The 70,997-nt window shown below is 47.8% G+C and overlaps 2 protein-coding genes across 4 annotated transcripts in view; both read right to left on the bottom strand.

Moving 5' to 3' along the window:
• Window positions 1-1,646, bottom strand: part of NKX3-2 (NK3 homeobox 2) — a gene marked incomplete at both ends in the record, with an annotated part of 2,929 nt that extends 1,283 nt beyond the window's left edge. The window contains one exon of the mRNA XM_079777223.1: window positions 1,181-1,646. Within this exon, the coding sequence (XP_079633349.1) occupies window positions 1,181-1,646 (466 nt within the window). The remainder of the gene's footprint in view (window positions 1-1,180) is intronic.
• A 17,889-nt stretch (window positions 1,647-19,535) lies between these two features.
• On the bottom strand, window positions 19,536-65,085 carry BOD1L1 (biorientation of chromosomes in cell division 1 like 1). 3 transcript variants are annotated; one of them, XM_079772225.1, is made up of 26 exons: window positions 64,682-65,085; window positions 59,038-59,162; window positions 53,613-53,803; window positions 52,287-52,901; window positions 51,330-51,479; window positions 49,322-49,488; window positions 47,923-48,034; window positions 47,032-47,170; window positions 45,655-45,727; window positions 38,220-44,079; window positions 37,416-37,480; window positions 36,277-36,361; window positions 34,845-34,888; window positions 33,482-33,542; window positions 31,919-31,989; window positions 31,250-31,322; window positions 28,796-28,875; window positions 28,112-28,196; window positions 27,688-27,761; window positions 26,628-26,703; window positions 26,511-26,545; window positions 25,699-25,744; window positions 23,854-23,903; window positions 23,672-23,756; window positions 23,115-23,268; window positions 19,536-20,928 (listed from the first exon to the last, which is right to left on the bottom strand). In XM_079772225.1, exons 1-26 carry the CDS (start codon window positions 64,916-64,918, stop codon window positions 20,811-20,813), a joined length of 8,871 nt encoding a protein of 2,956 aa, XP_079628351.1. In that variant the 5' UTR covers window positions 64,919-65,085; the 3' UTR covers window positions 19,536-20,810. The 3 variants fall into 3 exon arrangements, with proteins under 3 accessions (XP_079628351.1, XP_079628353.1, XP_079628352.1); XM_079772227.1 differs by having other exon boundaries at window positions 23,142-23,268; XM_079772226.1 differs by having other exon boundaries at window positions 23,130-23,268; window positions 64,682-65,084.
• Between the last annotated feature and the right edge of the window lie 5,912 nt (window positions 65,086-70,997).

Below are 70,997 nucleotides of genomic sequence, written 5' to 3'. Positions count from 1 at the left end.
CTCTGGCCACAGCACCCAGCAGAGAGGCCCGGCGCTCTGGCCACAGCACCCAGCAGAGAGGCCCGGCGCTCTGGCCACAGCACCCAGCAGAGAGGCCCGGCGCTCTGGCCACAGCACCCAGCAGAGAGGCCCGGCGCTCTGGCCACAGCACCCAGCAGAGAGGTCTGGCGCTCTGGCCACAGCACCCAGCAGAGAGGCCCAGCGCTCTGGCCACAGCACCCAGCAGAGAGGTCTGGAGCTCTGGCCACAGCACCCAGGAGAGAGGTCCGGCGCTCTGGCCACAGCACCCAGCAGAGAGGCCCGGCGCTCTGGCCACAGCACCCAGCAGAGAGGTCTGGCGCTCTGGCCACAGCACCCAGCAGAGAGGTCTGGCGCTCTGTCCACAGCACCCAGCAGAGAGGTCCGGCGCTCTGGCCTCTGGCAGACAGGACAGACTTTGCCTGGGACCAGAATGAGGCCTACAGCAGCGTCTACCAGACGGCGGGGCAGGCGTGGGGGTCTTTCTGAACCAATGACTTGCCAGGAGCTGAGGAGGCCCCTCTCCCTGCTGCGTCTGGGGTGACCTACATGAGCCCCTCTGCCTCCAGCTGGCTGCTGGGTTTGCCTCAAGCTCTTGGGTCCTCAGCCCAGAACAGCTTTCAGGCCCTGGGGTCTGGGAAGCTAAACAAACCCTCCTCTCCAAGCCCGGGCTCAGCAGATCCTGTCCTCCGGTCGTCTGGCCCGCTAGGAGGTGTCCCTCACTACCTGTCCTTGAGCTGCAGGGCCTGGCCCTGGGACCTCCAGCCCGGAGTGTCTCTGCTCTCTGGGTGAGGGCCAGGGCACTGGCTATCCTAGATCTCTGGGCCTCTCGCTCGTCCCCCTTCCAACTGATTTGGGGATTTGGAGACAGACACGGCCTGCCGAAGGCACTAAAGATGAACTCAAATCCAGTAGTTCCCTCCAGCCCTGTCCGGACTCAGGCCTCGCCCCAGGACGCAGGGCTCTGAGGACGCTCTCGGTTTTCTCGGGCTTACTTACCGGAGGGTTAGAGCAGCCCGCGCCAGAGCGCAGAGCTTGGGGTCCCCATCGGCCCCTGGGCCCCAGGGCAGGGTGCTCGCGGCAGGCCCACCCCACTCGGCAAGGTTGACCTCCTTGCCCAGCCCCTCAGCCCGGCCCCCTTCCCCGGGGAGCCTCAGCGAACCTGAGACGCTGGCGGACATCTCGCTGTCGCTCCGGCCCACGGCTTCCTCCTCCAGGTCCTTGGCGGCGGGCAGCTCGCAGACCGGCTGGATGAGGCCCAGGGTCCCTCCCGCACGGCCGGCCCGACTGGCCCTAGGCGCGTCCGCGCAGCGCCGCCCGCCCTCGTTGTCCTCGCTCAGCGCCGAGTCCGAGTCCCAGCCGCCCGGGCTCTCCGCGGTCCGCCCCGCAGCCATTCTGGTCCCGGCAGGCGACGCCAGCAGAGAGTCCTCGGCGCCCCCCAGCGCGCCCGCGTCGTTCTCCCCAAAGAGCCGCCAGCAGCAGACAGCAGGCGCCCCAGCCACTGCTACCGGTGTGCCCCCGGGGACCCGGCGCCCCTCCGGCGCGGGTAGTCCGCCGCGCTCCTCTTTCTTGTTGAGGATCGCCTGGATGGAGAAGGGCGTCAAGGTGTTGGCGCCGCGCACGGCCATCTGCGCCGCGGGCCGGAGCGGCCGGCCGGCCGGGCGGCGGAGGAGCGGGGCAGCTCCGAGCTGGACGGAACGCGCGGGGCGCCGCGGCGCGAGTGAGCCCGGCGCGCGCGAGGCCCCTGCAGCCCACTCCTGCGCGGTCCAGCAGCCCGCGCCCTGCTCTGGCCTGGGATCAGCGCCGACCCTCACCCCTACTTCCGAGTTTCACCCCGCCCGGAGACCCCCTCCCTCCCAATCCAGAGTCAGACGCCCTTCTTTCGCAGCTCGGCTGAATTATCTCATCGCCTAGCGCTCCGAGGGGCGGGCCGGGGTCGGCCCCTCGGAGGGCATTGGGGGGAGGATCCGCGGGGGCCCCTCGGCGGCTGCAGTCCCCTCCTAAGCGCCTCCGGAGCGCACGACCCAGAGTCACTTTTTCTTTGAGCCTCCGTCTCTTCCCCGCCTGCAGGATTTCGCTCCTGGCTCGTCCTCTCCCTTCCCCGCTGGGCCCGCGCTTCCGGAGCCCACCCCGGGCGGCAGCGGTCGCGGCGGCCGCGGGATTCCGAGAGGCGCGGGGCACCTTTTTACCCCCTGCCTGGGTTTTATCTGTTTCTTCTCTCTTTCCTTCCCCTGCGTTCCTTCGGACCCCCCTCCCGCTCGGGTGTCATTCCTCACCGCTGAGTGACAGCCGCAGGCCACGCCCCTGCACTGGGCGGTCCTGGGCGCTCCCGGCAGCGCATTGGCTGGCTCCGGCTGGGAGACGTTCACCGAAACAGACAAAACTGGGCGCGTTGCAAGTAGAAAGTCAGGGTCTGACTTAACCCCTTTCCTCCCAAGTCTGGTTCGCGAAGCATCTTCCAGCAGCTAGGAGGCCGCAGACCCGCTGCTCGAGGAACCGCGGGGTCTTACCTTTGTGGATGCGCCCACCTTTTCCCGCGCTTTTATGCAGCACCGTGTTTAGTTGAGTCAAAGTCTAGGAGGAAATCCAAGATAACGCCGTTCCATACATCGCGCGCATATTTCTGTTCTCTAGAAAAGTGCACAGAGATGAGGAAAAAAATGCTTCTTTCGCCCCCTTAGCCTTTCGCGGCTCTTCACTGCTAATTCTTTTCGCTAAAATAATCAGTTCATGAAAATCATTCTATTATTTTTCTTTCCCGGCCGTATTTTATTTGATTCGATTGCTGTAGAGGAATTGAAAAGGAAAAAAATTTAGCACAGTTAGAATTAAAATCAGGTGAGAAATTGGAAGGCATGTTTAGGAGAGTTTCTGGAAATTGCGTGATTATTCCCTGCACTCTCAATGCTGAATTTAATTGGAGTTAAATTTTGCACCAGGAAGAAGAAGAAGAAGAAGAAGAAGAAGAAGAAGAAGAAGAAGAAGAAGAAGAAGAAGAAGAAGAAGAAAGAAGAGCCTTTCAATTTGTTCTTTAAATATTCTGTTACTTGTGAGTTAAATGAGATTAGAAGATATGTATTTGTTTAAAAGAATTTCTAGGAATTACCATAGTAATGATCCTGAACTGGCATTAAATGCTCTTAAAATAAAATAAGTAACACATTGTTTTATGTACAAGAAGGAGCCGAGTTAAGAAACACAAATATTGTGGGTATATCAAAACATTTGTTACTAATTTTTGTTGTTTATTTTTAAATAAAAAAAATTTGCACCAGTAAAATGCTTTACTGTCTTCCATAAATTTTGCCAGAGGTTTAACTTAACACCAAATACACAACTGGAGCCATTACATACATTTAAGGAACTGTGATTTTAATTTAGTGAAGTGTGGGGTCTGGTGTTTTTGGTGTCACTAACATAAATAACGTTGCCCTTGTTGCTTTCTTTCTGGTGGCTCTCCGTGGGTACCGCAGGATGGAACACACCCACTGTCCACCGTTTTCAGGCTCAGCGGGGGCTCTGCAGCATCTCCACTTCCCAGCGCGTCAGCCACAGGATGCTTTTTTGCATCCCAAACACACTACAGTGAGGATCCTGCCCTGTATTCGGTGGGGGAAAATCTCACGCTTGCAGAGGTCATTGCCCTTTGTAGATCTTTACGAGGACATCAGGTTTGGAGAGAAAGGTAGTTTAAATGTGGTGTCAGGATCCGGCAAGTGGAAAACAGAATGTCTCCTGGGCTTCAAAAGAAAGCGTGTCCTTGCCTTCCTCTCGCGACCTTTATTTATCCTCTAAATCACCCCTCCCCCACCGCCCTAAGCAATGTGTTGCTATTCTCTGGGGTCCAGCCGAGGAGGAGGTGGACCCAGGTTGCCCAGAGGGTGAGAGATGGCGGGTGTGACCTGGGTATCGCAGACAGCTATCCTTTTGCGGGGTTAGGACTTGGTGTGGACACATAATACGGACACTCAGGCAGGCAGGGACGTTTTGGGGGTTGAATAACTGAGTCTGAGAGTAAGTGTGGGGGCTATCCAAAGACTTAGCTGTTCTCCATTTTTTAAAGGCACCCCCCACCCCAAATCCAAGTAGGATATACCCCTTGCCACAGGCTCGGGCAGAGGCGTTCAGAGCGCGGACGGCTGTGGTTCGGTGACTTTGTGGGCTCGGGGTGGAAGGTTGGCGGCCTTCCGAGTCTGCAGGAGGCGTGCAGCCCAGGAGCTCTGTCCTCGCGGGCGCGGGCAGGGGATCGTTCGGGCTGGTGTTCGGCCGCGGGCAGGCCGGGAGGTGGGTGTTGGCCGAGTGTAAACACCAGGGTCTGGAAGCGGCTGGGGTGGAGAATGCAAAGGCTTCGGGGGACGGTGAGCGAAGGTGGTCGGATGCACAGAGATTTCTCTCCCCGGGTGCGCGCAGCGGAAAGGCCGGCGAGTGGGTGGGGAGGGTGTGCGTGGCGAGTCTCCGCAGGCCAGCGCTTAACGCACGCAGGGCCGGAGATCGCCCGGGATCGGGAAGCGTCCGCGCCGGCGGGCGGGCGGGCACCCGGCTTGCAGCTCCCCGCGGGCGATCTGCTCCGGCGGAGCTCCTGGACCCGCGGCTGCAGGACGGCGCCTGGAGGGCGGTCGGCGCCGCGCTCAGGCCTGGGAATCCGCGGAACCGGAGGTGGGGACCCCCGAGTCACCCACCCGTCTTCAGGAGGCGACCGGCTCGCCCCGCGCGGTGCCTTCCTCCGCCTGGCTCTTCCCTTACCTCCCCCAGCTCCCCTCTCCCTTCCTCCCGCAGCTGGGTTCCTGCGCGCCCCCTACTTGCCCCAGAACAGCCCAGGTCCCAGGCGCTGCTTGGCGGTGAGGTTTCCCCGGGCCGCGTGCGGAGTACGGGATGGGGGTGTGAGAGCCGAGGGCACGGAGATGGGGAAACGCCGGCTCTCGGGCCCGGCCCGCCCGTGGCCACCGCGCGCTGTGCCCCTGCCGCCCATCACCCGTGCCCTCAGGCGTCCTTCGTCTTCCGGGGAGGAGTTGCCTTCGGTGCCCGCATTGGACCCAGGGCACACGCCAGGGGCTGCGCTGCAATGGGGGACCACGTTGGACTTCTCCCTGACGCTGATGACCTTGACGGAAGACATTGGCCTTTTCTGGGCCGCAGTTTCTAGTCTTTTAAACCGAGGGCTTGGACCTGGTGCCCTCCGAGGCCGAGGCCGCCGCTGAACTGCTGGAGCTGGTGTGTGTGTGTGTGTGTGTGTGTGTGTGTGTGTGTGTGGCTCAGGTGCAGGCTCTCGGGCCAGAGCTGGGCAGAGGCTGCACCGGGGATCACCTGGTCCCCACCAACAGGCTCCTGAGGGTGCTCCAAGCATCCCAAGTGCCAAGCAACTGGCCACCTTCCCGCCAGCAAACACCAACAAACTCCCGAGTTCCTAAGTCGTCTGTCTCCAGATGCCAGAGTTTTTCATACATGTGGTCCAGGTATATCTGACTGCACAGGGAAGCATTGCCATGGGTCAGGGTAGTTTTCTATTTAAACAGATGCTGTTCACCAGCAATGTTGCAGGAGCCCCAGCCTATTGCTTTATTTATTTATTTATTATTTTTTTAAATGTATTTTTGTTGATTTCAGAGAGGAAGGGAGAGGGAGAGAGAGATAGAAACATCAACAATGAGAATCATTGATGGGCTGCCTCCTGGACACCCCACGCTGGGGACAGAGTCTGTAACCAGAGCATGTGCCCTGACCGGGAATCGAACTATGATCTCCTGGTTCACAGGTTGACACTCCACCACTGAGCCACCATGGCCAGGCCTATTGTTTTATTTAATCTACACAACCTTGAGGGTGTGGTGAGTAGAAAACATTATTATCCCCACTTTACAGATGAGGAAACTGAGAGTCATGTAGTTTAAATGACTTGACCAGCAGTAAATGGCTAAATCAGGATTCAAAACGGTCTAATGTCAATCCTGTTGGGTGTTCTAACCAGTTTTTCTATGAACCTTCAGGTTTATTCTCATTAAATGTTTCTTATTGTCTTCCTGACGCATTTCAATGGACTCCTTCGTCAGAAAAGGAGCCCGGAACTTAAGGAAATCAAAGAAAGAATTCGGGCAGGCAAATGTAATGACTTTTCTGTTTTGTGCATTTAAAAATAAAGGACGCCAGAAGCCCATGGTTCCGGACATAAAACTTGTTATATGGAAAGAAAGAAATACCATTATTATTATAATCAATAAAATGAACCATGTGTAAAGGGAAACAGTTCGTTGGGTTCGGAAATATGCGGACCTGGGCTCTGCTGGAGGATGCAGTGATAACGACCTCACGGAAGACGTTTCCTCTTTGGAGCTTTGGTTTTCTTACCTGTAAAAAGCCCATGTTGGAGGTGACTTCTCACGTTTTGAAAGCGCAGTACGGCCTCGCGAACCCGCCTGGGTACAGTGGAGGACGAGCGCCACCTAGCGGGAGCCCTTGCGGGATGTGTGGCGTACGGATCTACTGAAACACCGACAAGAAAATGTTGGTTTCACAAAATGGAATGTTTTTGCTGTTAACTGTCTCCACAGTCTCACGTTATGAGCAACCCAATAACGGAGATGTTCCTTTATGACTCATGCAGACACAGCCCGATCCCCACTGAAAACTCACCTCACTCAAGGGCAGGGATAGGTAGGGGATCGGCTGTAGAATGGAGGTAGTTGCAGAGACCCGACCTAACACATCATCCTTGATTCCTCTCTGCGGGCTGCTCGGGATGCCTCTGTGAGTGCTCGACCCAGGCTCTGACTGGATGCTAATTTAGGGCACATGTAGTCTGTATGCTTAATTGGAGTCATGGGAAGGTTTTTCAGTTCTTCAGAAACTAATAGCTTCATGAGACTAATTGGGATATTTCACCCTAATCATCAGAAAGTTCAGGCATTACAAACAAGAATTGTCCCTCCGTTGTTGTTTTTTTTTAAATATATTTTATTTTTTTACAGAGAGGAAGGGAGAGGGACAGAGAGCTAGAAACATCCATGAGAGAGAAACATCGACCAGCTGCCTCCTGCACACCCCCTACCGGGGATGTGTCCGCAACCAAGGTACATGCCCTTGACCGGAATCGAACCTGGGACCTTTCAGTCCGCAGGCCAACGCTCTATCCACTGAGCCAAACCGGTTTCGGCTGTCCCTCTGGTTTTATTTTCTAATTTGGGTTGTAGATGGTGCTATTTCATTTTTTGCTTTTGTGGGACAAGGTTAGGAGAGAGTTTCAGTGGATAAACATGAAGATGATATGTCTGATTGCTTGTGTTGAGTTTGAGATGCTTATAAAATTTTTTAAAAAGTCTTCTGATTTTATTACCTTTCTGAGTCTAAGTAACTATACCGGGGACTCTCAAGGTGTTATTCCAGGTTCTTCTTGCAAAATTTCCCAACTCATTTCCCTTTCTCCATTCTCTCCCTTTCACTCATTTAATATTCAACAGATTTTTCCTCAGATGCTATTCTAGGCTCAGGGGTTCAAGGTTCCCTAAGACACTACTCTCCATAGGCTAACATTACAGTGGTGGAATGCCATCAATAAATAAATGCTTGCCCAACTGGTTGAGTATCGACCTATGAACCAGGAGGTCATGGTTCAATTCTCAGTCAGGGCACATGTTTGGGTTGCAGGCTCAGTCCCAGTGTGGGACGTGCAGGAGGCAGCCGATGGATGATTCTCTCTCATCATTGATATTTCTGTCTCTCTCTCCCCCTCTCCCTTCCTCTCTGAAATCAATAAAAATATATTTTAAAACTTTCTCTTTAAAAAAAAAAAGAGAAATAAATGCTTAAGTACCACAATGGACAAAACATCAGACGATGTAAGTGCTATAAAAAATTAAAGCACATTGTTTGGGAGAGGTGATTTGGGGCTTCTTTTGATGGAGTGAGATGGGAAGCAGAAGGAACATAGAGGAAGAGATTTTTTGACAGAGGGAAGAACTAGAACAAAGGACACGTAGTGGGAACAATTAGAGTGTGCTCAAGGACCCAAGGGGATGCTCCTGGGGCTAGAATGGGCAGAGTGGCAAGAGTTGGGGTCCCAGAGGCAACTGGAGGCCAGACTGTGCAGCCTTCATAAGCCACAGAAAGGAGAAGACATAGGAAGATTCTAAGCAAGGAGTTAACTGAATATGATCTGCATCTGAAAAAGATCATCACTCTGGCTGAGGTGCAGAAAGGCTGTGGGGGTTGCAAAAAGAGAATTGTGGAAATCTGTTAGAAGTTACTGAGTCCAAGCCAGAGATGATGGTGGCTTCTATTAGGTGGTGCTGAAGCTGGAGGGAAGGGCCAGGCGTGGCACTGATTTGGGTGGTATTTATCATTTATTTTTTTAAATTGTGGTAAAATATACATAACATAAACTTTACTCCTTTGAACCCTTTTGAGGATGCTGTTCAGTGTCGTGAAGTACATACACTGTGTTGTGCAACCATCACCACCATCCCTCTGCAGAACTTTTCTTGCAAGAGCAAAACACGTTAAACTGCACCCATGAAAAAATGACAGTGCTGGCTGGAGTGGGAGCCCGAGTATCAGGGATGTTAGTTGGAAAGAGAGTGGTCATAGGTTTGGGAACTTAGTCAAGACTTCAGAGGTGCTGCCCTAGCCAGTTTGGCTCAGTGGATAGAGTGTCGGCCTGTAGACTGAAGGGTCCCAGGTTTCATTCTGGTCAAGGGCACATGCCCAGGTTTCGGGCTCGATCCCCAGTAGGGGGTGTGCAGGAGACAGTCAAACAATGATTCTCTCTCATCATTAATGTTTTTCTCTCTCTCTACCTCTCTCCCTTCCTCTCTGAAATCAATAAGAATATAAATAAATAAATAAATAAATAAATAAATAAATAAATAAATACACTGCCTTAAAAAAAAAAAAAAGACTTCAAGATGCTCAGGTTATCTGTGACACCCAGGTCCAGGGTGATGGCCGTGTGTGGGGGCCTTGATTACTGGAGATGCCCTTCTGCCTTATTCTTCCAATTCCTCAAACAGCCCAGCGAACCTATGATATTCCAGTGAACACCTCCCCACACTCTTGGCTCCTGTTTCTCCTACCTATGTGCCATCTGTGCTGTTCCTCACTGTGGAGATCCCACCGACCCACAGGTCTGGCAAAGGACATGGAAATAAGAAAGTATACTATTTTTAAAAGATACTGTTCTTCACAGCCAGGCTCAGCTCACGCATTCCTTCAGTTCAGCGTCCTTCTGAGACTCTCTCACCCCACCTGCTGCGACCTTTCCCCCTGGAATCTGGGAAGCCCATAGTCCTCTTTGTCTTTAATTAAATCAATTCATGGGGCAAGTTGCCACCTGGTGATGATAGACAAAGATGCATCCTTGGAAAGTCTTAGCATAGTACTTCATACACTATGCCATTCATTGACCTTTTCACACAGCTTGCCATCTCTGCATATCCACCTAGATCACTCTTTACTTAATACCTTTATGTAAATGTTTGTAACCTAGACCACCAACTTACACCATACACAAAAATAAACTCAAAATGGATAAAGGACTTAAACGTAAGACGAGAAACTATGAAAATCTTAGAGGAGTCTACAGAGAGCAAAATCTCAGACATATGCCAAAGCAATATCTTCCCTGATACAGCTCCTAGGGCAATGGAAACTAAAGAGAAAATAAACAAATGGGACTACATCAAAATAAAAAGCTTCTGCATAGCAAAAGAAACCATCAACAAAACAACAAGAAAGCCCACTGCATGGGAGAACATATTTGCCAATGTTACGTCTGATAAGTGTTTAATCTCAAACATTTACAGGGAACTCATACAACTTAACAAAAGGAAGATAAATAATCCGATAAAAAAAATGGGCAATGGACCTAAATAGATACTTTTTGAAAGAGGACATACAGAAGGCCAAGAGACATATGAAAACATGCTCAAAGTCACTAATCATCCTAGAGATACAAATCAAAACAATAATGAGGTACCATCTCATACGTGTCAGAATGGCTATCATCAACAAATCAACAAAGGATAAGTGCTGGTGAGGATGCGGAGAAAAAGGAACCCTCTTGCACTGCTGGTGGGAATGCAGACTGGTGCAGCCACTGTGGAAAACAGTATGGAGTTTCCTCAAAAAACTAAAAATGGAACTTCCATTTGACCCAGTGATCCCACTTCTAGGAATATATCCCAAGAAACTAGAAACACCAATCAGAAAGAATATATGCACCCCTATGTTCATAGCAGCACAATTCACCATAGCTAAGATTTGGAAACAGCCTAAGTGCCCATCAGCAGATGAGTGGATTAGAAAACTGTGGTACACCTACACAATGGAATATTATGCTGCTGTGAAAAAGAAGAAACTCTTACCATTTGCAACAGCATGGATGGACCTGGAGAGCATTGTGCTAAGCGAAATAAGTCAGTCAGAGAAAGATAAATATCACATGATCTCACTCATAAACTGATGAATAAAAACAGATCCAGAGACAGAGAAGCATTGATCAGACCATCAAACCTCAGAGGGAAGGCAGGGGAGGGTTGGGGGAAGAGGGAGAGATCAACCAAAGGACATGTATGCATGCATATAAGCCTAACCCAGTGGTCGGCAAACTCATTAGTCAACAGAGCCAAATATCAACAGTACAACAATTGAAATTTCTTTTTTTTTTTTGCAACCCCCTTCTTAACTTCACTCCAATTAAGAAGCTATGTTTATCATCTTTATAATCCATCTCCCCCCTTACAGTGTAAATTGTTAATGGGTGTAGAACCATGACTTAACAGATATTCCACTCCAGCCATTTTTTGAATAAAACAGATCTTTCACTGAATAGAAATCTACTAAACAAATAGTTAAAATACCACCCCCTAATTTGAATCTAACAGATGTATAGGTCAATCTGATGCATGTCACTAACCTGGTGACTGACTATGCCATAGGGGGACCACAGTCAGTGAATAAGGGTAGCAGTTGCTCTTCGAGGACTCTAGCACACTAAGGCAATAGCAAATACCCAAGCGTGACTCTAGCCTCGATTGAAATTTCTTTTGAGAGCCAAATTTTTTAAACTTAAACTTCTTCTAACGCCACTTCTTCAAAATAGACTTGCCCAGGCCATGGTATTTTGTGGAAGATCCACACTCAAGGGGCCAAAGAGCCGCATGTGACTCGCAAGCCGCATTTTGCTGACCACAGGCCTAACCAATGGACACAGACACTAGGGGGGTGAGGGCACGAACAGGGGGGTGGAAAGGCAATGGAGGAATAAGGACATGTATGTAATACCTTAATCAATAAAAAATAAAAAAGAACAAAAAATGATTGTTGGTGAGCCAGAAACACCATATTTTCAAAAGAACCATTGTATAAATACATAAGAATAATATAATTATATTTATATGTAAATATATAAACAAATGGAGCACCCCTCACTATATATAATCTTACCCATATAGTATATACTTTTTAAATTTAGATTTTTTTATTGATTTCAGAGTGGAAAGGAGAGGGAGAGAGAGAAACCAAGATAGTGGCATAAGGTATACACCTGTATGTGCTGCCTCTCACAACCACACCAAAACTACAACTAAAAGACAAAACGACTATCACCCAGAACCATGGGAAACCTGGCTGAGTAGAAGTTCTACAACTAGAAGGAAAGAAAAAAGCTCTTTGAGACTGTGTAAGAGGTGCAGAGCTGCGAAAAAGCAGAGGTACGGAGACGCGCGAATAGGGCTTTCAACGGGAAGGAGATACAAGCTCCCGACTGCTCTAAACTCCAGTTTCCAGCGAGACTCTGGGGACCCAGACTCCTACAGGGAGAAACTGGACTGTCTGGCATTGGGTCAGAAAATGAGGGTGGCTTTCTCGCAGAGGTGCTTGCAGAAATCATTGTTTACTGAGCTGGAGCGCAGGACTCGGGGAGGAGGAAATGCGGAGACCCGTAAACGTGGAGACACAGAGACTGCTGACTGGCAGACATCACTGGTTGCCATGCCCTAGTGATTCCCTGAGACCTCGCCCCACCCAATTTACAAACCCACCGAGCTGTGCCCAGCGGCTTTTGCATATGAATGGCCTGCCCTTTCGCAGCTTAACCTAACAAACTGCAGCTGGGACAGACAGCTCCAAAACTTCCAAACCCCAAACAAAGAGGAGAAATCTGCAGATCTCGCTGTAGTTCCTACTGGGTGGCCTCAGACAGTAGCTGACTTGCACCTCCTTGAAGATCCAGGAGCCAATCTACCTAGTGGTCAGTGTGAGATGACACCAGATTTCAACTCTTCACATCCATAAGCAACACACTCAAGAGGCAGACTCAATGAGCACCAAAGCCCCGCTGAAGCAAGTCCTGCCCCATAAGGGTGTCTCCAGCACAGCAGTTCTTCCATTATAGACACAGCTGATCCTCACAGCCAACTGGCCTGGAGGTCAATTCCTCCCAGTGTACCAGCAGCAATCAAGGCTTAACTACAACAAGACTGTGCACCCAGCCCACAAACGGGTGCACCAAGAGTGTCCACCTCAGGTGATTGGGGAGGCTGAGCCACTGGGCCCTATAGTTCACCTACCACACAAAGCCACTCCATCAACACAGGGAAGCAGCCAAAATGCTGAGACAAAGAAACATGTCATGAATGAAAGAAATGGAGGAAAAGCAAACTACTGGATATAGAGTTCAAAACCACAGTTATAAGGTTACTCAGAATCTTCTAGAAACCTCCGAGAAACTTAGTGAGAACTCCGAGGAACTTAGTGAGACCTTCAAGGATCTTAATGAGAATGCCAAAAAAATGGAAAAGGACCAGTCAAAAATTAAGCATACACTGTCTGAAATAAAGAATAATATACAGAAATCCAACAGTAGACTAGAGGACCCCAAGAATCAAACCAAAGATTTGAAATATGAAGAAGCAAGAAACACACAACCAGAAAAACAAAAGAGAAAAAAGAATAAAAAAATATGAAGATAGTGTAAGGAACCTCTGGGACAACTTCAAGCATACCGACATCCGAATTATGGGGGTGCCAGAAGAAGAGAGAACAAGATATTGAAAACCTATTTGAAGAAATAATGACAGAAAACTTCCCCTACTTGGTGAAAGAAATAGACTTACAAGTCTAGAAGCGCAGAGAACCCCAAACAAAAGGAATCCAAAGAGGACCACACCAAGACACATCATAATTAAAATGCCAAGGGCAAAAGACAAAGAGAGAATCTTAAGCAGCAAGAGAAAAACAGTTAGTTACCTACAAGGGAGTACCCATACGCCTGTCAGCTGATTTCTCAACAGAAACTATGCAGGCCAGAAGGGAGTGGCAAGCAATATTCATAATGATGAATAGCAAGACCCTATAACCAAGATTACTCTACCCAGCAAAGCTATCATTTAGAATTGAAGGTCAGATAAAGAGCTTCACAGATAAGAAAAAGCTAAAGGAGTTCATCACCACCAAACCAGGATTATATGAAATGATGAAGGGTATTCTTTAAAAAGAGGAAGAAGAAGAAAAAGGTAAAGATAAAAATTATGAACAACAAAGTGACAACAAATACATATCTATCAACAAGTGAATCTAAAACTCAAGTCAATAAAAAAACTGATGAACAGAATGAACTGGTAAATATAATAGAATCAGGGGCATAGAAAGGGAGTGGACTGACAATTCTCGGGGGGAAGGGGGCGTGAGGGGTGCGGGAAGAGTTTGGACAAAAATCTTACACCTATGGACGAGGACAGTGGCTGGGGGTAAGGGCATGGGGTGGAGTGGGGAATCAGGTGGAGGGGAGCTATGGGGGGAAAAAGAGGAACATCTGTAATAATCTGAACAATAAAGATTTATTAAAAAAAAAAAAAAGGGAGAGGGAGAGATAGAAACATCAATGCTGAGAGAAAAATCATTGATTGGCATGGCCCCTACTGGGGATCGAGCCTGCAACCCAGGCATGTGCCCTGAGTGGGAATCAAACCATGACTTCCTGGTTCATAGGTCAATGCTCAACCACTGAGCCACCCCAGCCAAGTCATATAGTCTTTATATATATAAAACTAGAGGCCCGGTGCATGACATTCGCACATTTGTCTGGGGTCCCTCAGCCAGCCTGTGCCCTCTCACAGTCCTGGAGCCCTTAGGGGATGTCCGACTGACAGCTTAGGCCTGCTCCCCGGGGGGAGCAGGCCTAAGCTGTCAGTTGGACATCCTCAGTGCTGCTGTGGAGGCGGGAGAGGCTCCCGCCATGGCCACTGCACTCACCAGCTGTGAGCCTGGCTTCTGGCTGAGCGGTGCTCCCTCTGTGGAAATGCACTGACCACCAGGGGGCAGCTCCTGCATTGAGCGTCTGCCCCCTGGTGGTCAGTGTGCATCATAGCAACCAGTCGTTCCGCCGTTCAGTCGATTTGCATATTAGCCTTTTATTATATAGGATGCTGATAAAACAGTGTTAGTAAGCTAACTAGATATAGCGGGATGCTGAAGCATGGGCCTGAAGGGCTCTCTGTTACAAGGACAGATGGACAAGGGCTAGAGAGATATTACTGCACTCTAGCATCCACCTGAGTCTTTCTGATGTAACCAGAAAGACAAGAAAGGAATTGACCCAAGAGAAATGTGCATGTAAGTTCACCAAAAGACACATGCCAGAATGTTCATGGCCTTACCTTCTAGTTCCCAAAAACCTGGAACCTTCTTCAAGGCTCATTAAAAGTAGAATGGAGAAGTCAGGTGTGATCTGTTCACAGCATAAGCTGTTACACAGCAATGAGAATGAACAAGCTACAGCTACAGGCAGCCGTATGGACGAATCTCATAAATGATGCTTTAGTGACTCACCGTGTGTCCCCGGTGCCTAGAATGAGCCTGGCACTTGGGATGCTCTTAGCAAATATTTACTGAATAGATGGTCTCATTTTAACCCTCTGAGACCAGTGGGACAGGTACAGGATTTTCTATTGACAGATGAGGAACCTGAGGCATAGCAAGGCCAAGGGAATTATTCAAGGTCACGGTGAACACGGCCACTGCGTTGGAATGCCTGTCGCCTGCTCTGTAGGCCTGGCTGGCTCCCCATCGCACTCAGGTACGCAGCTATTCCCTTAGCCTTTTAGCACAAATCACATAGTTCAGTTTCTTTTGTTGTTGATAAATCATTTTCTGCGGCAGAACTTGGAGATGTTTATTTCCACGATGGGATATTTTGGAAAGGGAAAGGGCCAGAAGGCTGTGCTTTCAGAAAAAGGGGTGTGGGGAGAGGGTGGGGAGAGAGCTCACTGGAGAGATTTATGTCCAGGAATTGCAGCAAGCTGTCATTCTGCCTGAGTAAGTGTGGCTAGGAACAGGAAGGGGAACACAGGATATTGTGGGAGATCGTGGGCTTAATGGAACGTCAAGTGGACAGATGGGACCGAGCTGTCCTGGGAACCGTCAGAGGAAGAAGCGTGAGGAGGCTTCGGAGAGATCTCCACACAGACGCAGGTGACTGGGGCTGGGACGTGGGCTTCCTCTGGATTCAAAGAGAAACATCCAAAGGAAAAGTAAAGGTGCCTTCTGTCCAAGCCATTTTTCTAGATCAATCTGTCTCCAGGTCAGAAGGAAGCAGGACAAAATAAAATGATGAACAAGACAGATCCAGAGACACAGAAGCATGAAACAGACTGTGGAATCTCAGAGGGAAGGCAGGGGAGGGTGGGTGGGTGGGAAGAGATCAACCAAAGAAGTTGTATGTATATATGCATAACCCATGGACACAGGCAAGAGGGTGGTGAAGGCCTGGGGCAGGGGGTGGGGGTGGGCAAGAAGAGGTCAATGGGAGGACATAGGTAATACTTTCAACAATAAAGATTTTTTTAAAAACATGAAAAAAATAAAAGAAGGAAGTAGGAGTGGGGGTGGGGGGCGTGGAGAGTGGACACATTTATTGAAACATGGATTTCAGTTAAGGGTTAGCTTTACTTTTTAATTTTAAGATCCAAAATGACTGACTATATCTTTTTAAACCCCAAGGATGTTTACTGGGGAAAGAGTCTTTCTGAAGGACCAGAGGACCCCAGAATGACAGGGATGAATTTAGGAACAACGTTTGAGGGTAAACAGAGAGACCCATGAGCCAAAAATAGGCGAAGGCAAGTTCTTGTTGAATAGTTCCTTTTGGTTGAAAAATTGGGAGTTTGACTATTTTGAGTCAGAGTTGCTGAAGACTGACAAATTGGTTCCTGCAAATAAAAACAACTCTGAGTTCTGATGATAAAGTCATTTTGAAAGGATGACATTTTAAACAGCGCCTGGACCCCATTCTGCGAGAGGTCACAGAGAAGGCATGTTCTAGATGCGAACGAGGAGACAGGTCCTTCAGGAGATCTAAGCTGAGTGAGCGAGGACACACGGTCTCTGCAGAGGCTCTGAGAGAGAGATGCCCGTGGACTTGCCATTTTAGAAAGCATGGCAGCCTAGCATGCGTAAGGCCCTGCTGCCGAAGCGTGCTCAGGTGCCCGGTGAATCCCACACTTGACTCTCACTCAAAGTGCATTGCTGAGCTTCCCAGGGAAGAAGGGAATCCACAATTAGTTATTTTCAAAGATTTTTTATTGAATTTGTAAAGAGAGAGAGGGAGAAAAACATCCATCTGCTGCCTCCTGCATGCCCCCTACTGGGGATCGAGCCCGTAACCCCAGGCATGTGCCCTGTCTGGGAATGGAACTGGCAGTCTTTCGCTGCACAGGATGACACCCAACCAACTGAGCCACACTGGCCAGGGCACAGCTGTTCTTGTAGAGAAACTTAAGTGTGCGTAGGAGGGTGGGATGGATGGGTGTGGGTGAGCAGACGTGTGGGTTGTACTGATCACTAAGCTGTGGTCCCTTCACTTCATGCAGCCATCCCACCTCTGCTTTGTGGTGGGAGCTGGGAGTCTGCAAACATCATTTCTCCTCAGCTGGCTGGCTCTCAGCTTCTGTCAAGCAGGGCACTAAAGGCACCGGAGGGCTCAAGTGCGAGGAGGAACTTGCTTCCTCTTCTTTGCTCACCCTTCCTTCCGTTAGTTAGCTTCCCGCCGGCTATGGCTCTTCACCCGGCAGTGCCAGCGGGTTCCAGATTCTCCAGCTCTCCCAGAACCAGCCGCAGGGTCCTGTCTGAGGCAGACGGGCAGCACCCATCCCCTCCCATCACCTCCCCACTCAGGCTTCCCTTTTATTCCCCACGCCCAGGGTGCTGAGGGCTGCTTTCTGGTTATTCACTGTGTCACATCATGTTGCCCTATTGCTTTTTCATCCTTAAATAGTGGTTGAAGCCCATTCTCAATATTCAATTGTGTTAAAAATAGCTGATGTGGCCAGGCTGGCGTGGCTCAGGGGTTGAGCATAGACCTATGAACCAGGAGGTCGCAATTCGATACCAGAACACATGCCTGGGTTGCGGGCTCAATTCCCAGTGTGGGGTGTACAGGAGGCAGCCTATCAATGATTCTCTCATCATTGATGTTTCTCTCTCTATCTCTCTCTCTCCTTTCCTCTCTGAAATCAATTTAAAAGAAAGAAACAAAGAAAGCTGATGTGGTTCCCAATAGCGGACTGCACCCTAAGACAAGGTCTCCTGTGCAGGATGCAGTAGGAAGAGAATGGTTGGTGTCAGGCCTTCAGTCCAACAGTGAGGGGTGCCCGGCAGAGGAGGAAAGTGAAGTGGAGGTAGAAATTCTTGTCCACTTTAATGTTTGACCTTCAGACAAACAGCTGGAGGGGGAGTAGGCACTCATGGAAGGTCTTTAGTCGAAGGTGCCTGGTCTTTCCAGGAACAAGACACACAAAGAAAACTCCTGGGAACCTAGTGGTTCACGGGGCACGGCTCCCTGGAGAACTTCACACCAGCCAGGTCACCCCTGAGGGGAGCTGTCCCACCATTCACCGCGTCTGTCGTGTGAAGCTGCGGGTGTCCTCAGACACTTTGTGTTAGTCTGGGCACCTGTGCGTCCTGGTGGGAATGACCCAGGGAAGTAGGTCGGCTGTCCTGAGCTCTCGACCTCACTTTTGCCCAGTGTCTACTTATATCCTTGGCGTTATTAGTAAGCTCGATGCTGGGTATCTCTCATTCACGATTCTTAGTTATCGCAGAAGCCATTTCTTAGATGCTAGTGCTTCAGCGAAATAGGGGAGCAAACAAGCAAGAGGAAGGTGTGGGAAACAGGTCTGAGGGATCTAAAAGGGAAGAGATGTGAAGGGCAATGGTTAGAGACAGACCCCAGGGGGCGAGGCAGCCAGTCCAGACTGGAGCAGTCTGACCCAAGCTGTCCCAACTGCATGCCTCTGGCCTCGGATCACATTAAAATCTGCTGGTGCCGGGAGTTTGGCCTAGACCCTTCTGTGGACTTGGCTTCTTGGGTCATGTGTTAATATTGCTTTCTTTTCTATGCCGTAAACATGGGAGGCAAAACATCAAAGCTTTTAGAATATCAATTTTCAGCCAAGATGCACCAAGAACTAACCACAAAATGAAGTTTCTATTCATTTACATTAAAATTAAAAACTTCACCAAAAAGTACCATAAAGGAAATGAAAAGAAAAACTATGTGTGTACATGTGTGTGTTGGAGGGTATTCGCAATACATATACACCAAATTTTATTATGCTGAATATATAGATATGCTTATATCTTCATATAAGAATATATGAAGAACTCCTACAAGTCAGCAAAAAAACCAACCAAACAAAAAACCCACAAAGAACAAAATGGACACAAGGCACGAACAGGCATTTCACAGGAGAGGAAGCGAGGATGGAAATAAACACATGGGAAGATGTTCAATCTCCTTGAACATCTCACCACAGTGAGATCTTTCCCACCGTCCAGAGAGGCTCAACTGAAGCAGCCTGGACTGAACCAAATGTCAGGGAAGACAGGAACACTGCTGGCAGGAACACAACATGACAACAGCATCTGGGAAACAACTTGGCTTTATCCTGCAGAGCTGAAAACATGCTTACCCTAGGAATGAGCAGTTGTACCCTGGAGCAGAAAGCTGGTGTGTCTTGGCGTGGGGGATGGGGCTACATTAAAGTCCTAGCCTTCAAAGTGCCAGCTGGGCTGGTGCTCTGGGTCACAGGTTAATGGCCTGGAGACAGCAGCCAGCCTTGTTCGCCCACTTACCACTATGTGCCGACAAATATCGCTTCCTGAATGTACAACGGTAAGTTTGGAAAGGTCTGTCGGCAAAATACTTACAGAATATTCATAGAAATGTTAACCCGGAAACAATCTGAAGGCCATAACAGGCAAATGGATAGCTTAGTATATTGTGATATAGTCTTTAAATGGAATACTATACACAAGTGAAAATGAGTAGACTGGAACTACATACAACTTTGTCAATTCTTGATGAATCTTGTCTGAAGAGCCATGTCACCTAATATTCAATTCTATCAAGAGGGATGCCCTCACCGACTATTTAAATGTGAAAATGGAATGTGTCTAAGAGAAGAAATGGTTTTCAAAGGGAGAAATTGTAAAGTTCAGGAAAAAAAAATTCTTGCCACTAAAGTTTTGGGAAACATTTTATAATTTATATATAAAATCTCAGTAAGAAACCATGTAAAATGACAGAAATATCCACTTTACATTGAGTCAAAAAAAATTTCACACACACTGAATGTAAATTTTAATTACAAAACAAGAATATGAATAAAACATTTTAAAATAATCTCAATTATTTGGCAACTCATCACATCATTGCTAGAGACAAATTTGATCGTAAGAACAGTTTAATCTTATGAAAAATGTGAGTTGGACAGTTTGCTCGTATGGGAGTTGACGGTGTTTAAAAAAGGACCTGGCAGCAAAGCCAGTCTCTATCCTGAAGCAATTGTGCAGGAAACAACACAAAATCCTGAATCATGATAGCAGTGACCTGATCTTCGAAGCGTTTCTCTTCCGGTCAAGGTGATGGGGAAAGAACAGGGGCTCAGCCTAGGGGCAGCAGAGGGCCACGGCCACGGGCGGAGGGCTTTCTGCCGCAGGTGACTGCCGCATCGCTACCAGGACCAGAGCCCCTCCCGCCCGTGGGCTGGTAGTAAAGTCAGATGCGAGGATCATCTAAAACAAGTTACGTCCTAAAACACCGAGCCGCGACTGCGAGCAGAAGAGCAGCGGGGCCGTGAGCTAAGCTACTTCCCTGGCTGCATGCGCGGAGGCTCCGGAGTTCCTGCCAGGCCAGGCTGCGACAGGTCCAGGGCAGGCAGTCCTAAAACACTTCTAACGACTGCACAGCCTTTAAAACCCTTCCGCTAATTAAAAAAGTAATAAGATAATAAACAGATATATAGTAAAGTTCACAGATAAGTTTTCTCTGTAAAATAAATAAAGTGTTCATTGATTAGCATCATACACAGAGTAAAATACAACCTATTTTTACATGTTTATATACTGTACACAGGGGACCCGCAGGCGGCCTGGTGTCCGATGGGCGCGAGGGTGTGTTGGTGGTGTGCCCTGTGGGGAAATCCCAGTGTCCAATGTTAAAATACACAGCTCCTTTGTCTTGAGTTCAGATACAAAGTAAACTTATTTTCCTTTATCTGAAGTAAATGTACATAATACCTTCTATGAACAATAGTTTATAAAGCTGTTTAAAACCTCAGGAGGAAAGCTTGCACTAGGAACTCAGCACATGCATGTCCTTTCCCTGGTTAAAGCCCGCTGATGGCGAGGCTGGCACATCCTCCCTCTTCTCCTTCCGTCCTCTCTCTCCTCCGTCCTCTCTCTTCTCCGTCGAGACTACTTGGGCTCAGGACGTGGGGCTCAGGGCGCCCAGGGCGGCAGGCAGGTTACCGCTTCACCTTCTTCGTAGGCGCCTCCTCCACTCTCTGCTGGCCTCGCGTACGTGCCCCAGGCGGGCTGGCCTCCCTCTTGCGCTTGGTGGAAGGGGACAGCTGTGCCTTCGACCTGCAGTGGACAAAAGCCAGGCAGGGGTGAGAGGTAAGAGGAGCTGCTCTGAAGGATTTGGGAGTTCTTTGAAACTATTGAAAAGATGGAAGGAAGGTTTTTGACCTGGAGCACCCAGAAGAGAAAACCGGGGTAGCGTTGTATGGGAAAAGGAGTCCGGAAGAGCTGGAGCCGACCCGCTATTTGCGGATGGCCTCACCCAGAGTCAGAAGCCTGGCCCGGCTCCGTTCTGCCACACTCTAGGAGCTGACCTTGGTCAACTCGACCTCTGGGCCCAGCTCTTCTATCTACACACAGCCACCTGCGCACACTGCCCCCAGTGGAAACACAGGCAACCGGCATGCTTGGCCATGCTGCGCCGAGTTAGCCAGGCATTCAGACCTGTGACCTTCAGGAAACAGGCCTCGCCTTCGGTCCCGGTCAGGCGCTAGCATGCAAGGCTCCCAGGCGTTGAGGGCAGGCCTGTGCAGGAGGGCCGTGTGGGGAGGACAGACCGGTGAGGCCCCCGAGACGCCCTCTGCACCTTCCTAGTCCGTTTGGAGTAGGTTTCCACTTGGGAAACCAGTGATCCCCAGAGACCGTTATTTGGCATGACAAAATGCCTCAGGGAACTCAGGAAGAAGGCGTTGCTGTACCAGAACTAGTCTCAGAGGGACTTACCCTCCTAATGGGTTTACTAGCTGTTTCTGGCTGCCCACTTGGGCGGTGGCCCGTGCAGACAGCTCTCTACAGTGCTTTCTGAAAGGGACTGCAGAAACCTGGGCCTCTAGACAGGACGAGGCCCCCGTGGGTGAGTCAGAGAAAGGGGACGAAAGGAGGACAATGGCTGGTCTTCCGGAACGTTGCTAACAAGCAGATCTCTTGCCTCCGAGACTAACTCTGTTTTTTCTGTGTGAGACAGTTTCCAGTGATTTACAGAAAGACGAATCTGTGATACACAGGATACACATTGGCTGACAAGGTAAAGACCCCAAAGTGTTCACGAGAGTGGAGCCCGGGGCCGAGCTTAAAGAAGGCACAGTCTGCAGGCTGAAGGCCCTGGGACTGGGTCCATGTAGTCTACTACACAAGTTCCAGGTGAAGACCTGGGTCAGCAGCAGAAACGCTACGAGGAGGACCTGCTGGGCGCGTGCAGGTCAGGCGGGAGCTCAGGGTCTGCCGCGCTGACGAAAGGCCTCGGGAACGGAGGTGGGCAGTCCTCCGTGTTCATCAGCCTACACTCAGTTCATCAGCCTACACCCTGCTAGCGGTTCTCAACCTGTGGGTCGCGACCCACAGGTTGAGAACCGCTGCTGTAGAGCCTAAGACCATTGGAAAACAGATATTTACATTACGATTCATGACAGTAGCAAAATTACAGTTATGAAGTAGCAACGAAAATAATTTTATGGTTGGGGGTCACCACAACATGAGGAACTGTATTAAAGGGCCGCGGCATTAAAAAGGTTGAGAACCACTGCTCTATGTAAACATAAGGCACTCCCATGGCAGGTGTTAATAAGTGATATTCTAGAGATAAGTGTTCCTGAACTTTTTAATCTTGGATAAGGAGATTACAGATGATGATACCAAGATTAACAGCTGTGCATCACATTAAAAATGGAAACTAGTCTCGCTTCAGAAAAATTATTAAACTATAAAGTGATGTAACATTTCTGAAAAGTGCAGTGGGGCAGGGAACACTGGTGATAACAGGAACACCGACCCGGCTTCTCTCCTTTAGGACTATGCCAAGCCCCTGATGTTCTAATGACACTGAGACATAAGGGACTGCGCAAACACACTGGACTGTGGTACTATTTCCCAGAGGCTTCTGGCTAGGCCAGGGTTTGGGAAACATGAAATGACTAGTTATGGAAGCTAACAATGGTCTCACGTGGGCAATTTCACGTGAGCAGCCTCTTCCAGAGACTGGTTGGAGGCCCCTCCCTCGCTCGCTGGAGAAAAGCTGCTGCCTGTGTTGTGTTTTCACCCTGGTGATCAGCGTATCAGAGACACCTACACGCGGTTGATAAATAACGTGTAAAGGCTTCCCCCAAACAGGCCTCTGAAGCCTAGCAAAGACTGTGATCCCCAGTAATGGTGGAAGATGGGAACAGGTTCTCCAAGGAGAACGAAACGTCAGGGGCTGAGAGCACGGGCTCCCTGACATGCAAAGGCCTCTGGGAGCTCTGTGCCCCCGTTACCTCTGGGCCTCTGACCTGGCGGCAGACCTGGTGGTGGCCCCCGAGGGCTCGTCCTCTTCCTCCTCTTCCTCCTCCTCCTCGGACTCCTGGTCTTTCCTGTCCTCGGGGGCTTCAGAAACCGACTTCTGGCGTTTCCTTTCTGGTTCCGAGGATTCTGCTCAAAGAGAAGAGTCACATCTGGATTGTACAATTCCCACCGTGCTTCCCAGGCCAGAGCCCGGCGTTCAGAGCGTGGGGTGTTAGGGACCTGCAGGCAGAAGTGGTTTTCCATTTCCTCTGGGTTTCGGCGCTTGCGACTCACAACTGTTTAGCTTAGCCTCAAACACATTTGGGAGAGTTTACTTAGGCAGTGCACAGCCAGCGTTCATGCACACTTCACGCGGACTCAGAGCATCTGGGACGTACCACTTCTGACACGGGATTAGAGCCGGTTCACACGTATTTATGTAACATGAATACCAGCTGTGCCCCACCGGAGTTTTCTCACCCGAAGAGAAACTCAGAAGGGCGGTGTTGAGATGAGAAGGCTCTGCACCGAGCACTCGCTGGGAACGTACCGGCATCGTCCGATGCGGTGAGTGAACGCTTGGGCTTCCTCCCTCGCCGCCGCGCACCTGCCACCGTTCTCTCGTCACCGTCATCCTAGAAGCAATTACGTTAGAGTTGAAAGGGTGGCCCGCTGAGCATGTACTGAGTGTATCTCGAAAGGCCGTGTCTTGATAAGAAAAGCAACACTTACGTGGCTTCCACTTTTTTCTTGCAGGGCACCTGGTTCTTTACTGGACTCATCTTCAAGAAAAGGGAAACCTCCGCATTAGTACTCCATCAGTGTAACATTTAAATGGCAACCGTCTGGCTTGTGGCCTATGAATACACCAGTGCTCATGAATGGATTTTCATACAATTCATCATGTCTGTTTGAGCCAAGCAAAGTCCGAGCCGGAATAGCTGGCACATTGGGATGTGAGTCACGACACTGAAGGTTTGTCACTAATAAGCTCTGGGATCTGGGCAAATCACCTAAATTCCCGGAGCCTCAGGAGGAGGAGTTGGGTTAGATCACCTTTACGGTCCCTTTCAGCTCAAAGGCTCTGAACCCAGAAAAGGAGGAGGAGGGGCCATGGAGGGGTCCCCCAAAAGCCCCAGGAACTGTGGTCAAGATTGCAGACTCCACTAGAATCTCAATGTAACTCTGTAAATATTACAATCCCATTATATAGTTAGAAAAAAACGAGGCTCCAGTAGCTTCATTTAAGCAATTTGTTCATCACATAACTGAGAAATTGGGTGATAGCTGGAATTCTTTGACTCCAAGTACTTACATTTTGGTAACTAAAAAAAATATTTTAAGACACTATTGGTTTGTATATGCCTATTCTTCATGTATTTGCTTTCTGTAGGTATTATAACTCCCTGTGTCTTGGTAAGAAAAATGAAATTTAGAGTTTAGTTCGATACACTATCTTCCAACAGCTAGATTATGGGATCCTCGTAAGACACTCCACAACCCAGTGATGAGACCGTAGCAGTCACCCTTCTCTGCAGTCAACAGACGAGCGCACATGGAAGGCTGAATCAAGAAAAGGGCCCACAAAGAAGAATCCCGCTTTATACTGGTCATTACCACCCCGATTCACAACACCACTGCTAACCAACCCCAAACACAAGCACACAGCTTACACTGGAATCCTTAAAGGGCATTCAAGTTATAAAAATCCTTGCTATATGGACTTAAAATATTGTTATATTGTGAATAAAAATTGGTTAAAAGCCAAGCATACGTTGAATCTCCTTTTTAAAACAAACAAATATTAATCTTCCAAGAGATAAGAAAAAATAAAGTATGACCACTGATCATACATGTTAAATGTGGAGAATCTTACATTCTCAATTTGCTTGACCTTGGTGATCAGAATACATCCCCTCCTGATTTGACCATGCTGCTTATTTGACCCAAAATAGCTGCCACACCCATCTTTTTGTCTATGTCGAACCTAAAAAATCCCGTAGTGGCTCTTCTTGCTTTTATGTGAAAATTGTTAGACCATGAAATGAATACATACACATTGTAAAAAATTCTGGAAAATGTAGGCAACAGTAATAAAAAACAGGGAATGTGCCCATCAACCCAGCATCCGGAGCTAATCACCATCAACAGTTGGAACCAGGACACAAATACTTGAAACAATTTTATCTCCTGCATCCTGGCTTTGACACTGCAAAAGCTGCCTTAGCAATTCTTCTTCTGAGAATAGGCTCTTGATAGCAGTGCCCAGCCCCGAGGCTGGTTTATTTCTCCCGGACACCTGTCCAGTAAGTTATGGTTTGCACATGGCAAAGTGTCCTCCCTAGTTTGCTTTTTCCTGCCTCATGCTCCTCTCCGAAGGCTTCCCAGACTTCTAAAACCAAGAATGGCTCAGATCACAGGGAAAGCCAGTAGGCACAGTCTCTCATGGCTTTAAGGAGAGCTGTCTTCTACAAGGAGGCCACCCACTCCAGTGAGTAACCATGAAACGGTAAAGCTACCCCTGCAGCAGCCTCATGCCTTTCTTACATCACACAGAGCAACCCTGTAGGTACACACCTGCTTGCATTACTTTCGGTTTGCCGCCAGGGGGAGACTGTTCTACCTAAATTTAAACAAACAAAACACTGAAGTCAGCATTGGTCATCAGCACATAGAAGGTTTAGGACCTCCATTTAAATAGACAGAACATTTGGGTCCCATTTTCTGCAGGGGATGAAGAACACCAAGCGAACATGACGCCATGCTTTATTCGGGGCTGCCACAGCCTCCTCCCCGGGGCTGGAGGACACGCAGCACAGCCCACTGCTAATAGTCCCCCACCCCCATGACCAGCTCGCACACTGGGAAATGCATTCACATGTGCCTCTTTGGTTCTGTTGTCTTACAATAATTCTATGATACCCAAGGAAATGGACTCTCAAAGGGCCATGTGGCTGGCCCCATACCATGGCCTGGGAGTAAGGGGCAGAGCAGAGGCCCAAATCCCACTGCCCTTCGTTAGTTCAGCGGACATGTCTGTCCTTCTGATGATGCTGTCACCAAAACTCACTCACGCAGTGGAATCTGGATACAACGATCTGGATACAATGCATTAAGGGTGACCACAGAGAGTAAGTTCCTAGAAAATTTTTATGTAACCAAACTCTCACGTGAGGAAGGAAGCAGACTGAGGAACCAACAATGCTGATGTGAAAATCTTAGCAATAAGATAGTAGTTGAAAGGTTATTCAATATTTTCTTTAAGAAAGCCTTTTAAAGCTTTCCAATACTGTTAAAGAATAAAGTTGTTTGGAATATTAGACGCTGCGGCATACCCATTCTAGGTCAAGAGCAAACGTGAAGAGTTCTCATCTTTTGCAATTACTTACAGTGACAACGCCGGCATCTGCTTTGCAGTCTTCTTCTAAAAAGTGCAAAAACAAATCTCACTTAGAAAATCAGTTTGCAAATGCCTTGTGTGAACTACAAACACACCAAGCACCCACTTGTTTTTACTGCTGTTTCCACAGGGTGTTTCCGAGGTCTTCCTCTCTTCCTTTTAACGATCACGGGCTGGTCTTCCTAAGGGGAAAGGAAGAAACATATATTCATTTTACCCGCCATTGCACAGATCGTATGTCATTTTCTCAAAACGAGAGTTAGGGTTCCTTCCTGAAGGTCTCCGGTCCCGGCTCTGTCACTTTAAACACACGGGACGCTGGGCTCAGACTTCTTTCCTCAGTGCTGTCCCCTCACCTCACACACTGGCCACTGCAGCGCCAACTCTCGGTTGTGGGAATTCTGAGATAATGAGGCAATGCCAGTGGGCGCTGGGTGTTAGCTTTCACTTCTGAATAAACACGCACACCCATTTACATTCGGGTCCAGTCCAGTCCCTTGTGAACACGTTATTCCTTATAAAGAAGAAAGGAGGCCACTGAATTTCTCATTTAGAATAGGAGAAAACAGAAAGAATGATTAAAATGTCTGGCAAACCAGGCAATGGTTATCTAGAAGGCCTGGCGGGGGCTCAGGCTGTTTGCTGGATGCAAAGCCTGTCCCAGGCCACTGTGGTTATGTGCCCCACTGGGCTCTCTGCAAATCCGAATGGACAGGGAGCGAGCAGCCTCCCAGGAGCCTCTGCTGGGCCTCGAGAACCTGGTCCCGTGGGACCCCGCAGGCCCGCACACCGGCTGCTGCTCCCGTTCTGTCCGCCCAGAGCCTGGGCGCAGCAGCACCCGCACTCCGGTCTCACTGCTGTGTGGGCAGCTATGCTGACCTGCCTGTGAGGTACCTGATGTTGCCGTGAGGACAGCGCTGGGCTGACCCTGTGCGGCTGTGACAGAAATAGGCCTCATACAAACGTTTGGATGAAATGAAGGTGAAGAGAACACAATTAATCAAAACGACACTGATAAAATGCACTGTATAAAAAGGCACCCCCTGTAGTTAACAAAAGCACAACTTCCTCAACTCCTTCAAAAGAAAATTGAGGTTACAGCATTTTATTTGTTTTTAGTCCTGGAGTAAATGGGAACAGCAAGTATGAAAACCGTCCTCACTCACCTCCTGAGACTTAGTGTTGTCATCGTCATTCTGCTCTGTCTTCTCGCCAGCAGCTTCGCCACCGCTATACTCATCTGTAGAAACGGCAGAGCTCAGTCGGCTGGGGACCAGGGTCCGCCTCACCGCCGACCCCACCCAGGGGACCACACAGCCCCTGCCACACACGTACTCCACTCTCAGGCCCAGGCCCCCACAGTTAAGAAGCCAGAGTCTGGTTAACTGGTAAGCAGCACACTTTAGGTAGAACAGGATCCAAATCAGAAACGATGCCCAAGCCCCACGGATATTAAGCAGGAGTGTGACCGGAGGGTCAAGGGGAGCAAGGAGCGAGTGCTGTTTCTGTCGGGGATGCCTGGCCCGAGATGCTGCTGCCTGAACGGTTAGTCTCCTCTCAGCACATTTCAACTCAGCAGACGCCCCTCACCTCGCTCCTCCATGGCCCGAGCGGCAGCGGTGCGCGTGCTGGGACTGGTTTTAGATGACTCTTCCGAATCCCTAGAGCTCTCTTCCTGCAGAGGAGTTGAACAAGACAAGAAACGCCTTTTACAAACTCATCCATTTAGCCTCCCAAAGTTTTCCTTTTTATTTTAAAAAACAATTCCCCAGTGATCTTTTACAATAGTCTGTTGTAAACTGTTTTAAAAAGGAACAATGTTGCTGCCAGTGAAAGTATAAAAAGGATACAATTTTTGAAGGTAGAAGGACATGAGATAAGGTTCAAGTATAAAGCACCAAACCTGCCCATTTTCTCCCTGCAAAATGAAAACCGCTCTTCTCCCTCACCCTGGACTTGGTGTTTTCAAGAGAAAATGCAGGAGAACAGGAACTTGCAATAAATTTAATGAAATAAATTAAAAAATTGTACCTGGATTTTTATTAGTGTCTATCTTATAACAAGCACATTAAATATAATTTAATATTTAAAAAAGTAAAAAATAAAATGTACCTTTTGTTTCTTTTTTGAGCCTAAAAATACACCTTTGATAATACAGTGATTATTATGAGGGATTCATAAAGGAAAAAGGGTACTGGAAGGAAAAATATATACGTGCTCACACTGCAGTAACGGGGTCACTCCTGACATTTAAACTAGCGTGTGGAAAGATACCTTTGCATCCCGTGGCTCAGCTTCAGAGCGTCGCCTCCGTGCCGCTTCTATTTTGGAATCCGGGGCATCTGAATTATCGTCTGAAAATCAGTTTGGACAGAATCACAAAGGGATAAAAGCTAAATGGGAAATGAAACACTTGGTTCTGTTTTAGGACAGTCTGAGACTTCTTTCTGGGGCTTGTGCTTCAGAGATGCTAGGTATTCCAAATGTATGCATGTCATGTGATTTGAACACTGAACACTTCCCTTGGCAAAGCCAAAAAAATAAATACTAATATAAAAATCCACAAATGCTCAGATGTCACCACAAACACAGCAGTTCTATTGAAAGGGCTTAGGGCATGTGGATACTCCACCTTCCTGAATGAGTTTCCGATGAGGTGCAGTTAGTGATGAAGACCATGGGCTTGGCTGGGAATCTCTCAGGATCTTACTGTTTTTATTTACTAAATGGTGACAATACCTAACACATAGTTACTGTGAATGTGTATATTACCATAGATAAGAACTAGATATAGTATGAACTGAATAATTATAAAATAGTTGTTTCCTACCAAAGAAAGCAAAGTATTTATGTATTCTTTCTCACATATTATTTAACTAGTGGCCTGGTGCATGGATTCATACACACTGAAAGGAAATTAATTAGAAGAAATATTTTAATATCGCTATTCGCCCTTTCTCTATAATAGAAGTGTCAACCAAATTCATGATCGATAACGACAGATCGAAACACACACATGCGATTGGCACCAGCAAGAGCTTTATATGAGGCCCGGTATACAAATTCACACACCAGTGGGGTCCCTCGGCCTGGCCTGTGGGATCGGGCCGAAACTGGCTCTCCGACATCCCCCAAGGGGTCCCGGAATGAGAGGGCACAGACCAGGCTGAGGGACCCCACCGGTGCATGATTGGGGAGGGGAGAGATGCGGTGGGTTGGCCCGCCAGGGAGAGACTGTGGGACGGCTCTAGGGCATGTCCAGCCCGTTTCTCTCAGACTTGATTGGCCAGACCCTAGCAGCAAGCTAACCTACTGGTTGGAGCATCTGACCCCTGATGGTCAGTGCACATCATAGCAACTGATTGACTGCCCCCTGGTGGTCAGTGCACGTCATAGAGAGCGGTTGAGTGGCCTTAGCATATCATTAGCATATTATGCTTTGATTGGTTGAATGGCTGACCGGTCAAAAGACACTTAGCATATCAGGCTTTTATTATATAGAATTTTTAAATTGCCATTGGGCATCATATGTACTGGCCGGTCGGTCTTGTGCATGTGCTAGTTAACGTTTATTTTTAAATTGCCAGTTCCTGTCATATGTACCAGCTGGTCGGTCCGTCTGATGGACGGACATACGTTTGGTCACTTAGCCTTTTATGTAAATAGATAAGTGTTTACTGAACTTGTACTTTGTGTCAGTATCTTTATATATAAAAGGCTAATATGCAAAGTGTCCCTATGGGAGTTTGACCAGGAGTCGATCACTCACTATGACGTGTGCTGACCACCAGGGGGGAGTGTGGAATGAAGGAAAGCCCCGGCTGGCAGCCGGCAGCCAGGGAAGGGAGGCCCCGACCAGCAGCCAGAAGGCCCTGATCATCCCTAATCACCGGCCAGGCCTAGGGACCCTACCCATGCACAAATTTTGTGCACCAGGCCTCTAGTTAAAGTATAAAAATCTCTGCACTGTCCAATAATGGTAGCCACTAGCCACATGGGGCTCCTGAAATTTAAAGTAATTAAATTGGAAGACAATAAAAAATTCAGTCTTTCATTTACATGTACCACATTCAAGCACACGGCTAGTAGCCACTGTTCTAGACAAAACAAATATAGGGCATTTTCCTGCAGGACGGCACTGCCACAGACCAGGAGGAAGCCAACGAGGCACAGGAGGGCCATTAGGTGCCTTTAGTGCTTCTCTAGCTCTGTGGGGCACTGGTTTATAATCTAAAATAAGGAATTCGGTGGTGCCTGGCTGGGCCTCAGGCCCAGGCAGCAGGAGTCCCAGGGGCTGGGTCTTCCTCAGCAGAGAATCTGGACCAAGTCCATAAAAGACCCTTCAGGTGTCAAGCTGGTCAGGTGTCAAGCTGGTCTGGAAACCAACTACACTCAAGAGCTGGGAAGTAAACAACTACCATTCATCCGTGAACACGCGGGCTTGATTTAAAAACCCGTGCACATGTGGACCCAGGCAATTCAAACCCACATTCTTCAAGGTCAACTGTATTTTTGATCCTTGGTTGGGAATCTGTGTATGCGTAGGGCTGACCTAAGTTACACTCAGATTTTCTACTGTGCAGGTGGTCAGGGTTCCTACCCCTCGTTCTGTTCAAGGGTTAACTGTACCACCCTCTAGAATTTTCTGCTCTTGGCCCACTATTTCACATGTGAAAAAAACATGATTTCCAAATACGCCTGAAACAAGAACACGCATGTTCTACGCACCCAGTTCGTCTTCTGAGGAGGGGTAGTGCTTCTTCCTTTTCCTCCTCGGCGTGTGCCTTTCGTTCTCCTCCACCTGGAATTAGGAATGACCTTGTGAAAGACGCCTGGGTTTGCATCCTGCCCACTGAAACGAGGCACATTCACTTCTAGCCTTCAGAATATAATTTCATATAAATGTAAAAGTCTAGAATAACACTTTTGGCATCTAGATTTGGATTAGTCTAAGCTTGAGTCTTTTCTTTTTTTCAATTTGAGTGTAAATCGACATGAAATACCAAATCTGTCTCTGGTTACACACTATACTTTAAACAGTTCTAAAATACATTTACAAAGCATTTCTCATGTTGCCATCTTTGCAGTCGAGCAATGCGTGACAATCGACGGCACATCACGAACTAACTGGTGTTTCTCTCCCCTCAGTGGCCCATGAAAGGGCAGATAAGAGGCAGGACATGAAAAGAGATTCTTGAGTGTGTGACAGGGACACATCCAAGTCACCCTGGGGTCTGTCCAATTACCTGAGCACCACCTGAGCAGACACAGATCACAGTGATATGGAGAACTCTCAACCCTCCCCTTTATTTTTGACATGTACAGAGTGAAGCCTCTGCGCACCGGTGAAAACACCGTATAAAACACAAAATCCTCCAGTGTCTTATGAAAACCCACCTCTGCAGGATCTGCTTCAGCACCTTGACCCCGTCTGGCTTCTGAGCTGTCATCTCTAGCACTGGAGATCTCTGAGCAATAAACACAAAAAAGAAAAACAACCTTAAATATTTATTCATCCCAATACCTACTGTAGGGGTGAGTGTGGCAGGGGAAGGAAAGAGGAAGAGACTTTGCAGACGATGTGGCGGGACCCTCCCGACACAGCCAGGGAAGGCCCAGGACTTCCATTTCCAGATGTGAGTCAAAGGGGTTCGGGGAGGCAAGAGGACCCCTGACTTCACAGCCCCCCTCCTGGCTCCGGCAGCAGCACAGCATGAGCGCCCAAGGAGAACAGGCATCACTTCTCAGCCATCAGGTTAGCGAACACCCAAACCACAGGGTAATCAAACATGGGAGAAGGCGTGGGGTGAGAACTGAAAAACCACTGAGGACAATTCGGCACATTCAGTCAAATTGAGGAGGTGTCTCCCGACCCAGCAATCCCACACCTGGAGGGACAGGTGCACTCGCTACACGTGCACTGGGAAACAGGGACAGGATCACGTGTGGGGGGCTCTTTGTAATGGGAGAAGTGACTAAAAACCTAACGAAGCCAAAAAGTAAGAACTGGTCTAGTCACCCTCGGAATACTGAAGAGCAGCTGAAGAAAAGTAACTAGAGTAGACACATGGACCTGACAACCTTTCAGAACACAGTGCTGCCGAATAAATGTGGTGGAGTTTCTGCAATGAGATACCCTCTTCCTAACGCTCGCACCACAGGCTACGTACTGTGTGTGAGAACATATACAGTGAGTACAGAGTGGTGGGTCCCTGTGGGGTAGATAAAAGGAGACTGGGATTGGGATGGTCTCATGTAGATTCAACTGTATCTATAACATTTTTAAAAAAGCATCTATAACATTTTTTAAAAAGCATCTGAAGCAAATATACTAAATTTTAAGTTATGACAAAATTAGGTGATGAGCACATGGATTTGTAATTATTGCTGCTTCTGCTGGTTTGAAATATGGTGTAACACGCTATAAAATAGCTGTAGCGGGGATTAAGACCACTTTCCCCATTCTTAGATACAGAATGAACAAAATCGGTAGGAACAAACCAAACTCCGTGTTCTGTTGGAGAAGAGAATTATCCCTCTGGAGTTGGCAGCCTTCCCCGTCATGAAGTGAGACCCCACCCCTGGGAGAGACCGACATAAAGGTGACAGCCCTGATCCTTGAGGAACTAACCCCGCCAGCCCTCAGCTCAGAATTCTCCCGCAGTGCACACCACAGGGAACTGCATGTCTGTTTGTGCACTGAACGGAGCCCACCACGAGGCCACTGGCAAGTTCTAGTGCTCCAGGCACCACCTACACGCTGCCCGGCCTTGACTAAGCCCCTGGGCCTCTCTTTCCTCAACTCCTGATGTGGTGCCACCAACCTCACCTGACTGCATTACCTCAATTCAATGGGAGGAGACCTAGGGGTACTCGCCCCAGGGCCTGACACACGCAGGAACTTAACAAGTGTCATTGAAGCTGCCAGTAAAATGACTCCTAGGAAATTAGTTAACTTACCTTCTTTGTTATGAGACTTGCTGTGAACGTCTTCATTTGTTCTTGAGCCTGAATTTTCCACCTAAATATACAATAGGAAACTGTTGTGGATAATCTGAGAAGTCTGGGAGGCAGAAGGGAAAGGTAAGGGGATGCAAATGATCTACTGTTAGTGGGGACGCTGAGAGGGGCTGGGATGCTCTTTTCATTTTCACCCAAGTTCAAGAGCACAGAGCATCTTCTTCTGGAGGAAGGTCCTATTTAACAATTACCATTCTACCGTGCTTATTCTCCTTGCCTTTAAAATTATTGCCACAAAAGAGTAAGAGAAAACATCCCTGAATTCTGTGATTTCTCTTCCCATCCAACGATCACTCTTGATTTTTTTTTTTCTTTTCTTAAAATGCTAAAGGATTCTGTCGTTCTGTCATAAGATTTCCCTTTGGCAAGTCTTGTCAACTACACCTTTGGTTTCTCTTTACTGAGGGGAAGTCTCAGCATAGCCTACAACATTAAAAACCCAATGTCAGAAAGGATGGCTGTGCCTGGATGCGGAGGCAGCTGCGGGGACTCAGGGATTGAGGGAAACTCTGAGGTAGGACAGGGCACATGCTGGGAGCTCACAGTCGCCTGCTAGCTCTGCAGGGAAAGCCTGAACCAAACCAAGTGGCCTTCTCCTTCCTTCTCTCTCAGCAGCCTGTGCATGAGCTTCCAGCTCCAAACGGGGTGTCTCCACAGGGTGAGGCCCCTGGGGCCACAGGGGGCTGGGGAAACATCGTGGCTGCCTGCAGTGTACAAGCGTTTTACAGTGTTCACTCCTGGTATGATCTCAGGGCACCAAAGGGATTATGAGAGCCACATGTGAAAAACAAGTATATATGGCCATTACAGTTTGGTATTTTCAGAAAAACTGTACTAAAACATAAAGTCAACTTTAGTTCTCAAAATACGCTGTGTCCACAGCACCGTGGTTAATGACTGCCTCAACCAGGCTTGCAATGCAGCAATAACCGACAGGAAGGCCAGGTCTCTGACATTTCCTTAGCATGGGCGCCCCAGGTGAGCAACCTAGTCTCAGCGATCTGGGCCGCCTTACGCTTCCTTGGTTTTATTGCATGACGCTGGCCTAGATTCAGTGCTGGAAATTCAGAGCGACTTTTTTGTTTTTGAGGAAAACAACTATATTTCATGACATCAGTGGATATAGTTGGATGTGAAAAAGGACAAGTAAATATTCTGGTCAGGTGAACTCGAGAGGAGAGCATGCTATCGACGGCCTCCTGTCTCCTAAAGTAATGCACCAGACAGCCTTCCCCCATGGCTCTCAAACACTAAACCAAAACCACCCCAACAATGAGGAAAACCAGCCTTCACAGCGACTCACCTTCAGTGATGCGTTCACCGACCCAGGCTCCCTCTGCTGTTCAGCTGTTCAAAACAACAGTGAGAAATAAGGAAACTGAGCACTGTGCCTGAACCACAAAGAAACAACTCAGAGATGTTCAGAGCAGTTAGGCAGGGCTACGATGCTACGTGCCTGGCTGCCTCTGTGAATTATAAAACTCTGACCACTTACTATGGTCCATGTTCTATCAGAACATCCACAAAAATGAAAGCCGCCGGCCTCTTTACTGCAATGGTAGTGTCCCTAATTCACCCCCTGCTCTCATGGCCGAGGACCCGAGGCTCGGAAGAAAGGTGGGAGACCTCTACTGACAGGCAGGCCGCAGTGTGAAGCCGGTTCATCAAATGAAAAGTTAGGTCCTCCCCCTTGAACAGCAAAGGTCTATTTATATTCTTTGGAAACTTAAAGTACAAGGTCTACTGCTTCTAATCAACATGACAGAACACACATTTTTCTTTCAAACAACTTCCTTTTACGTAAGTAGATCTCTTACTGAACCATACCCAGACACAGTGATCTGAAATAACTGTGGGAACAAAGGACTTCAGAACCTCCAAAGTGTTTTTTTTTTTTAAAAAAAATATTTTTAAATTTATTTTTACAGAGAGAGGAAGAGAGAGGGAGAGGGAAAGAGAAACATGGATGTGTGATCGATCAGCTGCCTCCTGCACGCCCCCCACTGGGAAATCAAGCCTGCAACCTGGATGTGCCCTGGGAATCGAACCAGCAACCTTCTGGTGCATGGGAGGACACCACACCAGGCCAGGGCTCAGTTTTCTTACTTGGTAAATGTCAAGAGGTATAATCCACACAACAAAAGCTCTTCGGGGTCCTCAATGAGTTTTAAGAGTGTAGACAAGTTCTGGACCACAGTGTGTGTTGCTGCCCTAATCCTTCCTGACACTGGGCACGCACTCTCCTAAGACTGCGGTGTGGACAGGCCGGAAGGCTCTGCAAGCTGGGAGCAGCTTCGGCGCAGTCACCAGGGCTAGGCCAGGGCTCCAGGGCCCAGAGCGGGGGTTTACTAGTAGAGAGGTGGGCGCACGGCAGCAGGCCTGCCTTTTGGAAATGAGCTGTGATAACAGCCCCAGCCCCTAGGAGGGCAGGGAGGCGCAGAGACACATTTTGGGGATGGAGCAAGAGCTTGCTCAAAGCAACTTTCTGTTTGCCACAATGATTGGAGCCATCACATTTAAACAGTTACCTCCTATGAAAATGGCACTTCATAAGAAAAGGTTTATGTTAAAAATGAAATCAGAGAGTTCTCTCTAACCTATTTTAAAAAGTGCAAGGCAAATTCATATATCCTGTCAGCATACTGTGATGAATTGGCTACTGATGCTAAGCCGCAATGAAAGGTACAACCACACGCAAGGGAAAATGATGTGAACACCTGCTAAAAGGAGCTTACCTATTTCAGTCGGCTTTCTCCCACGTGGACTTTCTGACGGTGCTGGGATTTCATGAGTTTTCTCTTCCACTGCTGGTACAAATGTCTAAAAAGTCCAAATTGCCATAAAACATGACTTAGCTGTGGTTTTTATAACAAGAAGGCAAGTCTAACCTCAAGGGAATTAAAAAAACACCCAGAATTTTGTAACAATATAAAACTCTACTTTCAAGTCTGTGCAAAATTTCAAAATGAATACATGTTGGCTTTTACAAACAAAAAACACCAAAAAACGAAAAATCAATCTAATTTCATATTTCACCCATCAATGGCTCTCCTACTGCTTTAAATTAAAACTCCAATTTAGTACAACACTAAGGCCCTTCCTGACGGGCACTGCTCCCTCGCGAGGCCGGGACCTCAAAACCTCCGCAGTACTCCCATTCACCACGGACCCTTCCCTCTGTGCCTACAACAGACTGCCCTGACTGGCAGGCTTTTTGTTCTTTCTCTGGTGAACTTCTACTCCACTTGCTAAATTCCAATGCAAACTCCCATGTCCTCCTTCAGCCCTCTTGCCTGCCTACCACTGCCCTGCTCACCGGGAGGGCGCTTCGGGAGCAGACTGAAAAGGGGATACAGTGATTAAAAGTATGTAAACCACGAAGGCCATGAGAAACCAGACTTCTTCTAAGTATGATGGGAAGCCACTGGAAATCTTACGCAGGGTAATGGCATGACCTAATTTATGTTTTTCAAGCTAGCTCCGAGGGCCGTGCTAATCAGAGGAGCAGGGCTGGAGAGGAAGTAAGTTAGCAGGGAGCCACTGAAGCAGGGCGGAGACTAGGGCAGTATCTGCAGAACCAGAAACAGATGGACGCCAGTTACACTCTGGAAGGGAGCCTATGAAAACTGGCCATGGATTAAACGTGGGTGACTCGGGTTTCTGGTTGGAGCAAATGGAACTGATGATGACCCTACATACGGGGATGATGGAGGCTCTTGGCTCTCCACCACAGGATGTGACATTAACCGTACTTAAGTGTCTTAAGTTCAATGAGAACAAGAGAGCTACACAGAGCTTACGTGTCTGTGTGCACACAGGGTGAAACGGTACGGACACCACTTACAGCTCAGCGCAGCTGAACCATCAGCCATACCTCAGTCCTCAAGCTGGCTTTCAAGTCCAATCCTTTCACACCATCCGATGGAGACTCTTCGCTGCCTAATGAAATTCAAAGCCATTAAACCAATGTAAGAACTTGCTTGCAAAATACATCCTGAACCAAAAGGAAACAGAAGGTTCTTATCCAGCACAACCCACCACTTTGCTGTTTTATTTGGCAGTCAATAGAAAATGAGAAAAAGGAATATATATGAAAATTACCCAAGGAAATGCATGGGTCTTGTTTTTGTGGAGACGGTAAAATTGTTTCTTGCTGTTAGAAGGGCTGCTCAGAAAGAATGACGCAGTATATTATTTGTGGAGACATCTATTCCCAAGTGTTTTTAAATAGCGATCTGGATCCCTATTTTATACAACAGAAAGCTGAGCTTCAGAAGCAGTGTTTTCTACAAGACACCCAAGTACCATGCAAGTTACCTAAGTTCTATGACCCCATTTGCTCATCTGTAAAATGGTGATTAGAGAATACTAATTTCACAGGGCTGATGGAAGGTGTCCGATGGACAAGGAACCTGAACTGAAGGTCAGGGCGGTTTAGTAACCTGCAGCTTCCAGTCCCTCGGCCTCCTGCCTCTCCCCTCTGTGCCCATGAGAAATGGGGCTGAGGCTCTGAGCTTTTGAACACAAGTTCCTCTTGGAGAGGCTCGATCTTTGAGTTTGGAAAGTCATTTTGTGCCATTCTGGAACCAAAACCATGTTTTGGAAGGTTGCCGCAAATGGGCTCAACATACAATCATCTCTGTAAAAGGCTAAAATTTGCCATTAGAGGGATTCTCACCTTTGTCACCCGAATTCTCTTCAGGAGAAACAGGGACCGCGAGGGCTCCTTCCTTCTGGGATGGCTTCGCCATGCCATCTCCTGTTTTCTCAGCTGGTGCCTGAACACTCCTGATGGGCAAGTCCCGCTCACACGCGGCTGCTGGCAGAGCTGCGCTGCAGACATCCGGAAGGACGGAGTGGGCAGGAGCAGGGTCGGGACCTTGGCCGTGAATACACGCGGTGGTGGTGGGGTCCTGCTGGGCAGGAGGAGGACAGGGCTGCTCTGCTGCAGTGCCTCTGCCCTGTGGCCCGCCCTCAGCCATTTCGGTCCCGGCCTGCCTTGCTGTCACGGAGTGGGCACGGACAGAGGAGCCCTCAGCCGTCTGCCCAGGTGCTTGCTCTGGTCTCAGGCTTGCAGGCTCGCCAGCGCTCCTCTCCAAGTGCCTCCCTGCCGAAGGGCTGGCTGTACTGCTGTCCCCTGCCGCCTCTGCCTCGGGGCTCAAGGGTGTTCTCTTCTCTCCCGACTGGCCTCCCCCTGCAGAGAGGGCGCTGACTGGCACCCTGTCCCGCCCCTCCTCTGGGCTCACTGCTTTTCCTCCTGGCAGTGGCCCGGGACACTGACAATTGTTCTCAGCGATGAGGCTGGGCATGGGAGCCTCACACTTGCTCACCTTTGCAGCGGACTGGCCCCCTGTCCCTTCTGGGTGGCCTGCAGTCAGCGGAGCCTCCCCAGGCCCATCCGGGCCAGCGAGGACCAGCGCGCATTCAGCCGTGCTGGTGGAGATGAGGGCGGCCTCGCTCACGTCCTCCGCCCCTGCAGTGGCAGGCCGGTCTTCATCCTGCAGCCCGGCCCCCCTCATGACCGCTTCCCGGCCTTCGGAGGTGCTTGTGGAAATCACAGTGGTGTCGCTTACCTCCTCAGCTGGTGTGGCCGAGGGGCAAACTTGCTCCTGAGGAATGGCACTGGACACCGGGCCCTCACAGTCCTCCACTGAGCTGGTGGAGATGACCGCGCTCCCGTCCTTCTCCTCCACGGCCGGGCCAGGCGGCTCACCTCCACTCTCCGCGGCGACCCCGGCAACGCAGGCCTCGCAGCCCTCGGCCACGCTGGTGGAGATGAGGGCACACTCGTCCTTCTCCTCCTTGCTGGTGGAGGCGAGAGGGCTCTCGGCCTTCGTGGGTGCGCTGGGCATGGGCACCTCGGAGTCCTCAGTGCTGACCAGCATGGGGCCGGTGGCTCTTCCTCCAACCGCTGTGACTGGCTGCTGGCCGCCAGCACCCAGGATGGTGCTTGCGCTGGAGACAGGCACTTCGCACTCTTCCCCGAGGCTGGTGGAAATCCTGGCGCACTCGTCCTTCTCCTCCTCCCCGACTACAGCGAGGGGGCTCTCCTCTCCCGAAGCCGCACTGGGCATGGGGGCCTCGAACTCCTCCGTGCTGACCCCGGTGCCTTCCACACCCCCTTCAGCCCTCAGAGAACTCGGATGCCCCTCCCCGTCTATCCTGGCGCTCAGCTGCGCGGGGCAATCACGCATCGTGCTGGTGGAGATCACCAGGCCCATGCCTCGACTCTGGTTGGTAACGGTGTCACTGGCGGTGGCAGCCACGTGGCCATCGCACTCTTCACTCTCCACAGAGGTGATGGCACCTTCATCTTCTTTCTCCCTGGGCGACGTGGGATGAACTTCCCGTTCTGGGCCTGCGGCAGATACCAGTCCCTCGTGACTGCCCCCCACCAGGCCAGTGGAAATAGCGGTCTCTTCGACACGGTCTTTCCTGGCCAGCGGACTGTCGCTCTGACCCGAAGCTGCACTTGTCATGGGCCCCTCACACCCTTCAGGCCCCAGTGCCGCCCCGGCCTTTGCCGAAGCCACGCTGGTCACGCTGCTTTCCACGATCCCCTTCGCACTGGAGCAGATCTCTGTGTCTTTCATCTCCTTGGCTGCGGCACTCATGCTGTCCACGTTACCTTCATGGGCGCCGACGGTGGCCCCGGCCTCGGCCGCCGCATGCCCCACTGCAGTCCCGATCTGAGCATCCCCCTCCTCCGCACTCTCACACACGGGCACCCCTTCACCCTCCTCTGTCCCCGTGCAGGCGGAGGCGTGCCCAATCTCGTTGCCTCTTCCGGTGCTAGTCACCACCCCCTCCCCTTCCTCATCCTCCTCTTTGGCCCCCGTGCTGGTGACAATGTCTTCGTCGTCACCGGGACCGGCGGCGACCAATGGCACGTTGGCGGCTTCTTTGGCTGCGGTGCTGCCCGCCGCACTCTGCCCATTCTCTTCGGACTCACAGCTCAGAGCCAAGCCTTCACTGCCCTCTTCTGAGCCTGTGCAGCTGGCTGGCCCCTCTGCGTCTTCCGTGATCCCTGTGCTGGTGACGGCGCTCTCCCCCTCCGCCCCGTCATTCACAGACCCACCTCCCTCTCGGGGGCCACTGGCTCCTGGCGGCGTGTCATTGTCTGCCAGGACCTCCGCTGCACCCGTCACTAGGCGCTCCTCCTGGGGCCCTGCTCCGGTGACCGCGCACACCGCCATGCCTCCGCTTCCCCTTTCGGCTCCTGTACATGTCACAGTCCCCTCGGGGTCCTTTTTGGAGCCCACTCTCGTCACGGTTCGCTCTCCATTGCTTAAGGATCTCTCTCGCAGTTCTGTCCCAGCACTGGTTACGGCCCCGTCGCTCTCGCCTTCCCCAGTGAAAGTCACAGGCCCCCCGACTCTTTCCGAGTCTCGACTGGAAGAACCTTCGCATTTCCCTTCGGAGCCAGCGCTGGTCACAGCATCGTCCTTCTCTTCCGTCATAGCACTGTTGACACTGTCATTGACCGTGGTTGCCTGGGCAGCTGCTGGGCCTGCGGCTGGCTCTCCAGATCCGGCCAGAGCACACTCCCCACTCTCTCCCTCCTTGGTGCTGGTGAGGAAGGTCTCGCTCTCTGAGAAGCCCTCCGTCACCACGGCCCCACCTTCTTCCGCTGCGGCGAACACGGTGCCTGGGCTGGCATGGGCGCCGGTGTGCAGGGCGTTGCTTCTGGAACCCCCCGTGAGGCCATTGTCTGCCTCGATGCTCGTGCAAGGCAGCGCCACCTCCCCCTCGCCTGCTTCTGAAGTGGTTGTGGCAGCCCCAGCATTTACCGGGTTGGAGCTCATGCCTTTGTCCTTCCCTTCGGTGCTGGTGGCGAGAGAAGGCTTCGCCACGTCCTCAGCTTTCCGATTCCTTTGGTGTGAAACGGAGGAAGCAGTGCTACCTCCTGCGCTGGTGTCTACCTCACTGTTTTCCTTCCTTCTTGCAACAACTGTCAGGTGTTCTACTTCACTTGGGCCTCCACTGTGCTTAAGGTCACCGGTCTGGGCATCTTTTTCGGTGCTCATGCTCACGCCAGGGACAACAGCGAGCCCATCCTTTTTGCCACTTTCTGCTCCAGTTCTCACCGTCTGCTTGGAGGTGGGCTCTGTACTCAAGGCGCTTTGTCTCCTGGCCTCATCCATCAAGCTGCTTTCTTTGCTAACATTCTCAGGTCCCGCAGTCGTGTCTGTTAACTTGCTACCAAGAGGCATGTTTACTTTCCCTTGTTTACCATGCAGTGTGGCGGCCTGGGAACCTTCTGGAATGTGTCTTTTGCTCTCTAGGCTCGCTTTTGCTGGCACATCTGGTGTGGAAAGTGCTCTGCCTTCTTTGCTGTGACTTGACCTCAGGACTTCCGATTCCTTCACCGACAAGCTCTGCTGAGGGAGCCCCAAGCGGTCCCCCAGGCAGGTGCTGCCCGAGCCACCGTCTGAAACAGGCCTGCTGTCGCCTACAGGAACCTCTGCACCATGGGGTTGTTTCTGAGGCACAGCGGTCACAGGACTTAAGGACAGCGATGGGTCCAAATTTGTGGAATGTTCATGAACAGCACCTCCTTGAGCAACACGCTCCTCAGTGGGTCTTGGGTGCTTCACAGTCTTTTGTGCCCGGCCATTTTCTGCTGGGACATGAGGCACCATTCTGTGAGCAGCCTCGGAGTCCACACTGGTTTCATGGGCTCCTGGCTGAGGGGGATCCCTCTCCCCGGGACTCGGCTTGGACAGAGCACTTTGAACGTGTGCCTTCTTGGTCCCGGCGCTTTTATGGTTGGTGTGCTTTTCAGAATTACTAGCAGCCACTGTTCCACGTTCCGGTTTACAGGCGGGAACAGCTTTTGCATCTCCTGTGGAAGTTCTTGACTCATCCTTTAGGACCGTGGCTTTTGGTTTCATCACATTTTCAAGGCCAGTATCTTGCTGAGAATCGCTGCTGCTGCCCTCCGGGGTTTTCGATACTTCCAGCGCGTTTCCGACAGCCGGCTCCACGTCGGTCTCCATTGGCTCTTGCCCGGGGATCATTGTGGCATCACCTCCTCTTTTTGGTCTCTGAAGGGAGGAAGTACTGGGAGTGCCTGCAGCATTGGCTGCCAGTTTCTCTTCTCCTTTGGTCATTTCTTGGGATGAGCTGCCTCTTCGATTTTCACACACCCTTCTACTTAATTTCTTTTCCGTGACTGAGCTATTCCCTCTGGCCCTTTCATGATTACTGTCAACTTCTTTCCCATCCTTGTCATCAGATTTGCTTTCTTCCTTCTTCCTCAGGTCCTTACTACTGTGCTTTGCGCTTCTACTCTTGTGCCCATCTGATAACCTCCTCTCCAGTCTGGAGGAGCCCGACTCCCTCTCCCCCTTGTGTCTGTCCTTTGCCAGCAGCGGCTTTGCTCGGTGACCGGTGTCCTTCTGTGCACCGTGGGCTGAGGATGCCGCACCCTCGGCTGCAGGGTCAGCACCGGCCTCCTCGGATCTGTCCTCGGCTTTAGACTTCCGTGGTCTGTCTGGGTCACTGTCTTCTGTGCTCCTCTCCTTATCTGGTTTGGAAGTGGTTGTCTGTCTTGGGACACCTTCTTGTGATTCTATGTCACTGACTTTTACCGGCTTGCCTTGACTTTTTGATTTAGACTTGAGCGCAGGTCTTTCATCTACCAAGCTCTTGGTTCTTCGCTTCTCCTTGGGAACAGCCTCTTCAGGTTTTGAACTGCTATCTAAATGAGTCGAGTCCATGTCACCCTTATCCTCTGAACAGCTTTCACTTCTTCTCTGTAATGGGGTTCCATGTTGCTTGGAACTCAGAGAATCTTTCTGAATTTTAGAATCACCCGATCTTCTCGATTTGTGCTCTGCCTTAGTTTTCTCAGTCAACAGGTGTTTCTCCTTTTTGTTGTTTTCTTTACGCACATTCTCATCTGTTTTTATAATATATTCAGAAACTGGCTTTCCATCTTTGCCTAAAATTGACAATTTCCTTTCATTCCTATGTTTGTTCTTCCGTTCAGCTTTATCATCTGTGGAAAGCCTAGCTTGTTGGCCTTGCTTTTGAACACTGTCCTCTCCTTTGACCCCTTTCTCAGGGGGGTGGGGCTCGGTCTCATCGCCTGCTTTATGCGCACTCTCCCCTTTATGTTTATGCTTCACAGACAACTTGTCTTCGGACAGAGTTTTCTCTTTTTCGGGCTTCTCTTTGGAGGACTTTGTCTCTTTCTTAGGGAGGTTCTTCACATGCTGTGTTTCAAAATCCTCCTTCCTAACATGCTTTTCACTTTTCAGGGTGCCTTTCTGTTTCGGGGGTTCTTCTGTGCCCGTTTCTGAGCGCTCTGCTTGCCTTTTCCCATCGCGTGTGTCCGTCTCCTCCTGTGCCCCTTCCACCACCACAGGAGTAGAGGTCCGCCTTTTGTGTTCTCTTTCCACTCTGGACTCATTTTTGCTTTCATCAGCTGAATGCAAACACTCTGAGAGTCTCCGGGTAGGTTTACTTGCTTCACTTTTTGTGTGAACATGCTTCAAATCCTTGGAAGAAGACACCTTTTCCTTTTCACAATGCTGCAAGAAAATAGAGGTTCAAATATGAGAAATACTACAGTCCATTTTTATATCAAATTTAACACCTGAGTGCATTTCATATGCTGAGTGGTCACATATCTTATACCCTACTTAGTCTGTGCAAGCAGCCTGTGGTTGGGATTATTAATTTCGTTTTTGCACGAGGAAACTGGAACCCAGCATGACTCAGTAAGCTCATACCTGGGCAACGCATTTAGAGGATCTCAGTCTAAAATCTAGTACTTTCCCCCTACACCGCAGGCACCTTCAGAGAGACGAGCTGCTTCTCCAGAGCTGTCCATGCATGTAGGCCTTCTTTAACTCTCAATCTCTACAGTCCACCAATGCCCAGTGGTCATTAATAAATATAAAATGAGTGGATGACAATCCAATGTTCTTTTCAGTCCAAAAGCATGTTGTAGCCAATTTAAAAAGTTTATACTAAAATAAAAGTTTCCAACATTTTAGTTTAGACACCAGAAATTTTTATTACTTAAATGATGGGCTGAAGTTCTCAGAAAGATCTCTGTGCTTCTGGGTCAGCGTACCATGGCATCTCCTTACAATTTAACACAAAGATTAATGTACTTTTACTAATATAGGGACCAGGATATAGCAAGATCTTAAAAAATACTTTAAAATTTAAATTCCTCAAAGAAAAAACTAAAAGGGATTTCATCAACCTAATTTTAACTTAAGTTCTAACAAATTAATGTGAATAAAATTTTGGGATCATTTTTCAAAGAAATTTATCACGAAATAAAATTAAATATTTTTTAAAGTGACATTAAAATACCAGAATATACTTACATATGCCTCAAATTTCTAAATAAAGAAATCAAGAATACTTACTGGCTGTGAATAAGTAATCACTAAATTATTAGTTTGTCCCCTAGGAAGTGTTAAGATAGCTCATCTATAGAATTATAAATAAGGATTTAAAACCAATAAAAGCAAAAGTTTATCCCAAGAAAATAATCCAAAAAGGAGAAGAAATGTATTCATTGCCCATATTTTGACAATTTAAAATGATCAAATCTCAGAAACATCTAAGTGCTTGAATATAAGGAAATGCTTACATTATGGTCTATCCGTTCAATATACACTATGTTACCAGTAAAGATAATACTTAGAAAGCTTATAAGGTAAGATAAAATAAGTAAGAGTGAATGTTAAAAACATTTTGCAAGAATATATCCACACTACAAAATTATGTGCATATGTGGATGAGAAACAAAAGAGAATGAAACAGGTGCTTTGTTATGAGGGAGGGATTTTATTCATTCCCCTTTTCTTCTACGTTACTGTAACTGGCAGTTTTGTTATTGCCAATATAAGAAATGGAGTGGGTGGGGAGGGGGAGTAGAAAAGTAGCTACTATCTAGATAAATGCTCACATGAATCAACTTGCCAAAATGAGGAATTCAGACAATAATGGGAAATCAGACCATAATAGAATGTGAGGGATTTTTTATTTAACTTGGAAAAGATCAATTGCATTTCTAAGTATTACTTCAAAGGATGGAAGCATCTAACAAAAGAGCACTGAAAATGAGCTTATTAATCAAGACATACCTCACTTGTTTTGAGTGTTTCTTTGGAATCTTCTTCTGCTTGCTGTTTCTTTTTAGAATTCTCTTCAACATTCCTATGTAGGGGGGAAAACGTCAAAATAAACTTTGAAATGTTCAGGAAGGTTAAAAAAAAAAAGCGCTTAGCTTCCCTTTTGTATAAACACTTGATCCATAAATGCAGACTTGTTATGTTTCAATTGAAATGCTATTCTTGCCCTAGCCAGTTTGGCTCAGCGGATAGAGAATGGGCTTGTGGACTGAAAGGTCCCGGGTTCGATTCAGGTCAAGGGTACATGCCCAGGTTGGGGGCTCAATCACCAGTGGGGGTCATGCAGGAGGCAGCTGATCAATGGTTCTCTCTCATCATTGGTGTTTCTATCTCTCTCTTTCCCTCTCCCTTCCTCTCTGAAATCAATAAAAATATATTAAACAAAAAAAGACTTTTTAAAGAAATGCTATTCTTAGTCAACAGAGAACACAATCCAAATGTGACGTGCAACACTCTTGGGACACTTACACAGGAAAGTATAACAAACACAGAAATTCCTGAATTGCTGCTTAAAACTGAATGTTATGATCTATAACTACATTTTGAAAGTCTTACTATTTTTTTTAGTAAACAGGGTAGTCTTATTTGTACAGATCAATAGGAATGAGGTATTAGCAAACTGAGAGCTAACTCCTCTCACAGATTTTTGCAAATTACTCATTTAGGTGTCTTAAAGTCGTAATAAATTCACGATTGCATCTTAATGGCACAGCTATTGTAGCCCATGGCTCACATGATGTTGGAGCCACTCTACCTCTTCATCTTTCTAATTCTTACAGAATCAACTATGATAATGCAGTATTACCAAAGAATTTGGGTCAGACCTCTGGTTTATGGGGAGAAGCATGGAATACTGGTGAAGAGAATTGCTGGAAACATGGGAAAATGAAGGCCATCAGTGTAAGTGGTTCCTGAATGTTCAAAAGGGAGACACTTCCTGAGTCCACCGAGAGCGCCCATAAGCCCTCTGGAACTCTAGGGACAACTGTTTGTTTACTCACATGTATTTCACATGTATTTTTCTGGGGAGAAAGTCCAAAATTTCCATCAGATTATCAAAAAGATCTGGACCCCCAGAGATTATAAAGGTGAACACTTTGAAATATTATAGATATTAGCACACTGAATTAGGATACTAAAAATGAAACTTATATTATAGATATTAGCACACTGAATTAGGATACTAAAAACGAAACTCCGAGGTCTTTAACAAGCATGCAACAACATACACACTCAAGTCTGGCTCTTCGCTGTCACTTTCAATGCCTTGCTTCTGAAAGCATGCTGAGAGAATGCTACAATGGGACCATGGCCAGGTAAAATATGTACCTTGAATCTTTTTTTCTTTTTATGCTTAAGGCTACTTTTTTCTCTAAAACTTTCCGTTCTTTAAGGACTTCTTTAATTCTGGGGGCTTTAGGTTCCAAACTCTTTGCTGATGAGTCTTCTAAATCCACACTACTTTTGCCTAGGAAAGAAAGGAATCTATAAGGGATTTCATAACAGTTCTAAACAGTGTAATAATTATTTTTCATTAAAATTTTCTAATCGGTGTGAAAATGCAAAATGGCTTTAAAATCAAGTTGTGCTGGAATACAAGTAATATTTTAGATGGAGGTGACTTGTCTTTTATTTCAAATGCTTACACAGGGATGGGCAGGAGTATTAATAACAACAACAATAATACAACAATGAATAGTAATACAAGAATAAACTGTATTTCAGGTACTCTCAGCTGTAAACCCACCTTTGCCCAACCTCCTATGTGTAACAAGAGGAAGTTCAATTTTATTGAATAAATCATGGCAGACAAATGTTTGACATTTGAGTTGACATGTAGCATAGATTAATTCCACTAATATCACCAGCGCAGCTTGATTACTCACTTGTTAACGAACTATTTTCCACTGATAATTCATTCCACAGCCACTGGGCAATAAATTGCTAACATGTGAGTGGTATAAGCTGGTAGCTGATAGAATGTTTAATCTTGAAACAGCAATATAATTTTAAAAACTTGACTGAACACATCAGATTAGAAAATAAGGAACTCTTCCACAACTGAAAATATAACAGCTTTACTGAGATATATAACAGCTTTACTGAGATATAATGTAGATAACTTTATTTTATAATCATATCTCATAAGTACTATAAATTTCTAGGAACTAAAAGAGTATGTAAGATAGTTTAAAATATTAAAGTTAACATCTCCTATACCTTGACTCTTAGCTTTTGAAGACTTTGTCTTTTCTGCTTTCTGTTTTCGTTTCTCTTCAAGTTTTTCTCTATTAATTTGCCTTCTTAAAAGCCTCTCTTCTTTTTCTTTAGCCTAAAACCACAACATACTCACAATTATTCTGATTATCAGGCAAAAGTAAAACACTGACAAAAACAATGTTTTTCCTTCAAATGTTCTTACAAATGAATGGGCTCTGCAAAAGTGCACATGCACTACACCATTTGGAAGCTACCAGAATAACAGAGACAGATGTGAAAATTTTTCTTTACTCTTTCAGAATACCATTAGTTTAAAGAATGGGAAAGGTATCATTTTGAGCAATGGTGGTTTAGTAAAATGGTTGCCTCAATTGAAAGGATAGCTGTGAAAATATCTCTGAGCATCAGGGGGACATAGCAGGTCTCTGTAATTTTTGATTATTCATTAAAATGCAGAGTCCAGTGACAAGCTAGTCCTACAGCAAATATGACTGTTTGTTATACTCTGAGGATGCAGGTTTTGGACGTGGAACTTTCTGCCACTGAATTTTAAAGCCAGAGAGAATCCGGTCACTGTGTTACTCCTACCGCCCCTTTCTGGCCAGAACTCATGGTCTCAAAGTTTGTTAACTCCTGACCAAACAAACTTTTCAAGAGTTAAGCCACTAGTAGCATTTAGTGTACATCCTTCAAATCATTTTTCTACTAATATATTTCCTCGTTGTAAGATGCACAACCTTTCATAGTTTAATGTTTCTGAAATTTCAAGTCATCTTAAAAATGATGAACATGTATGATAGAGTAGTAGTTTTTTTCCTAAAAAGCTGTTGTCAATGACACATCTTATAATTAGAAGTATTTTCACACTCAGTAAACACGTGGACTGTACTTCCCTCTTAATATTACACTCATGACTTTACACCACAAGCTTGATTCACACTTGAGTCAAACCTTTCCACACCGTGAAACCTCCAGGTTGTTACCAGGTTTTCACTATTAATCACAATGACACGAACACCTGTCACGTGTTTGTGTCCATTCTGTCTAGTGCAGTGGTCGGCAAACTGCGGCTCACGAGCCACATGTGGCTCTTTGGCCCCTTGAGTTTTTAGCAAAGGCCAGCCTAGGAGTACCCTAATTAAGTTAATAACAAAGTACCTACCTATATAGTTTAAGTTTAAAAAATTTGGCTCTCAAAAGAAATTTCAATCGTTGTACTGTTGATATTTGGCTCTGTTGATTAATGAGTTTGCTGACCACTGGTCTAGTGTAATAACAAGGTGCCTGAAGGCCGAACCTGTATGCTGCTGATCCATATGCTTACTACCCTGCACCCAGACAAGTAATTTCTCAACCTCATTTAATATGTGAAAATAACAACAGATCAAACATGACTCACAATCGACTGTCGCCGCTGTTCTACCGTGAGCTCATCATCGGAATCACTGTAATACTTGGAGTACAGGTATGGCTTGTGAACGTAAGCCTGCCGTACACTTTTAGCTTTTCCTTCACTGGGCTCACAGGTTTGAGGTTTTGTTTTATTCTGTTTGTTCTTCTCTTCATCTGGAAGAAAGTCAACAGAAAGGAATGGCCCTGTGAATTAGCAATAAAACCAACATTATGCTTGATCAACATCAAGCAGCAAAAGCAGTATCCATGTAGTTCAAGTGTATCTGCAGGTCCAATAGAGGAAATATCAGTATGAGAAATTTCAGAAATTTATAAAGGCTGGAATCCATATCTTCATTTATTTCTTAACGATCAGCTTCTTAAACATAAAGGAGGACGGTAAAGAAAAGTTAAAGCTTATAGTTATTCATATTTTCTTGAAAAACAGTGAATCCTTATTTGAGTGGCAGTAGCCTTGACATGAATGCTTCACCACTGTATAAATGGACAGAGGCACTCGAAGCTGCGCCTCGCCCGCCTGTGAGTGCTCCTTATGGAGGACGGAGGACAAAACGATCAGTAACTGACTAACACCCCGCCACTTCAGGAGGCAGATCGGCTTCCTGGGAACACAGCAAGAAGGAAACTTGGGAACAAGGTTTTCCTTTTCTACCACTGGGAACTCTCAAAATAGCTCTCTTTTTTCCTTTTGGATCCCATATATATAAAATCTAGCTCTGTCCAGGAAAAAACTTGAAAAAACCCAACAAAGAATCAAGAATTAAAAAAAAAAAAATAGATCTGCAGCACTGAAAGCGTCTACTTTTTCCTCTAGATATTCCATCCCAAAGCGAGCATCAAATTTACATGCTATCTACAGGCGGATGCAAATAATACTCAATGTTTTTATTTTTAAAGATATCATAAAGAGAATTAAATCGCGTGGTCAAGAGCAGCACACAGAGTTGGTTAGAAGCAGATGCAGGTCTGAGACAGGCACTGGTGCTCACCCTGGACGAGACATCTCCCTCAGTCCGCCTTCCGAGGGTGGTTGTGAGGACTACAGGCGTTATTACACACAAGAGAGTAATAACTTAGCCCAGGGCCAGGAATACAGTAAGTACTTAATAAGGGTTACTGAAAAACCAACTGTACAGTAAAGGGAGGTCGAGGCTTTGCCCTTGGCTTCTGGGAGGTCATCTCCAAGCCTCTGGAACACCAGACCCGACAGGTGTGTTTTGGTCGCCTAGGGGTCTGATGTCAAGCCAAATCATCTAAGAGTATGACTTAGGGTGGGAGCTTTAGGTCATGGAGCATCAGCTGGACGTCCAGAGGGGCTGGATACTGAGACCAGGCACCTGGGAGGTAACTGTGATTCTTTGATGGAGCCCCACAAAAACGTTGGACATCAAGACTTGGGTGGGCTTCGCTGGTTGGTAGTAACCCGTGTGCACTGTCAGACATCAATGTTGAGAAGGTAATGCTGTCCACGACTCCACAGGAAGTGGAAGCGCCGTGTTCGGAACTTTCCTGGACTCTGGCCTAAGCCCTCTTCCCTTGGCTGATGTTAATCGGTGTCCCTTACTGTAATAACCTGCAACCAAGTTTCACAGATTTCAGGGAGTACTGAGTCCTTTTAGCAAATTACCAAACCTAAGGGTGATCTTGGAAACCCCGAACTTGCAACTGATGTCAGAAGTGACGGGAATCTTGTGGACAGTACTCCCCAAATGTCGTACACACACATCTTCATATACATGATCTCATCTAATTTGTATAATCATCCCAAGGAATGGAGATAAGAAGTGGGGAACCAAGGCTTGTTGAGGTTTAGGAACTTACCAAGCTTGCTCAGACAGAAAACCTCGGAGCTGGGACTCAGAAACCAATCTTCCAACTACAAAGCCCCATGCTCTGGCCACTCTACACACTGTCTTTCACGAGATAGCCATGTGAATACACACAAAATGTTCGGCGGAAGCTTCACAGAGGCATTATTAAGTAAAATGCTTTACCATCTGACGTAATCTCTCCTTCTTCCATGCTATCAGACATTACAACCTCCTCTTCAGTGTCTTCTTCAAAAGACGAGAGGTCACTGGTATGGACAGAGCTAACCGTAATGTCCGTCAGTCCATCCACGTCAGAATCTACTGCAGAGCCATCTTCAAGGAGACAAAAAAAAAAACACAAAAAAACCCACAGAAGGTAAATCATTGCATTACAGGAACACACTCAGCACCCAATTCCCAAATTACACTTAAGATTTCCTTCTTTAGATCCATTTCAAAGAGCTTCAACTTTAGAAATAAAAATCTCTCATAACCAATATAAAAAAAAATAGAGCTGTTTCCAGAAAATACAAAGGCAAACTATTATCCAGAAAAAATAATGAAAGTATTAATTTATGATGTGATAGAAACAAAAGCAAACTTTAAGTAATTAATACATTTACTATGTGATATTTTAAAGATCAGGATATACAACTATGAGTTAAGTTGCCTGAATTAATGTATGGTAATAAATGATGAGTTGAATTATAAGGTTTAGAGCCTCTCTGCTCATTTACTTTGTCAATCTGAACACTAGTATAGAAGATAAATACACATATGTTATCGTTCATTTTTTAGCCAAGGGGATATATTCCCAGGCTTTTGAAATATAAGAATCAAATTTATTGTCCTGGCCAGTGTGGCTTAATGGTTGAGCATTGTCCCTGCACTGAGAGGTCACTGGTTTGATTCCCAGTCAGAGCACATGCCTGGGTTGCGAGCTCAATCCCCAGTAGGGGGTGTACTGGAGGCAGCTGATCAATGATTCTCCCTTTCTCTCCCTCTCCCTCCCTCTCCCTTCCTCTCTCTCTAGAAAAAAAAAAAAAGAATCAAATTTATTAAAATTTGAAGGCAAATTAGGTATCACCTAGTGGACACTGTTTGTTCTTTAAACTGTTGTATGTTTTTGCATGTTTGTACCTTCTTTTGTCCCTTCCATGGCTTTAGCTTTATTACTGTTCTTTTCTGAAGGAACTTTTGTGCACTCTGCTTCTTTATCCTTTGCTTGTTTTTCCTCTTTGACTTTTTGTGTATCTTTACTCCTTTTTGAGTGATCAAATTTCTTTTCAGTCTTTTCCTTCTTTTCTTTCTTTCTTTCTCCTTTTTCATTGCTGTCCGGTTTCTTTTCACCTTTGTCTGTTGACTTATTTTTTTGGTCACTGCTTTCCTGTTGACCATCTTTACTTAGCAGAACTGAACTGCTACTCTCTTTTGTGTGATTTTTAATTTCTTCAACTGGACAAGGGAGATCACTACATTCTTCAGACCTAGGGGCCGGTTCCTGTCCTTCGCCCACGGAGTCCGGCACGGACTTGTCTTTATCAGCCACGTCCTCTGCAAGTCTCTCCTTCTCAGTACTGGTGTCAGTGCTCGGCTGGGACGGGAGCCTTTTGGATACCCGCTCACTAGCCTTAGGGTTTGATGTTTCCGTGGAGGCCCTGGCAGCAGTAGCTTCTTGGTTAAGAGAAGTGATGGTTTCCAAGATGGACATGGCATCATTGGCCACATTGGCACTGGGCCCAGGAGCAGGGACACCTTGAGGGAAAGACAAGTTTTAGAATAAATTTATACAGAAAGTCAACCCCCTGGCTGAACCAATGCTACATGCCACTGTCACCTTAGTCTGATGCACGGGCTGTGCAGACCGTTCATACGCCTCTAGCCTTTCGGGCGGGCACCAGTGCCGGTACCAGGCACACTCTGCCTCTCTGCTTCTCTACTACAGTATCTCAGAAAGGCACCATGCAAACCTGAGAACAGCCTAGCTCCAGAATAATAGTATCTTCTCTAATTATTTTAATTATTCCTTGTTGAAATATATATATACTCTGAATACATCACTAAAATGCCTATTATTTTGTATTAAAGCAAAAAATATAAGCCAGTTAAGGACTCTGGGTGGTATTTGAAATAATACAATTTCACTATTGTGCCAAGTAGACAAATGGTTTAAAAACCCAAATATCCAGCCCTTGCCGGTTTAGCTCAGTGGGCAGAGCTAAAAGGGTTCTGGGTTCAATTCAAGTCCAGGGCACATGCCCGGGTTGCGGGCTTGATCCCCAGTGGGGATCATGCAGGAGGCAGCCGATTAATGGTTCTCTCTCATCATTAATGTTTCTCTCTCTCTCTCTCTCCCTTCCTCTCTGAAATCAATAAAAATATATCTAAAAAATAAATACATAAAATAAAAATAAGAGCCCAAATACCCGTAAACTGACATTCAGTTCAAGAGGAAAAGTGATGCACCTTGTGTGCTGACGGCAGAGTCCGGCTTCTCCTCCTCGGGGGTCACACTGCCCCCCGCTTCCTCCTTGTGATTTAGCGTGGCCAGAAACTCATGCACAGCTTTTTCCACCTGAGGTCTGAATGTGTGGTTGATCTTTGGATCCACAACTTGAGAAATAATTCGGTCGATGCCAGACTCCAACATTCCTGATCTGAAACACAGGATAATTTGCAGAAAGGTTAAAAATATACATAATATTTCATTATTATCTTATATAATAAAACCCTGATATGCAAATTAACCGAACAGCAGAACGACCAGTCACTGTGATGCGCACTGACTACCAGGGGGCAGACGCACAATGCAGGAGCTGTTCCCTGGTGGCCAGTGCGCGCCCACAGGGGGAGCCCCACTCAGCCAGAAGCCAGGCTCATGGCTGGCGAGCTTAGCGGTGGTGGCGGGAGCCTCTCCCGCTTCCGTGGCAGTGCTAAGGAGTAACGAGCAGAGTGGTAAGGAGCAAGGGGTCACAGACTGCGAGAGAGATGTCTGACTGCCAGCTTAGGCCCAATCCCCTAAGCTGGCAGGTGGACATCCCCTGAGGTGTCCCAGACTGCAAGCGGGTGCAGGCCGGGCTCAGGGACCCCCCCTTTCCCTCCCCCCGCAGTGCACGAATTTCGTACACTGGGGGCCTCTCTATATAGTATGTACCCTAATATATAAAAAGCCAAGGGCTGTCATGACCAAAACAACTGGACGGATGACCGAACACAGGCTGTGTGGGGCGACAAGGCTGGAGGGGGGGGGTTAGTGAGGGACGACCAAACGACTGAACAGCAGGTTGCGTAGGGCGACCAGGCCAGCAGGGGGCAGTTAGGGGCGACCAGGCTGGAGGAGGGGGGGGCAGTTAGGGGCAACCAGGCCGGGGTGGGGGGGCAGTTGGGGGCAACCAGGCCAGCAGGAGGGGGCAGTTGGGGGGCGACCAAGCCAGCAGGGGGGCAGTTAGGGGCAATCAGGCCAGCAGGCAGAGGTGGTTACGGGTGATCAGGCTGGCAGGGAGGGCAGGTAGGGGCAATCAGGCAGGTGAACTGTTAGGAGCCAGAGGTCCCGGATTGTGAGAGGGATGTCTGACTGCCAGTTTAGGCCCAATCCTGGCAGTCGGACATCCCCTGAGGGGTCCCAGATTGGAGAGGGTGCAGGCTGGACTGAGGGGACCCCCCCTCCTGTGCATGAATTTTGTGCACCAGGCCTCTAGTATATTATAATTGCATTAATTACTTTTAGGTAAAACCGTCTCTCTCCAACCTTAAAATTTCCCAATCTGTTCATCTAGAATAGGCAATAACAAGTTCCACAGGATAGCGATGGCATCTGGATATACCATCTCGCAAAAATCTCTAAACTCTTCACCACTGTGTCACTAGAACCACTGAAGCAAACCAAACCAAACTACACAGCACACTACCTAGAGCCCAGGCTTACAGATGATGCTTATTTACTCCAACCCTGCCCCTAAAGGAATAAATAATCACTAAAGCTCAGTTCTGGATATAAAATAAATCAATGGACTCTGCACCTTTATTTTTAAGCAGAAAAATGTAAGACTTTTTTAAGTATTAGAGTCTCCAGGAAAATGGAAGAAAATACACAAAGTGTAATTTCATCAAACTTAACAAAAAAAACAACTTTTAGAACAAAAATAAAACTTAGGATTTTTTTCTTTCTTTTTGTTATCTTCTTGCTATAAAATACTGGGTGATTTATTCATTCAACAAGAATGAGTGTCTTCTACACTAACAGGCACCCTGCTGGCCACTGGGCTGCTGCAAGCCAGACCTGGTCCTTTTTCTCATGAGGAGACAGACATAAACAATTAAAATACAAGGCGACAGGCACCAGGACACACCACCTACTGGAGGGAAAGAGTGGAACACGGATTTATTAGATACAGCAGAGATAACTGGGGAATGCTTCATAATGGAGAAGACATTTGAGTTAAGAAGAAAGAGCTTAAAGAAATATCACTGACAAGAGACAGAAGAGCCAACAGGGCAACTAAGTTCCAAATGTGCAGAAAATCTTAAGGGCGTGTGAGCAAAATAAGAGGATGTGAATTTATCTTGAGAAATATACTTAAACCTTGTTTCTTCTTAAAAAAGAGCTTGAGCCCGACGCTCATTGGTTGAGTGTTGACCCATGCACCAGGAGGTCACTGGTCAGGGCACATGCCTGGATGGCGGGCTCAATCCTCAGTAGGGGGCGTGCAGCCAATCAATGATTCTTTCCCATCATTGATGTTTCTATCTCTCTTTCCCTCTCCCTTCTTCTCTAAAATCAATAAAAACATATTTAAAAAAATATATAAGAGCTTGAGAAGTTCCCTAGATAGTGTCAGAAGAGGGCGGGTGCTGGTCCTTTCCAGCTTCTAGACCTCAGGCTCTCTCTGCAGAATGAGGGGGTCTCTCCTTACCACTCAAATGGTGATCTGACTACAGCCCTGTCTAGAGTGGAGGATGAATTTAATTTTCCTTTCCTGAGGCACCTTGCAGCCTTGTGATACTATAATGCTACGTATGTGGGCCATAGAGAAAAATGAGTCAACCCTACACAAAGTAGGTAACCTGCTTTGTCAAGTTCTAAGATAAAAAATTGCAAATCCTGCAATGCATCTTAGAGGTGACTTTAAAATGTAGCAGGTGGGAAAAAAACAAGGACAAGCAATCATAAAGATGTTTTGATTTAAGGCACAAGTATAAAGGCATACAATAAAAAATAAAAACCACCCATTCCAAATTAGTGCTTGTCTGTTTGCCTATTTTCTGGTCTGTTGTCCACTTTAGTCCACTCTCACAGTGGTCAGCTCTGACCATGAATAAATCTGTTGGCCAGCGCTTATGACCCCACCCTTCCCAGTGGGCTCACTCTAGAGGCATGGCCATAGACAGCTGCCTCACTAGAGGGAAGCCACACTCTAGATTCAAGGGCAAAGTGAAATGCTAGCAGCTGGCACTGTCCTGGTTAAAGTTATTTCCTTGTCTTCCTTTTAAATCCTGTTCAGTTAAGATAATTATTTCTGAGCATCCAGCATTTTTAGATTCTGTTGTACAAATGAACACATAGATAAAATAAGTTTTCCCCGTAGTGAGTCTAAAGATTAGCTATTAAATTGAACCATCCCAAATTGCTGATAGTAGACTGTTGTTGTCCTACAAAAATGGCAACTGTAGATGGTTCAACATAACAGTCAACTGAGTGTTTCTGGAACTATAAGGATGAAAAATTGTTTGAAATTGTATTAATGGTGGCCAGTACATCCCTATACCATTAGCTAATAAAGAGGGAATATGCTAATTGATCCTCACTCCATCACAAAGATGGCGGCACCCAGTCCCCTCAGCCGGGCCTGCCTCCAGAGTCCCCCAGTCCCCTCAGCCACCCGGGGCCGGCCCGAGGTGCAGGCAAGCTTTGGATGGAGCTGTCCAGCCAACACCCAAGGCGCAGGAAAGCCTCAGATGTTGGCTGCCCAGCCGCCCAGGGCCACCCGAGGCTCAGGTAATCAGGGCCGGCAGTGGCAGCAGCAGAGGTGTGATGAGGCATCGCCTTCCCCTGATCACCGGGTCACCTCCCACCCCTGAGGGCTCCTGGACTGTGAGAGGGGGAAGGCCAGGCTGAGGGACACCCCCTCCAGTGCATGAATTTTCATGCACCGGGTCTCTAGTTACAAATAAAACAGCTAGAAAGTACTAACTTATCCAAGAGACAGCTGCTTCCCCTTGTCACTCACCAGCAGAGTGCTCCTGAACTAACCTCAGTCAGACAGCACAGAAGCCCTTCCTGATGTGCCCCGCACCACTCACCAATTCTGTGGAAACATCGTCTCGCAGCGGTACAGCAAGAGTGGTAAGTGCCTGGTTTTACATGGGTGAGACTGAGTTTAGTTCCCGTAAGAACAGACTAAACGGCTGCTTCCCTATTTTACAGGTTTGGTATGCTAGGGCGTAAATGCAATTCCAGGAAACTGGCTTTCCATTTAGACTCAACCTGAAGGCAAAGAAAGCGAACGTGCTTTTAAAGAAATGTAGTCATTTGTGGAAGGGAGGTGGCTATGTAGATTGTTGAGTGAAAGCACTCAGTATTCAGCAAGGTGCTGTGTCTGTGTGAGGGACACTGGGGAAGCTTGCCTCCCCCAGCAACCCCCTGCTTTCTTGGTTACTGTTCTCCTAAATGCCTGGAAATGAGTCAACTTTCAGGCCTGTCAACCCAACAGACCCCCTTCAGTCTCACCTTTTTCAAGAAAGGCTTTCACTGTTCCCCACAGGTGCTGTTATGCAGCCTCTAATGGCATCTTTTGATCTCATTTGGACTCTTTACAGGTTCCTCAAACATCTTTTAAAATGCAGACAACAAAGTTATTGTTGAATTTCTCTCTTCCCTTCTTCCCTGGAGACAGGAGTCCGGCTCCTGGTTCTAGTGTTACCTGTGGCTAAGTGGGCCTTCGAGTCAGTGCGAGCTGTGCGTGCGGGGCTTCCTGTGGGCGACAACTATCAGCAGAGGAGCACACTAGGTAGGCTTGCCAGGTTCCCCTGGGGCAGGAGGGAATTCAGAGGAGGCAGGTATAAAAGCGATCTGCTTAACTGTTTTCAAGCAAGATTTCATTCTAAACAATGTGCTTGAATGTAAATATCTGTCAAGGCAGGAAGATAACTTAGTCACCTTTTTCAGGGGCTGAAGTAGGGACAGAAGGCAAATATTTCTTGTCATGGCAAATGTTTATATTTAAGAACAAGATAATATTGCAAATCTGCTTTTCTGGGGAATATGACTTCTTGGTCCCTCTAAAAATTTTATCTCTTCTCATTCTCTTTATTTTATGTTCAATCAAAAATGGCTGACAGGTCTAGATGCACTTTTCTGGTTCTTTTTTTTTTGGGCAATAGCATCACTAAAATACAGTTAAAATCACAATAAAACACAAGAGATAAAATGGGCAGGGGGAGGGGCTAGACAGTATCAGAAGATAGAAGATACAGCTTCAAAAACCAGAGAAAATGTTTTAATTTCAGTGATTTTCAATGTCTTCATTTGTAAAATAATAATAAAGCCTTCTCTTTATAGGGCCAAGAAAATGGTTGTGAAAATAAACGGTACAGAATGTTCCGGCATTTACTACCTATTAGTATTCTATCTAGGACTTTTTAAAGTCACATTGTCATTCCCTTCCTTCAGTATTTCCAAGGGGCTGCGGAGAAATCCGACTATTAAAATTGATGGGGGAGATGTGAAGTGACCAGAGCCTTTTAAAATCACACTGTATCACAATACGAAGGTGCCAAACTACACAAAATTAGCACGAGCTAATCAGACTTATGCAGAATGTCTCTGCTTTCAGATAAAGTAGATTGTGGCATTTTCAAGCCCGCCTTGGAACTCTGTAATTCTGGGACTTACTTGAGCACTTGTTGTCTAATATTGTTTCGTAGCTGGTTCTTATTGAGGTGGGGACTCCAGGTATGAGTTGCTAAGTGGTTAGCAACAAAGTTGTCAACACGTTGTCTCAGATTCTGATAAGCAGGCTAGAAAGAAAAAAAGAAGACACAAATGTTGAAAATCTCCAATGTTATACAGTAACAATACTGATGGTCTCAGACTTTGAGTATCTTTAACAGTGTTCACATTTCTTAGAGTATCAACATGGCAACTAAGTTTTATAGCTTATGTTTGGAGATATGATGAGTACAAAGGAGAAAGAACATACCTCTTCTATGTAGACAAGAGACGGATACCAATAAATGTTACGGTGATGATTTGGCGCAAAGAGAGGGATAGGAAAAGAGGGAGTAAGCCTTCACTGAGAATGTGGCATTTGAGCTGAACCTTCAAGGTTCCACGATGCAGCTGGGAATTCGAAGGTCGTCTTGCAGGCACCCCCAACAATAAAGCAAAGAGCAAGTGGATGAGAAAACATGAGGTTGGGAGTGTTTGGGCCCCCCACCCCAAATTATTAAGTCCAATTTGGCTAAAAAAGAGAATACAAAAAAGCAGAAAAGTGAGGCTGGCGACAGTTGGGGGCCAGGGGCTGGAAGGACTTGGGTACCTGTCTAAGAAGTTGGTAATTATGGGATAGAGAATGGTAAGCCCTGCACATATGAGCAGAGTGATATGTGATGGCTGAGCTTCCTGGTGATTGAACAGACACTAAATATATCTAGAAGAGCATGCAACAGAGTGACGAAGGTTCATAATGGGGTGGCAGAAATGGGCTGAAAGGCGTGGAGCTGAGAGAAGTTATGGAGGGACAACCATGGGAACTGGGCATTACATTCAATGTTAGGCAGTGGCTCTCAGCTGGGAGTGACTGCTCCCCACCCCCTCCCCAGGGAACATTTGGCAATGTCTGGAGAAAAATGGGGGAGCCACTACTCACATCTAGTGGGAAGAGGGCAGGGATGCTGAACATCCTACAATGCAGGGGAACCCCCAACACAACAAAGAACCATCCAGCCCCAAATGTCAACACTGCTGAGGCTGACAACCCCTGATGTAAGGGAAGCAGCAGAGAGGACACAGACCATGCCATTTCTACTGGAAAGGCTACTACTGCCTGGAAGGGATGTTTGGAAGTAAGTTCTCATCCACTCAAGTAGGACCACACACTCCATTCCTAGTTGTTCCCCATCACTCACATTCGTCATGTCTTTCTTTTAAGTGGCTTTAATGCAGATAGATTTGAGTGTCTCCCAATGTTTTCAACAAAACCGTACAGCCTCATCTACCATTCCCTCTACTTGTCCATTTGGCAAACTTCTCACCTTCAGAACTCACCCTAATCTGTACAGTCATCCTGACACCCAAAGGTAGCCCCCTGAGGCCCGCCCCCACATTCTTCCTGTCCCCTATACCTTCTATATGTCTATCATCTCAGCAGCTTTTGCATTGCACTGTATTTTGGGAAGGGGGGATATTAACATCCCCGCTGACGGGTAAAGGTGTTCAGGAAGCTTATTACACCGCTTGGCAGATAAGCAATTAAAATGTGGTTGTTAGATGGGTCACCAACTCCAACAGGGATGCTGAAGGTTTCATCCCTGTATCCCTTCCAGTTTCCAGACTTCTGCTAATTCCCACTTCAATCCCACAAGAAACAGTCTCATGATCATTTCTCATGTTCTTCTCTATTTATTCACAATTAATGTGAACTGAAAAAACGAATCCTTCCTCTCGATGATTTTAGCAGAACTGTAAAACATACTTCTTTCCAGTATTCCCAAATCTCAGAAATATTAGGCTAAAAAAATCACAATGCATTTAGCACTCTAGTTGCCCCATAACACACGCAAATGTGAACCACAACAGGTAATTTTCCTTGTTCCCGGTTCTCCTGTCAGTAAAAATTAGCCTGGTGACTCCAGACATAAGGATTCCATTATTCTTCTGGGAACTTGTTGCTGTCTCTTCTTCCCATTCCAGAGAGCTCTGGTCAAAAGCTTTGGAGTCATTTTTGACTCCCCCCTTCTCTTCCGCTGCAAATCCAAACCATTAGCAAATACTGTCAGCACTAGCATCACAAGACATCAGGATCTGACCACTTCCACTATCTTTCCTGCTACGATGCTGATGCATTTTCGTCTCCTGTCTGGATTACAGGAACTCATCTCCCTGCGTCTACCCTTGCCTACCTGAAGTCTATTTTCCTTATAGCAGCTAATGCAAATCTCTTAAAAAATCAGGGCAACCATATAATTTATTGTCCAAACCAGATCATGGCCTAGCGTGAAGGAGACACTATTAATCATTACACCTGGCCAATCCATCTAAGATGGAAGCCAGAGCAAGCACGTTCTCCTTACGCACACCTGCCAAAGGCTTCTCAGCTCAGGTAAAAGGCAAACTCTTTAAAAGGCCCGCAGGCCAGCAGAGCTGAGGAGGGAGGGAGGGGCGCCCCTACTCACCTCCTGTCTCTTTCTCCTGACAGTTTCTGCCTGAGGCTTCCTGCACTTGCTGTGGCCTCTACCTGGAATACTCAGCCCAGATAGCTAGCTGCCAGGTTCCTTCGGCTCCTTCTGTGATGGCTCAAATGGCATCTTATTTGAAATCTCCCCTGAACTCAAGACAAATCAGTCCTTCCAGCCTCACCCTGCTTTATTGCTTCCATAGGCCCTATGACATCTGCTTTTTTCTGGGGGGCGTACGCTCTGTAAGAGCAGGGACGTTTTGTTCACTGATATATCTCGGGCATCTAAAACAGTGCCCGGTACACCATAAATATCTGTAGGGTGAGTACATTTCTATATTTTTGTTTTTGGTACTCCTTTCAAATCTAAGGGAAAAAACAACAACAGACAATAATCACAGTGACCAGGAGTCATTGACACCTCAGAAAGTATCTAAAAACTGGCCTTATTACCTTTACTGGGGAGAGAGGTGCCATATTTACTTGTTTGACGAGAGTGCCCTGCCTGGGGTGGAATGATGGACACTTCCTTCCTCAAATTGTCCAATCGCCAATCAATGCAAAGGGGTCAGACTGGCTTTGTGACCGCCTAGCTTACTCCAGGGAGCTGGACTGGGAGTCTGAGCAGAGGAGCCTCAGCGCTGGCTGGTCCTGGGGCTGCCCAAGGTTCCGATTCTTTGGGTGAGAGGGCTGATGTGGTCTCATCCTCAGATCTCTCTTGGCGGGACCATCCAAGACCCCAGTACAGTTTGAGGGGTCCTGGGATCCCCTGGAGTGGCAGCAGACTTCGGAACTTCTCATCTTGCTTTGAACACACTGGGCCGGATGGTAGTGTTGCTCTTGGAGAGCATCTGGCAGGTGTCAAATGTCTTGATCCTTAACTATGCATGTGACGGACACCCAACATGCTATATACTACAGGTCAGAGCTTGGCAAAGCCAGTCTTCAGGGTTCAATTAGCAAAAGCACCATCCCGCAAGTGGTCTAAACTCTAAGGTGTTCCTTACAGATGACACCCCAGGATCCCATTAAAATGATTCTCCTTTGCATGAATAGGGAACCTTACTTCTGCTTTGGCCCACTTGCCAAATTGACAGGAATATTAAGCTCACATAAAAGAAAACCTTGGCTTTTGTATGTTCAAACTTACTCTTTTTGAGAGAGAGGGGAGAACACAAGACCATACTCTGTTGGGAGGGGGTATCGTTTCAGTTCCACTCTTTTCTTGCATCAAACATCAAAACAGGGACCTCATTCAGTGGTCCCTGAACACTCCCGGAAATTACATATTAGGTTGAGCAACATGAAATTGCCAATTGTCAACCATTTTTGAATTGTAAAAAACAGCACTTTAATATGTGCATGTGCATTTTTCTTGGGAGGAGGTCCTAGCTTTCATTAGGACCTTGTCTAAGAAACTGTGCTTCCCTCCTTCCCAAGACAGGTATTAAGGCTTCAAGCTTCACTTTGAGAGGATCTGTAGCAATATTACAGGCACGGAGTAGTAACATTTAGTGGGGATGGAGTAAAGAAAAAGCTGAGCCTTATACAGGTACCCATCGGTATATTTTAAATTGGCATACACAACAACACAGAACTGTAGGTTTCTGGGAACTGCAAAGTGAAATCTCGGACACAAATAACTGGCTTTATCCGGGTAATGTTTATCTGGCCATGCCTATCTAATCTTATCCCCTTAAAAAAAAAAAAAAAAAGGCAATGGGCATTATTTTCAAAAAGGTGGCTGTGCATATTCCCTAAAACAAAGTGAGAAAACTATATACTTCCTGCAAAGATAAACATCCCAAGTAGATTTGATTATCTGTGGAGCAAAAAGTCCAATGCCTAAAAAGGCACCCTGTACTCTGGTCTACATAGGGGGCCAGGGTCCTTATAAGACAAGACGTGCCTCGATTTTCACCAAGGTTTTCCCAGAGGACACAGCAGAACTGTGCAGTTCACCTCAACGTTGCAGGGAAGAATTAACTGGTGGGCACCGCAAACACCCCTTTCTCAAAGAAACGGGGCTTCTCAGAACAGCTGAGCATGCCATGAGGAAACCCTCACCCCATCAAAACTACCGGATGGACCCAACCAGATCTAGGCCAAAACCAACCACCCTCCCCCCAACCCACAACACAAGACCATACTCTGTCTTGTACCAAACCAAAAAAGCAACAATTTTCCAACTGTTCCCAACCGAGGCTTCCTGCTTCACTGGCTTCCAGTATTCCGTTCCTCTCACCAAGCTCCTTCTCGGTGTCCTCGGCGCTTCCTTTGCAGAACCAGGTGAGATTGATTACCTGGTTCCTGCTAACACCCCTTTTCACGCTGACATGTGGTGCTAAGCCCCGCCCCCTGTGCAACCCCCTTTGTCCAGGGAAGCGCTTTGCAGACCTTTCCCCTCTCCTCATCACTCTCCTGAACTCTTCTTTCCTGCCCTCCCTCCACTTGATCGTCTGCTGTCACCTCTCCTCCATCCTTTCCCACGGAATGGCTCGGGTCTCCCCTCCGCCCCCAAACTCCTCACTATGGGGAGGTGACCTGGCCTAAGTTACCCAGATCAGACAGTCACCGATCTCCTCGACCCACCTTTTCGCTGTCCAGCTCTACCTTTGTACCTTTACCCCCGCCCCGCCCCCCCGCCCAATCATCCAGCAATGCACCCTACACACAATTTGATTCACGTACCACTTAACTTCTCCAAAGGACAAAGACACGACCCTTCCCGCCCAGAATTCTTCAAGAGAGGAGCATGGATACTAAGTAAACCGCGAAAAAAAAAAAAATTAACCGGGGATGAAAGCGCTGCTTAGCTTTTCCAAACGTGTCCCCACGTGAGCAGGGAGTCTTGCTCGCGGGTATATCCCTGGCGCCTAAGCCGCGTAGTCGGTGCTCAGCGCCCGTCGGGCTGAACCGAGGAGCCGGCGGGCGGGCGAATGAATGAGCGCCCGGCGCGGCGCAGGCGGCAGCTTGCGGAGGGAGCGGCTGCCCGGGAACCGGGGGAGCGGCACGCGGAGGGGCCCCCGCCGGGGAGGCAGAGGCGCGGCCGGTCCACGCACGCGGGAGACCGCCGAGAAGGCGGCCCGGGGACCCTCCCCTCCCGTGCCCCGCACACCCATGCACCCGCGCGCCCCGAACCTTCGTGTCCACATCGGCCAGGCAGTCCCTGCGGAACTGGTCGAAGAGGCCCTGGCTCTTGAGATGGTTCACGATCATGGCCACGAGCTGAGGATCTCCCGCGCCGGCGCCCGCGCCGCCCGGTCCGCCCGCGCCCGGGCCAGTCCCCGGGCCGGGCGGCGGCGGCGGCGGCTGCGGCTGCGGCGGGGGAGGAGGCGGCGCGGGCGGCGGCGGCTGCGGCTGCGGGTTGGTGGCCATGGCGGCGGGGCCGGGAGGGTGCGGGCCGGGAGGGCGCGCGGGCGAGCGGCGCTCCGGGGAGGCGGCGGCTGCACCGGTCCCGCTGCCCAAGTGAGGCCCACGGGATGTTGTTACGGGACCAGCGGATCCACAGCAACCCCGGAAGTGAAAGGGAACCGGGGGAAGGGAGCAAAAGGCGGTGACAACCGTGACGGAGGGGCGGCGACGGAAGCCGCGCAGGGCCAGTTCCGGCCGCCGCCCGCACAGGCGCACTCGCGAGGCAGTGCTGCCTTCGGAGCCGCGGCGCGGAGCTCGGTCCACGACGGGCTGGCCTTCGGCCCGCGAGGCTACCCGGGTGGCCGAGGCGCGGGCCTGGTGCTTGGCTCCTGTTTCACGGAGCAGTGGAGATCCATAGACCTTTATAATGCGAACCGCACGTGGAACTGCTTGTTCTGACCTCTCCCCAAACCCTCATTTTCAGGATCCAGCCCAGTTTTCCTGCAAGCAGGTAGCTCCAGGGGCCTCCTCTTTGGTCCCCGCCCCACCCTCCTTGTCCTCGGTCCCATCCCTTGTTACTCCCATTGTGCCAGCCAGCTGGACCCCATCCCTCCAGCACCGTTTCCCTGCCAGCGAAGATGAACCCACAGGCTTAGTTTTAAGGGTTTTGCTTTTGGTTCCTCTGATCATAGCAGGTCACGCTTGCATAGCATGCACTGTGTACCAGCTTGGCGTCAAGAGCTTTGACCTGCATCATCTCACTCAATCTTTGTAGCAACACTACCCTCAACTCGCAAAGTGGGAAAACAGGCCCAGAGCTATGAGCTAAATTGCTGAAGGTTATAGAGAAAGCCAATCGCGTGATTCTGGGCTATTATCTTTAAAACTAGAGGCCCGGTGCACGAAATTTGTGCACGGGGGTGGGGTGGGGGTTGTCCCTCAGCCCAGCCTGCACCCTCTCCAATCTGGGATCCCTCTCACAATCCAGGACTGCTGGCTCCCAACGCTCGCCTGCCTGCCTTCCTGATTGCCCCTAACCGCTTCTGCCTGCCAGCCTGATCACCCCCTAACCACTCCCCTGCCAGCCTGTTTGCCCCAAAATTCCCTCTTCTGCCAGCCTGGTCACCTTTAACTGCCCTCCCCTGCAAGGTTGATCGCCCCCAACTGCCCTCCCTTGCAGGCCTGGTCCGTCTCAACTGCCCTCCCTTGCAGGCCTGGTGCCTCCCAACTGCCCTCCCCTGCTGGCCATCTTGTGTCCACATGGGGGCAGGATCTTTGACCACATGGGGGCAGCCATCTTGTGTGTTGGAGTGATGGTCAATCTGCATATTACTCTTTTATTAGATAGGATAGAGGCCTGGTGCATGGGAGGGGGCCGGCTGATTTGCCCTGTAGGTTGTCCTGGATCAGGGTGGGGGTTCCCTTGGGGCGTGGGGCAGCCTGGGCGAGGGGCCTGTGGTGGTTTGCAGGCCAGCCACACCCCCCGGCAACCCAAGCTGAGGCCTTGTTATCTGGAATTTATGTATCTTCTACAATTGAAACTTTGTAGCCTGGAGTGAAGGCTGAAGTCAGCCAGGGCTGCAGAAGCTTGGCTTTCTCCATCGCCTGGGGCAACCCTAGCCTCCTGCTCTTCCAGCTCAGTGGCTGCCGCCATTTCTGTTGGAATTTATTTACCTTCTATAATTGAAACTTTGTACCCTTGAATGGAGGCCTGGGCCCGCCAGGGTGTGTGGAAAGCTTGGCTTCCTCCATTGCCAGGGAAACCCAAGCCTCCCTCCTGCTCTCTGTGGCCACAGCCATCTTGGTTGGGGTTAATTTGCATACTTGTTCTGATTGGTTGGGGGTGTGGCTGGTGGGCGTGGCTTGTGAGTGTAGCGGAGTGATGGTTAATTTGCATATTGCTCTTTTATTAGATAGGATATTAGCACACAATCAAAGCAAAATAAATATTGCCGGTTTTCATAACTATTGAGTAGAATGTAAAATGTGTTGGAAAATGCATCTTGCCCAGCTCTTGTGGCTCAGTGGTTGAGTGTCAACCTTTGAATCAGGAGGTCGTGGTTTGCTTCCCAGTCAGGGCACATGCAGGGGTTCTGAGCTGAATCCCCAGTGGAAGGGGCGGGGCGGGCCGGATGCAGCTGATCAATGATTCTCTCTCATCATTGATGTTTCTATCTCTTGCTCTCCCTCTCTAAAATCAATGAGAACCTATTGAAAAAGAAAATGCATCTTGGTGAAGTGGATAGCATCCTATAAATAAAAGCCTAGTATTATAAGTGTCCGGTAGTCAGGTGACCCATGGACTGTTCAAACAATCTATACTAATAAAAGAGAAACATGCAAATCGACCGTCCCTCCGCTATGCCCACCAGCCAATCAGGAGTGAGTATGCAAATTAACCCAACAAAGATGGTGGTAATTTGCATACGCATGCACGGAGTTAAGACTGAAGACAGCGTAGAAAGGAGCGAAGCAAGCGCTGCAGAAGGGAGCAAAGTGGCAGAGAAGGGAGCAAGGCAGCGGAGATGGGAGGGAGTGAGGCAGCGGAAGCCCTATTCTTGCAGGAATAGGCCTGAGGAAGCCCTATTCTTGCATGAATAGGCCCGAGGAAGGCCTATTCTTGCAGGAATCTTCCTGCAATGGGCCTCTAGTCAAAGCATAACATACTAATTATATGCTAAGGCCGCTCAATGGCTCGCTGTGATGTGCACTGACCACCAGGGGGCAGACACTCTGACCTGTAGGTTAGCTTGCTGCTGGGGTCCAGCCCATCAGGACTGAGCCAGATGGGTTGGACATGCCCTGGAACCCTCCCGTGGTCCCTCCCGAGACTGATCTTGCACCGGTGGGATCCTTGGCCTGGCCTGTGCCCTCTCACAATCCGGGACCCCTCTGGGGATGTTGGAGAGCCAGTTTCAGCCTGATTCTGCAGGCCACTCCCCTCAGTAGGGTGCCAGATGCAGGGCTCACAGTTGGTGAGCGATGCTGTGGCAGCACACCTCTCCGGATTGGGACTAATTGGGTTCGAACCCTCAGCACGCACAGTGGGGCCAGGATGAGCTGGCAGGCGCAGGTATAAGCTGCAGGAGGCATTGGACTGCAGGTTTCAGCCCAATCCCCACAGGCCACCCAGAGGGGCCCCACCTGTGCATGAATTCGTGCACGGGGCCTCTAGTTGCTTTATAAAATTCATTCTTCTGTGGGTGATGTCATTGCGAGAATGGGAAGAGTTGTACATCAATTTAATCCTATATCCAGTTTTTATAGCTGAATGCCTTCAGAAACCCTGTTCATATAAATAAGCACTGTACCTGTGGACAGAGTTTTATTGTAGCAGTGTCACTCAATTCTTCATCTCAAAAAATTAGATTTGATGATCTGTGAGCTGACTATTCAATCAGGACCTCCAATTTTGTTGAAAGCAAAGAATTGAAAACCACCTGACTTGTCAGAGGGTTTGTTTACCTTGTCCTTTTTTCTTTTTCTTAATCTTTCAGTTTGGGGAAATATACCAAATAGGTTTTACCAAGACATCAAATGACTTTGATGTTGACCTCCCCCCCCCCCCACCCCACCATGAGATGTACCATGTTTACCTGATATATTCAAACTTTGGGGAAAATGTAAACATTTTTCATTTTCATGAAGTTTTTGGATAAAATGCCTTTTGGTGGTGTTGTTAAGTGTTTCAATTTTGTTTTTGCCCAAACTTTGCAGCTAATGATGCAGCTCATTCAAGGTGAAACTGTCAAGTATGAAAAATGCTTGTCTTATAACCTAATTAACATCAAACTAGCCAAATTGCATTTACTTTCCCTCAGAAACAGTTTGGCTTAATTGCATCAATTCCCATAAAGCGTCATGCATTTTGAGGAGTATAATGAAGGCTGCAGTGAGAGTCATGAAATGAATCTTAAAAGATTTATTAGTAAAAGCAATCAAGATTAAAATGGTGGGAGATATAATTATTTTATCCATTTTCAAAATTCGTTATAAAAACAAGATGGGAATATGACATATTTTCCCCTTTACCTAATTACCAACAATATATTTAGCAATATAACATGTTGCTAAATGTATATGTTATTAAGTGTGTAGTATGATAAAAAGGTGAACATGGTGGATGGTGCTCGCCAGCAGGCTAAATAGCCCTTTCAGATGGTAATTAAAGAAAATTGATTTGGGTGGGGGAGGGTAAGAGATCAACCAAAGAACTTGTATGCATATAAGCATAACCAATGGACACAGACAATAGGGGGGTAAAGGCCTAGGTTGGGGGCTGGAGGTGGGCTGGGAGAGGTCAATGGGGAAAAAAGGGGACATATGTAATACTTTCAACAATAAAGAATTAAAAAAAAAAAAAGAAAATTGATTTTATTTAGGGAAAGGGGAAGAGGGATGGGATATCCAAAGGGAAGGGCCACACAAACCCCAGCCAAGGGGACATTGGTCGATGATGGCAGCACCCAGGAGCTCGAGTTTCATCCTTATATACAGTCACTGGCGGGAAACTTTATCATCAGTGGGTTTGGGGGCTGAGCTGGTGGGCTTGGAATGCAGACGGAATCCGGTAGGTGTGTGATCAGGCGTCTTCAGGACAGTTTCAATTCCTTACATGGTCTGACGCCTGGTGTCCGGTGTTAATGTAAGAAACATTCAAACCTGTAAAGGATTTTTGGCCAAACCAGCGTGGTTCAGTGGTTGAGCCTTGATCTATGAACCAGGAGGTCATGGTTCCATTCCCGGTTAGGGCACATGCCTGGGCTACTGGCTCGATCCCTAGTGTTGGGCGTGCAGGAGCCTCCAATCGATAATTCTCTCTCATAATTGATGTTTCTATCTCTCCCTCTCCCTTCCTCTGTAAAATCAATAAAAATATATTTAAAAAAATTTTTTTGGTGAGTTTATTTGAGCCAAACTGTCGACAATTACCGGGAAGCAGAATCTCAACGTATTGAGATGATGCTCCAGAGAATGGCGGTTTTTACCTATTCTTATAAATTACCGTCAAAGCAGGAGATGTAAGTAGGTTCCATGAAACCCATTGGTGATAGATTAGGGAGGTGGGAGAAAGCAAAGCAGGGGAAACTCTGGGAATGGGTAAAAAGTAGAATGATAGACTCGTGCTTCTTTTACATAGGTGGGTACAGGATAGTTAACAGTCAACAAGGAGGGAGGGACTTTGTGGTCTCCACCCTGGTGCCCTAAGGCCGTGGTCAGCAAACTGCGGCTCGCGAGCCACATGCGGCTCTTTGGCCCCTTGAGTGTGGCTCTTCCACAAAATACCATGGCCTGGGCGAGTCTATTTTGAAGAAGTGGCATTAGAAGAAGTTAAAGTTTAAAAAATGTGGCTCTCAAAAGAAATGTCAATCGTTGTACTGTTGATATTTGGCTCTGTTGACTAATGAGTTTGCCGACCTAAGGCATTGGTTGCACCTGGAGGGGTACGGAAAAAGAGAAGTTACGAGATACCTTGACATTCCAAAGACATGTTATCATAGAAAAAGACAGTAGGCTCAGTTAAGATCAAAGTTGATCTTTCTCAGATATTGATCAACTTACAATGGTGGTTAAAAAGTGAGTTTTGCAGTAAAGAGCATTTGTGTTGTTTCCCAAATTCAGAACTTTCAACAAGGAGTGAGGAGGGAAGAAAATGCACTTTTATTTCTGGAGTCCCATTTCCTGCTATTAGGCACCTGTGCAGGTGCCTGTGCCAGCGTGCGGGTCCTATGCAGGTGTGCCTAGGAAGGGAAGCCCAGGGGGCATGGGCCCCAGTCTCAGGGAGCCAACATGCTACTTGGAAAGACAAAACAAGCTTGCTAAGCACACATACTGCATGGAAGATAAAGTAAGAGTGGTTGGGTCACGTAGAAAATGAATGTGTCCGTGTGTGGAAGGGTACTGGGGTGGGCTGAGTTGGTCACTGAGGTACTACGCAGGAAGGCGGCGGCCTTCACCCTGCCTTTGAAAGAGAGGACATGCTGGATGGGCAGAGGGGAAGGAAGGCATGAGCAAGTTGTTAAGTAGCTTAATATTCAAGGCTAGTCATAGAAGAGATAGATGCATACGATTAGAGGCATATTCACTCCTGAAGTGGGCATTT

Source organism: Cnephaeus nilssonii (assembly GCF_951640355.1).
Source record: "Cnephaeus nilssonii genome assembly, chromosome: 1".
NCBI classification, from domain to species: Eukaryota; Metazoa; Chordata; class Mammalia; order Chiroptera; family Vespertilionidae; genus Cnephaeus; species Cnephaeus nilssonii.
Note: the sequence above shows the minus strand (reverse complement) of the source record. Positions and strands in the feature narration are given on the sequence as shown.

Bases quoted from the DNA above. Each gene is read 5' to 3' on its own strand.
- BOD1L1 (XM_079772225.1), bottom strand. From the start codon at position 64,918: ATGGCCACCAACCCGCAGCCGCAGCCGCCGCCGCCCGCGCCGCCTCCT. The intron at 37,481-38,219 runs GTGAGAATCCCT...GAATTTCATTAG, and splicing joins AGAGAATTCGGGTGACAAAG to GCAGCGAAGAGTCTCCATCG. The intron at 33,543-34,844 runs GTGAGTCGCTGT...TTGTATATTTAG, and splicing joins CGGTGAACGCATCACTGAAG to GTGGAAAATTCAGGCTCAAG.